This window comes from Eucalyptus grandis, chromosome 9, assembly GCF_016545825.1.
Source record: "Eucalyptus grandis isolate ANBG69807.140 chromosome 9, ASM1654582v1, whole genome shotgun sequence".
In the NCBI taxonomy this organism is placed as follows: Eukaryota; Viridiplantae; Streptophyta; class Magnoliopsida; order Myrtales; family Myrtaceae; genus Eucalyptus; species Eucalyptus grandis.
In genome coordinates this window covers 37,962,245-38,032,220 of record NC_052620.1, presented here as the reverse complement: position 1 = coordinate 38,032,220, position 69,976 = coordinate 37,962,245, and the positions used below count along the sequence as shown (strand labels likewise).

Below are 69,976 nucleotides of genomic sequence, written 5' to 3'. Positions count from 1 at the left end.
GGCTCAACATCAATATTACAATAATCTTTTTCTCACCATATAGGTAGTCAAATAAGTTTAGAGTAAGAAAATTTTAACTGCAATTGGAGAATTCGAAGTCGATTCTCGACAAATAAAAACCATCAACTTGTAACATTTGATCTCACGAACAATATACTGAAATTTGAGCAGATTTCGTCAATGTTTGGCTTTCGAATTGGAGCCACAAAGTTGCAGCTTTCTTCCTTTCTTCTCTTCTTCGTTGCTTCTGCAGTTTTTTTTTCTCTTGTTTTCTCTCTCTTCCTCACTTTTTGGACGCGCACATGCACGACCCCACTTCCACTTCTTTTTGTTCTTTTCTTTTCCTTTTGTTATGTTTTTTAATGCTAGATGGGCCCCACATGAAGGTGGAACCAACCAACAGACGTACACACAGACAATGATACCACATTCACACATACAAAAGGTCACCTGATAATTTTCTCCAAAGCATGGGAACATCAATCACAACAAGTTGGATGAATTAAGATAGGTCCATACTCAGGATGAGTATTTCTATAGTGTGATCCTAGGTCACGGGTATGAGATGCATACTATGATTTGAATTGCATGGACATTGGAACCCGTCAGGACTATGCGATCACGATTCCACTCACCGGATAGAGGCCATCCAAACCCGCCTTTAGCTAGCCCGTAGATTAGGATCCCCGGCAGGCCCGGAGTCTTAGTTTCAGTTCAGGGAATCGTCGTCGGTCTGCCTGGTTTACTTTCTAGAAACCTCAGTCAATGCCGTTTCGGTTGGACTAGGGAGTCTCGGAGAACGAGTCTACACAAGCCCATCCTAAAGTCTCGAACATGTCTCCCGGAAGCAGGAAAGTCTAGGATGCGTTTCCACACGTGTCGAACAGGATGTGGTTTCTCTTGATAGACGTGTTGATAATCCATTAGATGTGTGGACATTTCTCTGTCCTTTTCCCCGCTTTTTTATGTGGGTGGTCAGTTGGAATCTGTTGAATTATTGTTCCTTAGCCACTACTCGAGCAAGCTGGAATTAAATTGGACGACTAAAGGAAGAGCTTGAATCGTTCAAAAAGGGAAGAGCTTGAAGCTTCATTACCCACGAAGAGGAAAATTTAAAAAAGAAAAAATTGGCTACCGACATCAAAAAATTGTAAGACGCGTCCGCGGACATGTGTTACGAGTTTAATGATCTCGTTTATTTTAATAATAGGGGTACGATAAGTGCACATAAACTGGATGCACCAGATAACGCCTCCATCATGCCGAGTAGAGACGTTGGGGCGACCAGGGTTACTCGGAAAGCAGAAACACGAAATGAGATGCTAATTTGCTTCCTCTTTTCCCACCCCCAACCTAAAGTAAATTTGTTTGGCCAATTGGGGTGTCTTGCCAGTAGTTGAGAATCTGATTTTGTCATTATTCTTGTAATTGTTTATGTTATCGCTTTAGTAATTTCCCACGTTTTTCTTTATCCAATAACTCACCCATGACTCGAAATATCACGTTTGTGAATCATGAAAGGCGAGATCTAAGAGTTCTTGGTCAATAGTACTACATCGTTATCTCAAACTAGGACACAATGATCAAGCGGTCTCCTTTTCACTTATTCACAACTTCCACAGTGAAAGTTGCATAATATCGTATAACAGATCACATAATACAATGGAGATTATAATCATACTAAAGTTATTCAAAAATCCCCCGATGTTTTCTAATGGCTAATTACTCTTAATCTCTCGAAAGAATTCACAAATTTTACAATTTCAAAATACTTATATTTTCTTTAGAATGTAATTCACACGCGCGCCAGCCAAAGCTCATATTCTCATTGATGTGCGAAAACCAACACTCACCTCTTATGTATAGTTAAGAAATAATAATGCAAAAAAAAAAAAAAAAGAAAGAGAGAATGTGGAATTTTCTATATATTTTTATATGTATCAATAAAAAATATATGATCCTATTTAAAGTAACAAGATAAATTTAATACCGTATATAATCTAAAAGGTATACAGAAAATAACATAATATCCCTAGCTTGTCTAATAGTTCTATCTTAAATAAAAAAAATCTAGGAAACCTACTCAAAATTTTAAAACATAATTAGATTGAGTTCTCTTAATGGGATCAAACTCGAGTATTATTTTCGTCGGTAAAGCTCCGGCTAAAATAAAACAAAACAATAAAAGTAAACGAAAAGTCAACAACAAAATTCAAATTCGAGGCTCATTCAAAAGCTATTCAAGCTTGATGGCCACGGTTCGACCAAAAAAAAAGGAAAGAAAAAACTTGATGGCCAAGGAAACAAGACTTATATATACATATACATATACATATATATATATATATATATATATATATATGTATATATCCCCTAACAACCACACCCGAACCAGAAAAAGAAAAAGAAAGTTTTTATCCTCCAGATTAAGCCCAAAAGAAAAAGATATTCGATGGAGTCAACTTCATCGTCCGAGTCCAAGATCGCCACGGCCAAGGCGGTGTTCTCGGCCGCCGCATCCGTCACGGCCACGGTGATGCTTGCCCGCTCCATCGCCCAGGATCTGCTCCCCTACGACTTCCAGTACTACATCTCCTCCGCCGTCCACGGCTTCCTCGCCCGCTTCTCCTCCCAGCTCACCCTCGTCATCGAGGAGTACGACGGCCTCGTCAGCAACCAGATCTACGATGCTGCGCAGATCTACCTGTCCGCCAAGATCTCCCCCACCACTCGCCGTCTGCGGGTTGCCAAGCCCGAAGGCGAGGACAACCTCAATGTTTCGATGGAGCCCCACGAGGAGGTTGTAGACATATTCGGCGGTGCCAAGCTCAGGTGGGTCATGTCCTCGAGGAGGGTCGAGACAGGTTTCGGAGGTGGCCGAGGGAGGTGGAGGATGATGGACCCGGTCGCCACGGAGTCCGAGGCCCGCTTCTTCGAGCTCAGCTTCCACAAGAAGCACAAGGACATGGTGATGAGCACGTATCTGCCCCACGTGGTGGAGGAGGCCAAGTGGATGAGGCAGGACAAGAAGACGCTGAAGCTGTTCACGCCGTGCTGGGAGAACATGTATGGCGGCAGCCCCTCCGATGCGTGGACCCCGGTTAACCTCGACCACCCTGCGACGTTCGACACGCTCGCAATGGAGGCGGGGACCAAGGAGTTCATCATGGAGGACTTGATGAGGTTCGTCAAGAGGAGAGAGTTCTACAGGAAAGTAGGCAAGGCGTGGAAGAGGGGGTACTTGCTGTACGGACCGCCGGGGACAGGGAAGTCGAGCTTGATTGCAGCGATGGCGAATTACTTGAAGTTCGACATTTACGACCTTGAGCTGACGGAGCTGACCCGGAACTCGGAGTTGAGGAAGCTACTGGTGGCGACGGCAAACCGGTCAATCCTGGTGGTGGAGGACATCGACTGCACCATTGCGTTCCACGACCGCATGGCTGAGGCTCGGGCGGCAAGCCCCTCATCCGGCGGGGAACCGGAGAACCAGGTTTGTCTCTTCATACTTTGATTATTAGGTTTTTTTTTTTTTCCTTATTATTAGGTGACTATTTAATATACTCGTCCCATGATCTCGAGGCCTCTTACAAGCAGAACTTTGTTTTTTTTATAAATACGTTTTTTTTTTACCAAATTAACTGAAAATAGACTAGAACAGGAAACACAAACATAGAGCCTCACCCACACCGCTCATAATTGTGCCCGTCAACGTTGGTGGCGATGAAGAGAGAGATGCATAGAGAATTTGAGGGTTTTTATTAGTAACTAGGTTTTCAAAGGACATAACTTAGCGTTGTGTCCAGATATTAAAGGGGTAATTAAGTTAAAGGATCCAACTCTCTTTCTTAATATAGTGAATTACAAATCAAATGCAGCAAGGAAATCAGATAGAAAAATGCATGATCAGGCGAAATTAAGGATGTGACATGAAAGGAGAAGAAAATCGACCCCATCACATGGGTTAGAAACTGTCCACTGTAAATTTTCAATGACCCTTTGAAATTTTCAATAGTTTGAACTAATCCGTCAAGACACATTAAATTAGTCATTTTTGGCCAAAATAAACTATAAAGCAGTAGAGTACGTAACACGTGGCCTCTTCCTCTATGGAAGTTTCTTGGAAACTTCATTATTGGCCTTTGGCATGTGCCGTACACGTACTCTTTCTAAACTTCACATGTTAATGATCATTGCCCTCTGGGATGCCCAGGTGACATTATCAGGCTTCCTTAATTTCATCGACGGGCTTTGGTCAAGCTGCGGCGACGAGAGGATTATAATCTTTACCACGAATCATAAAGAAAAGCTTGATCCGGCACTTCTCCGACCGGGTCGTATGGATGTCCATATTCACATGTCTTACTGCACCCCGTCTGGGTTTAGACTCCTGGCTTCAAACTACATCGGCGTCAAGGATGACGTTCTTTTTGGAGAGATCGAGGATTTGATCCGCACAGCTGAAGTCACTCCTGCCGAAGTCGCGGAGCAAATGATGAAGAGCGAGAAGCCCCAAGATGCGTTGAGAGACGTGATTGAGTTCCTCAAGATAAAGATCAAGGAAAATGAGGAGCTCAAAGCCAAGGAGGCTGAGCAAAAATTGTTGGCAGAGAAAGAGGGAAAAGTGGAGGTACAAGAGGTACAAAATACGAATGCGAAGGGAGATGAATAAGCAGATGATGACGAAAATTAATGTCTATTTATTAGCCTTTTTGCACTATAATTATTCTGCAAATATAAATACTGATCATCGAGGAAAAAGCGAAGGGGTTTGTACTATAATTATGTCGAAAGTGGAGGTGCAAGAGGTACAAAATACGAATGAGAAGGGAGATGAATAAGCAGATGGTGACGAAAATTAATGTCTATTTATTAGCCTTTTTGTACTATAATTATCTTGCAAATATAAATACTAATAATCGAGAAAAAAGCAAAGGGGATTTTTTTTCAACACATTTATTTAATGGAAAATCTTTGTATTCACGAACGGCCTCGTTTATTGTTTGATCCGAAAGGCGTACGCTGAGTCTTTCTTGCACCGGTGATGTCTAAAATAAATTTCTTATTTTATACCTACTAGTAATTACTTCTTCTATAAATCCCGCAAGCACCACGCCATGGCCACCACCATCGGGACCTTTCACCAGTACTTTATTTGCAGAGGTTTTGCCGCGCTTCGACATCTTCACTGCATCACATCAACAACCACCGCCGCTGCTGCCGATGGTAGTTCACCATTTTACTGCTGCCAATCTCGATCAAACCATTGCAAATGCGTCTATTCTTATTATATCATGGCTCTCTTAACTTGAATTAATATGTAGTTTTTTACTTATACTATTCATTAAGTGCTATTTAGCTAAAGATGATCACGCGCAATTAAAAATCTTGGAAGTTATCATATGCCCTCTTATAAGCAAATGAATAACTAAAGCAAATGAATAAGTAAAAAGAAAATAGCAGAACAATCTAGATCCAAAATGTGCAAAATTCACAAGGACTTGACCATATATTGGGCCTGGCCCATTCATGTCCAAAACGGGCCGGGCCGGGCCACCCTTTCCCCTTCTCACGTCCTCCGTCTCCTTCTAGACCTGTTATGCTCTATTTCAATCATCTATCTAAAATGTCAAATAGTCATTACTGGCACTAACTTAAATGATTTGCTTTAAAATTACCTTTCGGTTCTTGGCTTAACCAGTGTTGAGTGATTCAGATTTCAGAGAAGACAAAAGGTTAAAAAAAAAAGGCCAGATGGACCCAAACTCAACTAGATCCATTTCTCTAAAAATTTAGCATTTGCGAATGTAATGGTCGCCCTATGATTAACAAAAGATCTTCTTCTTTAGAGGGTTCGATTTTTATTTTTTTATTTATTATGTTGAATTATCCTTGGTTGCCATGTTTCCCTACACAAATTGTAGAGTCAAAAGAAGGTGAACGGTAATTAGAGAGAAAATGAAAAGGAAATTAGAATATGAATCAGATGAGAAAGAGAGAACAAGGTTGGATGGCGGCGGCGGCGACAATGATTGCCAATCCTAATGATGAAGATTGTCATCCCCAGTCGCTCGAGTGTTATTGTTTGGGAGCACCCATGCATGCACGTGAGTAAGTACGTGTTTTTCCTTGACAGATGAAGTTTCGTAAGCCCATGTGGCGTGACCTGAAAAATGACAATTTAGCTAACTAGAGATCTTATGCGAAAAATCAACTCAGATAACTGAAAAAAAGTGTCACAACCCAACATGTAGATGCGCACAAAGAGATAATGATACCACATTACTAAGCACAAAAGGTTACATGATAGATTCTATTGAAAAATCAGGAATATCAATCAAAATAAGTCAAATGAACTAACATAGATTAACATAGATCTGTACACTCCATATTCACGAGAAGTATTTTTGTTGAGTGGCCCCGGGTCACAAGGGCATACTATAATTCAACTTGCATTGACATCAATGGAATCGGGCTGATCCAAAGATTAGAATCCGCCGGTCGGGCCTATGCGATCGGGACAACACGAAAATCCCCGTCAGAAAGTCTTGGTCGATGCTGACTCGGCTGACTTGGGGAGTGTCGGACAAGGAGTCTACAGAAGCTCATCCTAAAGTCTCGCACATGTCCTCGGGAAGCTGGAAAGCCTAGGATGCGTTTCCCCGTGCGTTCGTCGTGTCGACAATTCATTAGATGTTAAACATTTCTTCGTCCTTGTACCCCACTTTTTTATTTGGTTGGTGAGTTGGAATCTGTTGAACTATCAGTGTTTCTTGGCCGCTGCACAGGCAAGCTGGGATTAAAATAAAACGACCGAAGGAAGACCCAGAAGTTTTATTACCGACGGTGCGAAAGTTACATAAAAAAAGAAGAAAAAGAGTTGGTTACATTGAGGATACAACATTAGAAAATTATAAGATGCCATCTGCGGATGTGTGAACCGAGTCCTCATTCGTTTTAATAATGAGGGTGCGACAGGTGCACATAAGCCCGATGCAATGGATAATGCCTCCATTGCACCGACTAGAGACGTTGAGGCGATGAGTGTTACTCGAAAACCAAAAAGATAAAATGAGATTAGTCTTTCCTTTCCTCTCTTGCCACTCTTAACCTAAAGTAAATTACTTTGGTCATTTGAGGTAGCCTGCACTGTGGTTTTTTTCCTTCTTTATAATCAAAAGAAAATTATATTTATTGCTCAAAAGGTCAGATGAGAAGTACATAAATTTCATGGCGAAGCAAATCCAAAGAGAGTAAAGTTCAAAATACTGCAAAATAATGCCAAATCCAAAAAACAAGAAAATTAAATAGAACACTAGTGGGATTAAGCACACACTCCTTTTATAATAATGGATCTGTCAAGTAAAATAATTGATGGTCAATCACTAGATTTCATATCTTTGTCAATGATAAGCACAAGTTGGAAATTCCTTCGTTATCGGTTGGTGATGTGCGCTTAGGTTTGACTTCCTCTACACCATCGTTGTACGAAGATAATCGAAACAAGCTGAACAAACACAAATATATCATTTGAAAGAGCAAATTTTCATGGGTTAGTGAAATGTGCAAATTGCTATTGAAGCTAGAGGCAAAGAACTCGTATACAAATGGAGCCAGAAGGTATCGAATCCTCAAAAGTATAATTATTAAATTCTCAAATCTAGGTTGGAGAGTATAGCTCCCATATTTAGAATTAGATTGGAATAATAGAGATTCCAAATCTAAATCGAGAAAGAAGAAAAAAAAGAATAATAAAAGACAAACAAAATCAATAAGAGAGGGATGGGAGGGTGAACGCTTTAGTAACTTCCCACGTTGCTCTTCGTCCAAGAACTTTCACGTCGCTCTGAAAATTCTCGTTCTTGAATTATAAAGGATGAGGCCCAAGAGTTATTGATCAAATTACCATACTTCATCTCAAACGAGGGCGCAACCGTCCGGCAGTTTACTTTTCACTTATTCACGAGTTCCGTGAAGAAAGGAGCATGGTATTGTATGATGGACCAAAGCATCATATTAGAGATTACAACTATACTTGAATAACTCAAGAGTCCTCATCATTTCTCGGCTACCAATTAGTCTTAATTTCTCAAACGAATTCACGAATTATACAACTTCAAAATACTTGTCTTTTCTCTACGATGTAATTCACGACCACTCCATCATTACAATTAAAAGCTCATAATCTTATTGATCGGTAGAAATCGACACTCACATATTATGTATGATATTTGTATTGAGAAAAGTGTCCAAAAAGTCCTAAATATATTATATGGTAGCCAATTAAGTTATAAACATTTCAATTATATCAATTCAACCTAAACTTTCTATAACTTGTTAATTTAATCATAAACTTTGTATCAATTTACTAATTTAGTCATTTTAGCCAATTTTAGCTTAAAATGGTTAATATAGCAATTTAATCAACACCATCCATCTTACATGGCCTAGCTGGAGTTGATGTTGATAATTTTTACAATTTTTTTCTTTTCTTTCCTTTGCTTTTCTTTTCTTTTCTTTTTTCTTGTTCTCTGGTCATTGCCATGCCTCATCATGGCTAGCAAATGTTGCGGGCCTCAAGTGAGGGCTGCCATTGTCAAATCAAGGGTTGCCCTTGCCAGCCCAAGCATGAGCATTAAAAAAAAAAGATAAGGAAAAATAGAGAGAAAGCAATGGAAAAATAGAAAAAAAAAAAAAAAAGGAAAACAATCATAACATTAAGAATGATTTATAAAAATTATCTAGATTAGTGCTGGCTATACCACTTAAGACAGCTGAAACTGACTAAACTGTTATGTCAACAATTTGCAGGAAGAATTAAATTGATAAACCATTAAAAAAGTTTATGACTAAATTAATATAATTAAAAGATTTATAATTTAATTGTCAAGTTATCAAAATATTTAAAACTAAATTAGCACAATTAAAAGATTTAGAATTGAATTGACCATTTACAATAGATTTAAGATGTTTTGGACAAACAATCTTCTCTACTTGTATCTAAAATAAAAAATCTACTCAAATTAAGATATTACTCAAATGACAAAACATAATTGGTGCTTAACCAAAAAAAAAAAAAAATTATCTTCTATAGTTCAAACTCGAGTTACGTTTCTTCGTGAATTTTTTTAGGTTACTATCTGACTTCGATTTGAGAGGTAACCAGACAGAAGCGACGATGTTTCCTCAATTTCGAGGTTCATTCAAAAGCCATTCAACCTTGATGGCTGGGGAAACAAGACGTGGGTATAAATATATGTACAGCCCTAACACACACATACACAGGAACCAGAAAAAGTAAAAGCAAAATTTGCATCCTCCAGATCCAGCCTAAAAGAAAAGGCCATTCGATGGAGTCAACTTCGTCGTCCGAGTCCAAAATCGCCACGGCCAAGGCAGTGTTCGCGGCCGCCGCATCCTTCACGGCCACGGTGATGCTTGCCCGCTCCATCACCCAGGATCTGCTTCCCGACGACCTCCAGTACTACCTCTCCTCCGCCGTCCGCAGCTTCCTCACCCGCTTCTCCTCCCAGCTCACCCTCGTCATCGAGGAATACGATGGCCTCGTCAGCAACCAAATCTACGACGCAGCGCAGATCTACCTGTCCGCCAAGATCTCCCCCACCACTCGCCGTCTGCGGGTTGCCAAGCCCGCAGGCGAGGACAACCTCAACATTTCAATGGAGCCCTGCGAGGAGGTCGTGGACGTGTTCGGCGGTGCCAAGCTCAAGTGGGTCGTGGCCTCGAGGCCAGTCGAGACGGGTTTCGGAGCCAGCCGAGGGAGGGGGAGGGGGAGGAGGAGGACGATGGACCTGGTCCCCACGGAGTCCGAGGCCCGCTTCTTCATGCTCAGCTTCCACAACAAGCACAAGGACATGGTGTTGAGCACGTACCTGCCTCACGTGGTGGAGGAAGCCAAGGGGAAGAGGCAGGAGAAGAAGACGCTGAAGCTGTTCACGCCGTGCTATGATCGCATGTATCACAGCAGCCTCTCCGATGTGTGGACCCCGATTAACCTCGACCACCCAGCAACGTTCGAGACGCTCGCGATGGAGGCAGCGACCAAGCAGTTCATCATGGATGACTTGAACAGGTTCGTCAAGAGGAGAGAGTATTATAGGAAAGTGGGCAAGGCGTGGAAGAGGGGGTACTTGCTGTACGGTCCGCCGGGAACAGGGAAGTCGAGCCTGATCGCGGCCATGGCGAATTACTTGAAGTTCGACATCTACGACCTCGAGCTGACCGAGGTGACCCAGAACTCAGCATTGAGGAAGCTGCTGGTGGCGACGGCGAACCGGTCGATCCTGGTGGTGGAGGACATCGACTGCACCATCGAGTTCCACGACCGCATGGCTGAGGCCCGGGCGGCGAGCTCCGACTGTAGCGAACCCGAGAACCAGGTCTGTCTCTTCAAACTTTGATTATTCAGGTCTCTTCTTTATTGTTAGGTGACTAAATAAATATACTTGCGTCATGATCTCGAGGTCACTTATAAAATGAAAACTTTATTGCTTATAAAAACACTTTTTTCTTTTTTTTACATAATTAACTGAAAATAGATTAGAACAGGAAGCACAAGCATAGAGCTTCCCTCAGGCCACTCATAGTTTGTACCTGTTAGCGTTGGTGGCGATAGAGAGAGATGCAAAGAGAATTTGGGGGTTTTCATTAGTAACTAGGCTTTCAAAGGACATTAATCCTCTCAAGAATCCATATAATTTACTCTCCTCATATCAATTTCGTCCTTTTTAATTTAACCCAATGTTGTGTCCAGATATAATAAAAGGTAATTAAGTAAATAACAATGCTTAGCTAACCATACCGTTAGCTTGGAAAACCGACGGTCGATCTTCAACCATACATTTTGGATAAGAGAAGGAGATTTGTATCTTGCTTGGCAACTTCCTAGTGCTTGTTTTGAGAAAGGAAATTTTAGTGGACATCTTTTGATTGTCACACCATGAGATGGTGATGCCATCACTCTTAAGTTAAAGGTTTCGAGTCTCTTTCTTAATTTAGTAATCAAAAATTAATAGTAGTGAGAAAATCAGAGAGAAAAATGCATGATTTGGAGAAACTAAGGATGTGAACGCGAAAGGAGATGAAATTTAAACCCGTCGCATGGGTTAGAAACTGTACATCAGACATGTCCTACTTGCTCATGATGATACTCTAGAAAATTTTAATTGGTCGAACCAATCAGTCCAGATATAGTACATTAGTCAACTTAGGTCAAAATAAAATATAAATTATTAGAGTACATGAGACGTGGCTTCTTTTTCCACGAGAGTTTCTTGGAAATTTCATTATTGGCGCGTGCCATTGGATTTTGAATGAACACGTGCATCTATAAGAAGTTTACATTTTAAGATCACACAAATTACAATTCGAAAGTTACAACTTCCGAACAACAAACCTAATACCACTTTTTTACATGGGAATAATGACACAGACAATCTCTAAACTTTAGCCTAATGTACAATTTGGTCCCTAAAGTTTTAATTTGTTCAATGTACTACTTAAACTTTAACATAATGTATAATATAGTCTATGAACTTTTGGTACATGTTCAATAGAAACCCTAAACTGTATGAAAATATTCAATATAGTCATTCTACTAATTCAAGGCCAAAGACTATATTGAATATTTTCATACAATTCAAGAACTATATTGAATATGTACAAAAAATTCAGGAATTATTTTAAATAAATTAAAAGTTCGAGAACTAAATTGCATATTAGGCTAAAATTTGGAAATTATTTGTGTCATTTTTCCTTTTACACATGCAAATCACACACAAATCGAAGTTACGTTAAAATAGGGATAAAAAAAGCAAGACCATAATTACGTCAAAAAGCATGTTTGTAGTCAAAATCAAAATGACTATTACTTTGGGATGTCACAGGTCACCTTATCAGGCTTCCTCAATTTCATCGATGGGCTCTGGTCTAGCTGCGGTGATGAGCGAATCATAATCTTCACCACAAACCATAAAGAAAAGCTTGATCCGGCACTTCTCCGACCAGGTCGTATGGATGTTCATGTCCACATGTCTTATTGCACCCCATGTGGGTTTAAGCTTCTGGCTTCAAATTACCTTGGGGTCAAGGATCATGCGCTCTTTGGAGAGATCGACAATTTGATTTGCACTACCGAAGTCACTCCTGCCGAAGTCGCGGAGCAGATGATAAAGAGTGAGAAGCCCGAAGATGCATTGAAGGATATGATTCAGTTCCTCAAGATGAAGATTAAGGAAAACGAGGAGCTCAAATCCAAGAAGGTGGAGCAAGAATTGTTAGCAGAGAAGGAGGGGGGAAAGGAGGCGCAAGAGGGGTACAAAATATGAACGTGAAGGAAGACAACAAAGCGAATGATGACGAAAATCTTTTAATTGTGATAAAGTGACGGCCCACTCCCTTTTTTTTTTTCTTTTTCTACTTATAATAATTACTATAAATAAGCATTTTATGTGTTTTGTTTCTCAGCTTATTAAAGATAAGTGCATTCGGGGCCTCATTTGGAATGTTTTCTCTTTTTTTCTTTTTTCTTTTTCTTTTTTATCTCAAAAGCTCATTCTTAGTAAACTTTTTATTAATTTCATTAATCTAAATTACATATCAAGACCCTTTATTTGCTATATCAAAGAATTTATCTTTTTTTCCTTATTATACTGGTGAATACTTTTATACATGGTATATAAGATGTTAAAGGATTATATAGAAATAAACTAAATATATATATATATGCATAATGAAGTACCTTAATATTTTTCTACAAAAATTTTATCGGTGATATCAATTTTTGTCAATCCAAAATAACGATATTTCGTTGGTATTTTCAAAAAAAAAAAAAAATCTTGCTTTATGCAATTTTTTTAATTTAATTAAATTTCATCTACTATAACAACTTATCCATAAATATGATCAGCAACATGGAAAAGAAATAGATTTCTTGGAAATTTCTCTTTTCGACAAAACAAATTAGTATGGAAGTAATATCTAACAATAAAAAATAAAAATGGTGCCTTTAATGTACTTGGAAAATTAGCAATAAACAGAAACTAAATATATTAAATTATTTATTATGGTAAGTGGATCTTACAATAAATTTGGGAGCCCCAATTTAAATTACAATTGAATAACATAGGACAATTCTGTCTTCGTGGTAAAAAGTGAGCGAATTTAGTTATATAATGGATAGAAATAGTGCCACCATAAAATTAAACAAAACAACAAAAGTAAAAAAGAAATGTCGTCAACAAAACAAAGTTACGATGTTTCCTCGCTTTCGAGATTCATTCAAAAGCTATTCTTCCTTGATGGCCAAGGAAACAAGATGTGTGTGTATATATATATATGGTATATTCCGTCCATGATTAGGTCGTATAAGCAATCAGTTTTTAGAAAATAATTTTCAAACTACTCATTTTTTATGAGACGAACACATCATTAGTCTATGTCAATTCGGTTGACTTGGGAGTCTCGGTGAAGGAGTCTACACAGGCTCATCCTAAAGTCTCGAACATGTCTCTTTCTTAATTCAGTGAGTGACAAATTAAAAGTAGCAAGAAAACCAGTGAGAAAATGCATGATTTGGAGAAATTAAGGATGTGAACACGAAGGAAATCAAAATCAACCCCGTCGCATGGGTTAGAAACTGTACATTAGATAGGTCCTACTTACTCACAATGACACTTTAAAAAAATTTCGTTGGTTGAACCAATCAGTCAAGATATGTTGGATTAGTCAACTAAGGCCAAAATAAAATATAAATTATTAAAGTACATGACACGTGGCTTCTTTTTCCATGAGAGTTTCTTGGAAATTTCATTATTGGCGTGTGCTTTTGAATTTTGAATGAACACATGCATCTTTACACATTAAAATTTAAAAGTCACAACTTCCAAACAACAAACCTAATAGCACTTTTCACACGGAGATAATGACACAACCAACCCCTAAATTTTAGCCTAATGTATACTTTGGTTCACAAATTTCTAATTTGTTTAATGTGGTTCTTGAATTTTAGCCAAAAGTGCAATGTGGTCCTTGAAATTTTTATTTAATTAATGTAATTCCTAAACTTATGAAACATATTCAATACAATCCATGAACTGCATGAAAATGTTAAATATAATCATTCCATTAATTCAAAACTAGCAGTTACATTGAGCATTTTTATATAATTCAAGAACTGTATTGAACAAATTAAAATTCATGGATCACATTACTCATTGGGCTAAAGTTTAGGAATCACGTTGAACAAATTAAAAGTTTAGAAATAAAATTGTACATTGAGCCAAAGTTTAGGGATGATTTGTATCATTTTCCCTTTCACACATGCAAATCACACACAATTCGAAGTCACACTAAAGCTAGAGACCAAAAAAAAAAAAAAAAAAAAAAAAAGACCATAACTTAATCCAAAAGCACGTTTGTAGTCAAAACCAAGATGATTATTGCTTTGTGATGCTGCATGTCATATAATCAGGTGTATGAACATCCATGTTCACATGTATTACCAAACCTATTGTGAGTTTAGGCTTCTAGCTTCAAACTACCTCGAGATTAAGGATCATATGCTTTTTGGAGAGATTGGCGATTTCTTTTGCACTGCTGAAGTCACTTTGGCCAAGTCGTAGAGCAGATAATGGGCGTGTTTGATTCAACATTCCCAAGGAGCTTTTAGCCTCCAAAGCCTCTTGGGGAAATGCTAGACTGTTTGGCAACAATTTTGAAATAACTTTCAAGTAAAAGTCGGCATTAAGAAGATTGAAAGCCCAATATTAGTAGGGACTAACTTTGAGCTTCAATATTTGACCAAATGTTGAAGCTTAGTTTTTTCTTCCAAAACTATGCTCACTCATTCTTCAAATTTCTAATTTTGCCCTCATTATTATTTTTAAAATGCCAAAATAATGCTAAAAAAGCAAATATATATATATATATTCTAAAAAAAATAAAATATATTCTAGTCTTTTAAAAAAATTATTTATATATTTTATGTTTTTACATTATTGTCAAAATTTATATTTAAAAAGTTGCATACATTATTTTTTTTCAATTTTAAACAAATAAAAATTTAAAAATTCCGACGAAGGGTTTGGTCTTTAAAAAAAAAAAACATTATATGTATGTATGTATGTATGTATGTATGTATGTATGTATGTATGTATTTTTTCTTCTTAGCATTATTTTCAAATTTATATCTAAAAATTCGTATACATTTTTTTTTTTTTTAAATTTTAAAAAGTAAAATTAAAAAATTATATATATTATTTTTTTTAGTATTATTGTCAACTTTTATATTTAAAAAGTTGCATATATTATTTTTTTCAATTTTAAACAAATAAAAATTAATAAATTTCCACGAAGGATTTGGTCTTTTTTTTTTAATCATATATATGTATTTGATTTTTTTTAACATTACTATGAAAATTTATATTTAAAAAGTTGATTTTTTCAATTTTAAGCAAATAAAAATTTAAAAATTCCGATGAAGGGTTTGGTCTTTTTTTAAAAATATATATATGTATTCAATTTTTTTAGTATTATTGTCAAATTTATATTTAAAATGTTGCATACATTATTTTTTTTCAATTTTAAACAAATAAAATTTAAAAAACTAATATTAATCATCGAAAGAGCTTTTCAAATGTATTTTCTATCGAATAGCATTTCTATTTAAGTTGCTTCTTAAAGCATAGTTTACCAAACGGCCTTTGTATTTACCTAAAGTCCTTTAGGCTAAACTGCTTTACATTTTCCTAATGAGTTTTCAAAAAACTAAACCAAATGCACTCGATAAAAAGGGAAATGCCTGAAGATTCGTTGAACGACATGATTGAGTTCCTCAAGATGAAGATCAAGGAAAACGAGGAGCTCAAAGGCAAGAAGGTTGAGCTAGAACTGGTAGAGAAAGAGGGGAAAAAGATGGGGCAGTAGAAACAAAATGTCAACGTGAAGGAAGACAAACAAGCAGATGATGACGAAAATTAAGAATGATTTATTAGACTTTTTGTACTGTAATTATCTTAGAAATTCAAGTACTGATCATTGTTTGGAGGATGTAAAGGGGTTTACCAATAAATTTGCGCATCCCCCATATGGTTTTCTAATTTTTTTAAAAATATTAAAGTTATGAACAAAGTTTATATCCATAATAATAAAACGTTTGCAAGGGACTGTCTATATTGATATAATAGCTATAACTGTACATTTTTACACTTATGGCGTATGCGATAAGAATTCATAATTCATGCCCACTAATAGTTAATGCTTCCATAAATCTTGCATAGATACCACATTATGACCATTGCAATCAGCACCTTTCACCTAACTGTAATTCGCACCATTATTGTCGCTCTTCACCATCATCACGACATCACCTTAACCACCAGCACCACCACTGGCAGTGGTTTCAGCATTAATGATCTCGATCAAACCATTGCAATTGCGGCCCCATCTATGCATATCATGTAATGTCTCTCCCATCATATGCCCCGAAACTAAATTAAAAAGAGAGTAGTAGAACAATCTATTCCAATATGAGCAAATTCACAATGGCGTGAAAGCATCTATTGGGCCTGGCCGAGAACCGTTCATTGGGCCTAGCCCATTTATGTCTTAAAGCCTGCAAAAGCTCCGGTCCAACCCATATCATGACCCATTTTTAGTTAAATGGGTCATATATGGGTCAAGTAAAAGTTAAATATGGATAAGAAATGAGTCAGGTAAAAATTAAATATGGGCCAGAAATGGGTCAAGTAAAATTAAATATAGGTCAAAAATGGATTTAAGAAAATAAAACACAAAAAGAAATGAATCTAAATGGGTTATTAGGAAACCTACTTTAAAGTTTAAACCCATAGCACTTTTTAACTTTATAATTTTTTTATAAAAATTATAATTATAATTATTTTCATATTTCAATTTTTCATTTTCTTTTTTCTTTCATTTTCTTCCTTCCTTAGCCCGGGCTGGCTCGCCGACGACTGTGGCCGCCGTCGGTGACGAGGCTAGGCAAGGCTCGAGCCTCACCAGCTCCGACAAGACTTGAGCCTTGCCCAATGCTAGCGAGCTTGAGCCTCGCCAAAGTTGGCGAGACTCGAGCTCACCAGTGTCGGGTGAGGCCTCAACCTCGCCGGATCGGCGAGATCGAGCCCCACCCGATGTTGGCGAGCTCGATCTCTCCTGTGGCCGATCGCCGGCCGTTGTCGTGGTCGACGGTTGACCGAAGAAAGAAAAATAATAATTATTAAAAATTGAAAATTATATTTTTAAAAATAAAAATAATTAAAAAAATTATTTTTAAAAATTAAAAAAATTATACTTTAAAAAATTAAAATTTTGATTTTTTATAAATTCTTTAAAAATAATTATAAAAAATTTCCATTAAATTTGCATTGCATAAAAATTATGAAAAATTTTGTATTGCATAAAAATGTTTTAACAATACTTTTTTTAATAAAAAAATCATAAAAATGAGCTTTTTAGGTTTAATTAAAAAAATTTCATGTTACAGTTTTTAATTATTCAATGGTATGTTCACTTCAAATAAGAGAAGCATGTGCATAGTCTAATTTTTATAATATTTCAATTTATACATTTTTTAAACTTATTTATTATTTTTAATTTAATTTGAAGTTTTAATCCAATTAGCATATAGTAGAAATGAGTTTTCCTAAAATAATAATAGGTTTTACCAATACAGGTTGGGTTGGGTATGTATCGGGTCGGGTATGAATTACTAGATTTACACTACAAAAATATGGGTCAAAACGGGTTAAATGAATCAAATATGGGTTGACTCATTTTCAACCTGAGCCATACCCGACCCGACCCACTCATTTGCCACCCCTAATTGTGGGTTTAGGCTTCTAGCTTCAAACTACCTTGGGGATAAGGATCATGCGTTTTTTTTGGAGAGATTGATAATTTCATTTGCACTGCTGAAGTCACTTTGACCAAAGTCGAAGAGCAGATGATAAAGAGCGAAATGCCTGAAGATACATTGAAGGACATGATAGAGTTCCTCAAGATGAAGATCAAGGAAAACGAGGAGCTCAAGGGCAAGAAGGTTGAGCTAGAATTGTTAGCAGAGAAAGAGGGGAAAAAGGAGGGGCAGTAGGAACAAAATGTCAACGTGAAGGAAGACGAACAAGCAGATGATGACGAAAATTAAGAATGATTTATTAGACTTTTTTGTACTGTAATTATCTTGGAAATTCAAGTGCTGATCATTGTTTGGAGGATGTAAACCAATAAATTTGCGCATCCCTCGTGTGATTTTCTAATTTTTTTAAACATATTAAATTTATGAACAAAGTTTATATCTATGATAGTAAAAGAAATTTTGCAAGTGACTTTGTCTATACTGATATAATAATTGTAACTATACATTTTTACATTGAATGTCGTATGCTATAACAATTTATAATTCATGCCCACTAATAGTTAATGTTATCATAAATTGTGCATGAATACTACATCATGACCATTGCGATCAGCACCGTTCACCTAACTGTAATTTGCATCACTATTGTCTCTCTTCACCATCATCACAGCATCACCTCAACCACCAGCACCATCATTGGCAGTGGTTTTAACATTACCGATCTCGATCAAACCATTGCGATTGTGATCGCGATCCCATCTATGCATATCATATTATGTCTCTCCCATCATATACCCCGAAACTAAATTAAAAAGAGAGTCGTAGAGCAGTCTAAATTCCAATATGAGCAAATTCACAATGGCGTGAAACCATCTATTGGCCCATTGGGCCTTGGCCGAGAACCGTTCATTGGGCCTGGCCCATTTATGTCTTAAAGCCTGCAAACGCTCCGGTCCGACCCGGCCCGTTTTCCCGTGCCTCGCGTCGACAAGGTTTTCGAAATTCTACAGTTTTTCTTCCGCTCCGCCTTCGATCTCGAAACCTGTCGCAGGAACCAGCCGTCCCGATTCTAGCCCGATCCAGATCGCGCGGGTCAGTAGCGAGCACAACCCACCTCTGCTTTTCGAGGCTTCGTATGATCCTGCTCTCGATCTGTTCTTGCTTTTCTTGAATTTTCTCTTTTCCGGTTCTTCTGATTGGTGTCCCGATCGATTCAGGTTTTTCAGGGAGAGAAAGAGAGACAGGCGAAAATGGACCCTGATGCGGTTAAATCCACCCTCTCCAATTTGGCATTTGGGAATGTAATGGCTGCCGCCGCTCGCGATTATCAAAAGGTGCGTTTTTTAAACTTTTTTAGCATCTGGGTTCGTTTTCTTTTGCTCTTCTGTTCGTGTAATTTTCTGGGTATGTTGAGATTTTCGGTTCTGTGTTTCGAATTTGTGGAAAGCTGGGAAATTTGCAATGACGGTCTCTTGCTGTTGCTGGGATTGCTCCTTTTTGATATAGTGACTGTTGAGATTGGATTTGATAGCAGCAGCTCCTTTTCTGCTTCCTCTTTTTTTTTTTTTTCCCTTCATTCTTACTGTTTTTGTTAAAGGTTTTGAAGGTTTAAGTGTAAGCTTTAGCCTTTTGTACATTCTTGGTGTTGTGCTTGACCATCTACTGAATTTCATAGGAGGTACTGGCCCAGCAGAAAGCTCAAACTTCCACTTCTACCCACCAGGAGGTTGATCTTGATGAGTTGATGGATGTAAGTCTGTATCTTTTGTTATGATCTTTTACATGTAAATTCATAAGCATATGCTTGAACCGTTGTTTCTACTCTGTAGTTCTAATATCGCCTTACGATGACAGGATCCTGAACTGGAAAAATTGCATGCTGATCGGATTGCAGCCCTCAAGGTGAGAAATTTAACTAATCGTGAGTTGTAAATATGAAATTTCGGTGGTTGATTTGTCAGTTTCATTGTCCATTTTTCTTTTCTGCTTGAACAGAAAGAAGCTGAGAAGCGCCAAGCATTGAAGCGGCAGGGACATGGTGAATACAGGGAGATAACCGAGGGTGATTTCTTGGGCGAAGTCACCGGGAGTGAAAAAGTGATCTGTCACTTTTATCACCGAGAGTTTTACCGTTGCAAGTAATGTCATGAGAATATTCTTCCTCACTTGCAAGTTTCTTAGTGTTGGTTTTTGCTTGGTGCTCAATTGTGTATGTGTTTATACTCGGGTAATGCCTTCACAGAATAATGGATAAGCATTTGAAGACACTTGCTTCAAAGCATTTGGATACGAAGTTCACCAAGCTTGATGCAGAGGTTAGACATTCGCCTGTCAGATTGCTTCTTTGAAACTTTGGCGTAAAAGTTATCCCAAAAGCAATGAAACCAAAGTCCTAATATCTGCTGTTGGCTATGATGCAGAATGCGCCCTTTTTTGTGACCAAACTAGGAATCAAAACATTGCCTTGCGTCATACTTTTCAGGTCAGGGCTTAGCTATATATTTCTGCTATGTTTGTATTCAGTTATTCATTAGTGTGTGCTACTTGTTTGCCTCAATTTTGGATATTTACCGTTTCATTAGCCAGGCAGGGTCTGGCTACATCGAAGCTTGAGGTGATCCAGAGTCACTCTGTTCATGTTTACCCTAAAATGAAATGTTAAGCTCGAGATTTTCCTTCATTCTCATTTCAGGAAAGGGATCGCAGAAGATAGACTAGTGGGATTTCAAGATCTTGGAGGGAAAGATGATTTTTCTACAAGGGCACTGGAGGCTCTTCTTATAAAGAAAGGTCTCTCTTTCTCTCTCTCTCTGTCTCTGTCTGTCTCTCTCTCTCTCTCTCTACACGCACACACACAGGAGCGCACAAGCACATGCACAAGTTTGATACTAAATGCTTGTTGACATACAGGCATAGTTAGTGAGAAGAAGGACAATGAAGACAATGAAGATAGCGAATATCTGGAAAATAGGCACAGAAGTGTGAGATCTTCTGTGGATCCAGATTCCGATTCTGACTAAATGGAAAGCAAATGCAAGCTCTTTTCTCCAAGATTTTGTAGCTTTCACCGGCAACATGTTGTATAATTGTTCTCATATTTTTGTTTGCTATCATGTTTTCACCAATCAAATGCAGTTGATATGCATTTCCCGAAAGTCTGATGCTTGATGCTGTATAAGAGAAAACCAGATGCAGCTTTTTCTTGAAATATTGTTGCTTCCATACCACATGTTTGTATGACTATGTCACATTTGTTATGCTTTCGCCATTCAAATGCAATCACCTGCAACTGTTGCTCTAGTTATTGGATCACATACCTTAAGTGCCTGTGACACCTTCAATCGAGAGATTATGAATAGTGAAATGAGACTCGAACAAATTTTGCATCTCTAACTTAGCTGAGCAATGTACTTATATATAACTTGCATCGTTTGGTGTGTGCTTTGCTTGTTTACGTTTCCACCATAATTCTCGATTTGAGAACGAAAGACAGGATTAGCAAGAACGAACTCTTTTTTTTCGAGGAGTCCGAAGAAAGAAACTCTTTGCTCACTTCTTTTAGCACTAGAGAAAACATAATCAAAGGTTGCACTGGGGAATGCAAAGTCATTTTTCCAAAGATCATTGACCCGATGTGTATTCACCGAATGCAAATGGCATTTGGATCATTGACACTGAATCGAGCTTCGATTGGGTCAGCGACGACTGCAAATGTTTCGTTGGCATGGCGGTCGAGTGGCATGGGGTGGATATAGGGAGGCTCATTGGAGGAATGGGCTCGTTGGTATTGGTGGCTAGTTGAGCACGAGGGAGCGAAGGAGTTGATTGAGCTACGTCAAAGAACGGCGACCAGTGGCCATAAAGGCTGCTGCTTCGCGACTTCTCTTCTTCGTCCTCTTCACCGATCGTTGTGGCTGATCTTGTTGCTCCGATTTTTCATAGATGTCATGGCTGAGGCAATCGATTTGACTGGCTCGTTGGTATGGCGACGGTCCAGCGACGGGGTGTGGTTGAGCGGTGGAGGTGGGTGTGGTTAGGGGTGTCGACAGTTCGGTTCGGTTCGGTTTTTCGAAAAAATTGAACTGTTAAGAAAAATTTCCAAACTGAACCGAATGAGATCCGAACCGAACTAAAATTTTGGTTTGGTTCGGTTTTTCGGTTTTTTGTTTTTCAACTTTCAGTTTTCGGTCTTTGCATTTGTTTTTTTTTTTTTTTTTCTGTTGTATATATTTTTCATTTCCAAGAAATAAGCTTTTATTGGTTTGTTGATTTGGTTCTGTTTGGTTAACCGATAAAAACCGAACTGATAACAAAAATTTCGATTTTTAATGAGAACCGAACTGAATGAAAACCGAAAAAAAAAAAATCGAATCTTTTAGTTCGGTTCGGTTTTTGACACCCCTAGGTGTGGTCATAGACTTGCTGAACATGACAGGTGAGCAACAGGGGGTGGACGGGAGAGAGGAAGAGGACAGATTGTGTAACGTAAGGGTAGAACTAGAATTTAGATAATATAATGAAGGCAGTTTAAGAAGAAAAAAAGTCCATTAATCCTTAAACTTGCCTTTCTAAAATACTAAAAGCCGCGAAAATGTTAAAAACCAAAAACAAGTCTCTACCTATCTTATCCCACCTATCCTGACTTTTAGTTTTATCAAGTTTAGCATTTTCCCAACATGATTCCAATAAATAGCGTTTGGAAAAAGAGTTCCAAACACACCCATGAATATAATAAAGAACAATAGATCCTCGTTCAAGAAGAATTGACTTCTTACTAAACTTGGTTCTTTTAATAATGAAATAGCTAGGTAATATGCCTGTCTTTCTCTCATTTTCTATTAGTAGAGTCTCGATCTTTTCATTTAAAATTTCTTCGTTCGTACCGAACCACTAGCAGAATCAAATCCCGTTCAACAAGATCCTATATTAGCTATACATCCGCCTAGCTCAGATGTCACCGCCTGGGGCTTTGAATGGTTCCGAGCATTTTACAACAGAAAGGTTGATGACAAATAGCGATCCGCCAATAAGATATGCTAAAGTAACGAATAACATTTTTTGAGATTATTGTTTGGCCGGCATAAAAGAGGAGGGCAAGGGTTTAATCTTCCTTGGTGAGTTCCACGAAACCAAAGCAATGCTTTTGCAAGAAACAAAGAATTTTCTAGACCATTCAAAACTGAGGGGAGTCAAGGTCACGACTCGAGATAGAGGGAACGAACTTTCCCGGGAAAATTTGGTAGGACGTTGATGGAGTCGTTCGGCTTTCCCATGATGTCATAGATGTGTCAAAGATGTGTCTTGAACGAATTTGCCTTCGAATTCGCATGACGCTCGCGCGAACTCGGAAAGTCTGCATGTTCCTGTCTGTTGAAACGCACGTCATGTCCGAAAACCGCTCCCCTCCACTGGACAATCGTGAGGCTATGCTCTCCCTTCTTCCTCAAAACCCTCTTGCCTCTCCAAGAGCACCAGCCCCTCCAAAAAAAGAGCAAAGAAAGAATCATTACACATTCCCCACCTGCTTCCTGTTCTTACCCTTTTGGATTAGGTGCGCAATCTTCAGCTATGAATTTCATTTGATTCGTATGCTTTCATCTTTGATATCGGATTTGGGTTTTGAATCGCGCGATTTGTATCGGGGTGGCTTCGATTCGAGCTAGGATTCTTGTTGCACATAGGACCGACAATTTGTGATGGCGGCAACGCCTTTGCGAATATCATCCAATGCAATCCCTCAATTTTGTGTTTCGGGTAGTTGTTGAAGTTTTGCAGATTTGTTTTCCCTTCGTAATTTGTTTCTTTGGGACGTATGCAGATAATTTATAAGGCATTCAAGGTCCTGGCATCGGATTTTATTGAGGCGAAATAGAAATGAGCGGTACCATGTCGGGACCACTATCTCCCAAACCAGGTAATGCTTTCCGCTACGATTCGCGACTTTATTTATTTGTGGTCGCATTAATGTATTGGCATTCAAGATTCGAGAGATTAGTATGGCCGGCAATATTCCAACATATATAAGAACTGCTAGCGTATTGATCCATACCTAGAAAGAAAAGACAGTGCTGAAAGCTGATTGAAGTACTGTTGCCGTCGTAACTCGTCACATGAAATCTTGGTGCACTTTTGGGCAAGCTACATCTTGCATATTGCGGGAAATATCCTGACCGTTGTTACGGACTCAGAATGGGATTTCTGATGGTTTTCTGCTCCTATTGTTTTCAATATGCAGCTGATGAGAGACATGATGAGAAGAACAAGATTTCATCTTTCAAGAAGAAAGCTATCAATGCGTCCAACAAGTTCAGGCATTCTTTGACCAAGAAGGGTAGGAGGAGCAGCAAAGTCATGTCTATTGACATCGAGGATGAGCACGATGCTGAGGAGTTGAAAGCTGTCGATGCTTTCCGTCAAGCTCTGATACTGGAGGAACTCCTGCCATCAAAGCATGACGATTACCACATGATGCTCCGGTACCTGATATTCATTTCAGCTTGTGAATGCATGAGTTACTGACTTAGCTATCGTGCGAGGAGCAAAAACATGAGTTTGTTTTAACTAATATTTTGTGTCGTGTCGTGTTGTGTATGCTTGATATATGACAGCATGTATTACATATTTACCTTACTAGGGATGTCTATTATTTTCCACTGTTGCTTATGCCAAAAGTGTCTATGATTGTGCTGACCAGTCACTGCATTCGGTGTGCTAAGATTTCGCTATTCTAATTGTTGGTTACTTGACAGTGGTCCCTGTTAGCAATTAGTACCGAGTCATCAGCAAGCAAACTCTGATAGATTCATGTAGAAAAACTTGAAAGAGCGGAAGTGATTTTCCTATTTTCTAAATCACAGATAGAACACGGCTAAATTTATGGAGAAATGTGCTTTACCTAACAATTTAGACCCTGATACTGTAGGTTCTTGAAGGCCAGGAAGTTTGACATCGAGAAATCGAAGCAAATGTGGGCCAATATGATCCAGTGGAGGGAAGAATTTGGCTCTGACACCATCCTAGAGGTAATTGTCGCAGGAAATGTTGTTGAAACTAAAGAGTCTCTCTATGAGTGATGCCTCGATGTCGACCCACACTCTGTTTTATCACGAGTCTGGTTTCCTGTCATGAGAGTCAGCATATCCTTGAGTTGCACTGTATTTATGCTAATTCCTGTTTGTTTGTAAGGAATTCGAATTCGAAGAGATTAATGAAGTCCTCAAGTATTACCCCCAAGGGCATCATGGGGTAGATAAGGAAGGTCGACCCGTGTATATTGAGAGACTCGGTCAAGTGGATGCCACAAAGCTGATGCAAGTCACAACCATGGAGCGTTATGTGAAATACCATGTTCGGGAGTTTGAGAGGATCTTTGCCGTAAAATTCCCAGCTTGTTCCATAGCAGCAAAGAAGCACATTGATCAAAGCACCACAATCCTGGATGTGCAGGGAGTGGTAAGCCAAAAAGCGATGATAAACAAAGGTTTTCATGTTACTGATATGAAAAGAAAATTAGTTGCTTGTCACAAGTACAAGATGTACAAGAACAAACCAGATTAGGGCCTTCTCTTAGAATTCGTTAAATCCGCAGGGGCTTAAAAACTTCAATAAAGCTGCCAGGGACCTTGTCACTCGCCTTCAGAAGATTGACGGTGACAATTACCCCGAGGTACTACATCACTCTCACCTTATCTCAAGGCAACTAGCTATCGAGCATCAGTTGTTAGTCTTTACTAGCTATCAGTTCTTTAACTTCACTTGATGCGACATGTTTCGTCTCCACTGCAGACCTTGAACCGGATGTTCATCATCAATGCGGGTTCCGGCTTTAGAATGTTGTGGAACACTGTTAAGTCTTTCCTTGATCCAAAGACCACGGCTAAGATTCATGTAAGCGCGTGCAATGTGCATCATATATATTTGAGCTACTAGACTTACATTGAAGACTTGAATTAACAATAGTACGTACTCATGCCAGGTCCTCGGTAACAAGTACCAGAGCAAGTTGCTTGAAATAATTGATGCAAGGTAAGCCTATAATTGTACTTTCTCTTTTTGTTTTGTCACACATTATCCTAATCTTTAGGGTCCTGATCATTTTTTTCTTCGATCATTCGGCAGCGAGTTGCCAGAATTCTTGGGAGGCGCTTGCACTTGTTCTGACCAGGGTGGCTGTATGCTTTCTGACAAAGGCCCATGGAAGGACCAAGAGATAATGAAGGTCCCCCAGAACAACCCACTTTTCGAGTCTTTGCTGTTCATTAGTGTTGGTTTGTTGAATTCTTTAGCTTCAGTCTTCGACTTAATCTCACTTAACCACCTGCTTTGCAGATGGTTCAAAATGGCGATCACATGTGCCGAAAGAAATCAACGCCTGGATTTGATGGGAAGACAACTTCTGAGGATGAGATGGCAAATGTCAAGGTTCGCCTTCTTTCTTAATCTCATTATTTGCTTTGTCTAATCATGTATATGCATTTTCTTTTTTGTGGCATCGTGGGTACCATGGTAACTTCTTTCTAGTTGTCGGGTCATTTTTTGCAGTCTTTACTTCATTTGTTTCCTTGCTGAGATTTGTTGCTAACTTCTACAGGGATGTGATCACCCCAATGCTGATGCTTTGGACGCACGACCTCAACCTCCCCATCTTTCTCCTATTGTTGAAGAAGTACGTACAGCTAGCTTCTTAACCTTCAGACAGAATAGATTAGCGAGTAGAAGGCACACGAGAGTGTTATCATATCTTAGCAACCACTTTCTTGCTTACAGCCGTGTTCTTGTTTCAGTCCATTCATAAAACTAAGAAGCAAAGCAAGAAACTACGATGGCCCGCGTGATGTTTCAAAGTCTTTTTCGACTCTACAAGATTCGTTTGTTTAGACAAAAAGCTTTAAGGAAGCATGCGCTTTTTCTATTTCTATTTTTTTGCTCCCCTAATGCACACAAATTAGATTGGCGAGGCTATCTGTAATCACTTCCTCGCCTCCAAATATTAATTCCATTGGTCTCTTTTAGCCAGAAAATTGTTCATTTTATTCCTTTCATTTTCCATAGTATCCACATTTATCAGATTTTGCTATTTCCTGCGTTCCTAAAGAAGAGTTTTTGCAGGGCTACAATAGCCAAAATTGCAAGAAATCTTTCAGGAGAGAGGATTTTGCACCAGTGGTCGATAAAAACGTCATCATGGCTTGGGAAAAGTTTGCACATGATGATAAATTGGCACTTCCAAAAGGTACATTATGTCTTTTATTTTTCTGCCCGCCTCCTGACATACCATGTTCTTTATTAAGTTAGTTACTTAACTGCCTCTTGATCAAAGATAAGTCTTCAATAGTTACTTAACTGCCTCTTGATCAAAGACGAGTCTTCAATTGTTTGTGCATAGAACCCTCCAATTTCTGTCCTACCGGTTAGGCATAGTATGTTGCGCCAATATATCTCCAAGCTTTCTTAGAAATGAAGTGATCCATGTACTATTCTTTTTATTTGTTCTTGTCCCCCTGATCTGTGTTTTCTTCATGCTGCATCAGGAAATCACTTTGCCATGGCTGATCATCACAAGGCCCCCCAATCTGAAGGCTTTAGCTCTCATCTTTTCTCCGGCCTAATGACAGTGGTCATGGGCGTGGCCACCGTCATTAGAATGACACGCAACATGCCCAAGAAGGTCACTGATGCTACCTTGTACTCTAGCTCAGCATACTATTCCGACAACATGGTTAAGAGCCAGATGCACGAGTTCGCTCCGGCCCCCATCTCTTCTTCTGACTACTTCATGATGCTGAAGCGCATGGCTGAGTTGGAGGAGAAGGTCACTGTCCTGAACATGAAGCCCGCTGCCATGCCAGTGGAGAAGCAGGAATTGTTGGATGCTGCGATAAGCAGGGTCAGCACATTGGAGCAAGAGCTTACGGCAACCAAGAAGGTTAGTACATTTGTCACAGTGGCCAAACGGTCAATGCAGCACCTCATCAGAACAGCTTTAACTTGCACCTCCCATGCACAATGATTGGAGTTTGAACTTGAAAATGAGGTTTCATCTATTTGATGTGTTAACATCCATCCAAATGTATCACTGTCTAAGCATCCTGGCTTTGCCCCTAAGTGAGGGTTCTTCAAAAAAGAGATTTTTCTGAAAAGTTCACGGTCATAATGAGCAGCAAGATTCGAATAGCCATGTAAATTCTTGAAATTAGTTCATTGATTTATATTTATCTAGCTGGATGGGCAATTTCAATTGTAAGCTGTCAAAAAGATAACCACATGTCTTGTTGCTTGTCCAGGCTCTGGATGATACGATTAGCCGACAGCAGGAGCTCCTGGACTACATGGAGAAAAAGAAGAAGAAGAAATCGCTGGTAAGACCGACCGCTTCTTTTTCTCTTCCTCCATTTTTGCATAATTTTAAGTCCCACAGAGTGAAGGTGCTTCACAATCTGAATCCTCTTTGCTTTATTTTTTTCTCTGATGCAGTTTGGCTGGTAAGGGAGAGACACTGAATGCCCACCAAGGGAGATTGCTGGTGATCCCAAAAAGTGGTGGTTGGGTTATGTTCAGAGTTTTCAAGGCCATCCTGAAATTCCCAGTCTTTTTCCTAAAACAGTTTCCTATAAACTCGTTCTACAAACTATTAAACATTGCAAGGGCTTTCACTATCTGGTGTATATATGATGTGGAAGATCTGTTTTGCGCTCGCTTTCCCGGCGACGGACCGCGCCAACTCCGCAGTTATTTTATTGGATACTAAACAATCATCTCCGCCTTCGTCGTGTGAGGGAGAGATTCGAGAGAGCAAGAGTTACGAATTGAACTACTGACTTTATCATTGCCACAATGAGATCATGCATCTTAAAGGCTGTATTTTCGTGGGTATGAGTGAAGTGAGAGAGGAAATAAATAGGCTGCAAATCAGGAGAAATGAAGGGAAACCGTTGCCTCTGAATCCACGGAGTCGACTACCAGTTGAAACTTTCTGTCTAGCCATAATTTCCCTCAATTTGATTTTCAAAGGCGAATAATACGACGAAGGATATGTCGGTACGTCGGCTAATGTCCATAAGTCGAGAAGTTATGGGCACCGTACCTTCTAGTTTCCCATGCCAATGATTTGGAAAACTTATATTCTCCTATGGTACTTGTCAACATCTCCCAATAATTTCACTAATTAAGCCCCGATCTCACCAAAAAAAGCTTTGACATAAAAGGACATTATTGAAAATGAATTAACGGTACGTTTTGTCTAACTTGAAACATCATCTCGTGTAAGAACATGATTGAAAAAGTCTCTCGCTTTCGGCTAGAAAAAATTAAGGAAGCGTTTAGTTCAAATCAGCTTTCCAAGATATTTGGCAAGTTTTCTCAGGTAGTTTTAGGTCAACAACATTTGCGTTTCCTCAAGCCTCATTTGCAAAGCCAAACCAAATTCATCCTAAGCCGCATTTGTTACTAGAAAATTCGAAGTGAAACGTATCATTTTGTATAAATTGGAATTTATTGAACACACAGTGGCTGTAGTTTAGTGGTTAGAATTCCACGTTGTGGCCGTGGAGACCTGGGCTCGAATCCCAGCAGCCACATTTCCGATCTTTTTTTGCCGTTCTGTCACATCCACTTTTGCTTCAATTTGCACATGCATCGGCTGCTTTCTTAGAAGTATATGCATGTGAAATCGTCGAATGTAGTTGCAACTCTATGATAATTAACTACATGATAATGAAGTTTATTTCATTTTCCATTTTCATTTTTTTTTATGTTAGATTGATCATCTCTTATGTACTAGTCATGAAAGAGAGAGAATGTTACGAGTTCGCATCAATTAAAAATGGGTTTCCAGTTTGCTGACTTTGGATTAAATCCTATTCTCTAAAGATAGTGAGTGACGGATTACTAATGATATTACTTTTCGGCGACATCCCACTATCCGAAAGAGGGCAACACTATCCGAAAAGGGCGATTGAGCAAACTTGATCATATTTTTCACAACAAGAGGATCGCCACCATCAAATATGTCATTTGCATTGCACGGATGGTTTTGTCCTCTAGACAATATCCGACAAGATCATGCAAGTGGTGAGCCTTTTTTTGCTTTCATTTCGCGAGTGATGAAGGGTGGAAAGTGGCAAGAGCATTCCGGAATTGCCCTTTAAAGTGAGGAGCCAATCTTAGTAGGGGCATGAAGATAAAATATCCAAATGGATACGGATGGCGACACGAGTGAAATGGCTGCGTCAAAGCATTTGCCAACGTGCGTATAAACATGTGGGTGGGAGCATGTCGAAAAGTCAAGGAAGGTGGGTTGCTAATTTGCTTTCGGATTTCATCCGAAGTTGAAAATAAAACTTTCGAGCCCTCCCTCATCCGAATCTCCAGTATCTTTCCATATTGCAAATGTAATAACATGTCATGAAATAGTAACGTACGGTCTCTTTCGACGCTTAGGAGGAAAGGATAAGCGGTATGACGACCGCATGAACAAGTTATCGCCAAGTCGAACCATGTAAACTCGGGATTGCTCGACAGCTAGCCACACGAAAAGGGTTCGGAACAAAACCGAGTACATCGGATTTCGCAGACCCACTTTGAATTAATTGCGTGTCTCATTAGCTTTCTTCCTATTAATAAATCCGCTAAGCTGGCCCTCTTGTGTATATGATCAGCATCATTTCTTTTCTTCCATCTTTTCCTCTGAGAGAGAGAGAGAGAGAGAGAGAGAGAGAGAGAGAGAGAAATTTGTCTTTTCTTAGGATATAGAAGATAATTAGAAGGAAGGAAGAAAGAGGGTCTTCTCTTAGGGGCGGTTGGCAATTTCCGCATTCTTCTGTGGAGAACAATCAGTGGGCTTCAATCATCATCCTAGAGCCGACATCTTGTAGACAAGAGATGGTGTCTCTTATTAACTTATTAAAAGATGCAATCTTTGTATGCAGCCTTACCCCAAAAAAATTATAATGATAGGATATGATTCTTCTCTTACTTTTGTGGGCAGCCTTTTAGAAAAATTATTTTCTATATGGGCTTTGTGCTTACTAATTCATTTTATGTCCTAAAATTAGCCTTTTCTAGTGATATATATATATATATATATATATATATATATATATATATAATTACCTGTTTAGCCTTTACAATTATCTTGACATGAGATTATTGTTATTTGCGTGATTAATAATAGTAAATGAACTGCAAAATGTCCCATTTCTGGACCAATGATGATCGCTTGTCGAAACCCATATAAGATCCATCATTATTGACAATAGAGATTGCGTCGGTTTATCAAGATTTGAACAGAAATTGTACAAAAAAAGGAGGGTTGGGGACTTCACAGAAGCTTCCCTAAAGCTATTCATGTTCAACTTCACCAAAAAGGAAAAAAGGAAGGCAATTCAATGTATGCATATATTAGATAACTAGAGCAGCAGCCAAGTATTAGATAGCTGATAAATGTGGGAGCATAGGAAAGCACTAATTATAAGCACATGCTCATATCATTCACCCACCACTTAGCTATTACTTTAGTTTTCATTGCCCGTGGCATTTGTGGCCGTGGTTGTTGAATGAACCGTTTTATGTTCATTGGGGGATGTATTCAAGAACTTTGACCCTCTTTGTCTATCTATCTATAATATATATACATATATATTATTTGATTGAATGAAACTTGCCAAAACTTCAACTCTTTGGCCAATAAAAGGGGGGCGAAAGGAAAATTAAAAAGCTTAAATTTTAAATTGAGCACGTGCTAGTGATTTCACTTTCTATCCTTTAAATTTGCACCTTTAGGCAAAGAAGGGTCCATGTGACGGAACAAGACTGTAAAGTTGAAACAATGATTCAATTCAATTCAACCCCAGTGGGCTGCTTTTCTATCGCTTTTGCAATGAATATTCAATGTGATGAGATAGGATTCAACCCAAAGTCTTTTTCTTTACAATGTTTGCAACCGAGCTAAGGCACCGTGAGAAAGTGCCCTAGGCACCATGATCTTGACATCACATGTCACGTTGAGGGTCGACATATTCCCCCATGCCTGTCCAAGGGCCATCATTGAATATGTTGTCTTGCCTACTCGATCACATACTGCTATCAACATAACCGATTATCAATAATTGTGATGGTTGCTCCCCCCCTTCCCTCTTGTGATAAACTAATGCTAGGCATGCGATGTTTTTCTTTAAAGGTGGCAAAATGGGTCTTAGACTCATTTAAATTATAAATAAGCCATATATGGGTCACTTATTTTTTGAAGAAATTAGTTATATGAGTTTAACAATTAAAGACTTAAGATAAATGAGTCTTAAGTGGGTCTTAAATGAATTGGATTTAGAACCCATTTTCAACCAAAATCTCACAATATCTCTCTTTCCTCTTTAACTTTACAAAAATATTATTTTATAAAAATCAAAATTATAATTATTTTTATTTTATTTTATTTTATTTTATTTTTCTTTCCTTATTTTTCTTTCTTCTTCCTCCTTCCGATGGCCGGCACAACGATGGTCGATGACCATCCAGTGAGCCTAGAGCTTGTTGGATCTAACGAGACTTGAACTCACCAACATTGGGCGAGGCTTGAGCCTTGCCGATCCGGTGAGCCTCGAGCTCGCAGGCATTGGCCGTCGAGCAAGCTTGAGCTTACCGGATCTTGCAAGGCGGAGGCCTCGCCAACGTCCGATGAGGCTTGAACTCATCGACGTCAAGCGAGGCTTGGGCCTCGCCGAGATCCAGCCGGGGCGAGCTCGAGCCTCGCCGAGCCTCGAGTACACCGGCGTTGGGCGAGCTTGAGACTTGCCAGTAGCCGGTTGCCGGCTGTCGTCGTGGCCAACGACCGGTGGCTGGCCAACGGAGAAGAAGAAGAACAAAAAGAAAAAGAAAATTAAAAATTATATACTTAAATAATAAAAATAAAAATAATTAAAATTCGATTTTTTAAAATAATTATTTTAAAAATTATAAAAATTGTCCATTAAATTTGTGTTGTATAAAAATATTTTAGCAATACCATTTTTAAAATATATATATGCTTTCTTAGGTTTAGTTAAATGGGTCAGGTATAGGTAAAAAAATTTACATTGCAATAAATGGATCGATTTGAGTTAGACCAATTATGACTCCAACCCGACCCACATGTTTAATAGATCTATTTCTCCAGATTTTCTATTATAAAAAGAGCGAGTGAGGTAGTAAAAGGTGGTCACGCCTAAGTATCTAAATGTATTAAGGTCGTTATCCAATGCTATTCTTACTTAATAATCAAGCTACCGCTTCATACATAGATAGAGCTACGGCACATTCTCATTCTTGCCTCATTCGTCCATATGTGACTGAACACTGAGTAACGATAAATCAGGAGAGTTTCATCCGATGTATCTACGATGCCCTTGTCCTTAATACGTCTCTTGTCAGATTGGACACAGGAAAAATCATAATTTGGATTTGCTTACATAAAGAAAAGATAACGAGAAAAGGGAGGGAGAGCACGAAACCGTGCACTGATTCCCTTCCTTATCATTTGTTTTGTGAAGTAAGCAAGTGGTTTTCTTGATGGACTTTCCATCATCCACTTGCAATTGCGAACCCAATTGGGTTCGAAGGAGTTTACATCTCTGACCCTGGTGGTAAAACCCTCAACAAAGGTCGCTTTTTAGGAGTCGTGCTGGACTTCGCGTTCCCTTACGTGCTTTCTTCTTCTACCTGATTTTGACTTAATTATATACAAAAAAAAAAAATAGGTCGAATAATCTTGTGAACCAAGTCGCTATTAAGATCACTCAACCATGAGGTCAGCGTACCTGGTTGGAGTCATTGAAAGATTTCCAACTCATGGATTGGAGTCATCTAATCAAACCTCATAAACTATGAGCAAATATGTATGAATTTGGCCTCCTTTATAAACCAAAGATCTTGATTTAACCCATTCATGTGGCTTGGAGGGTATTCCATGAATTTTCTGATAGCTGAGTCTCGACAGTCATGTTTCAATTATCATAATAGAAATACATTATAGTGGGAATGCTCTATCATACGTAGACAACCTAACCATAAAAAACACTCAAAGTCAATACTTATAGTGCCCTACGTAAGCCACAAAAACAAAAAGGGTTATGGAGTTTTAGAATATGCTTGTCAATGTAAATCGTTTGGCTTTCTAAATCGTGCATTGGTGGGAGGTGATTTTTCTTTTCAAGCTTTTGATATTTGCATCATTATTCATATTTCCATCAATAATTACATCATAATTGGTGTGAGATGTATTTACTTAAGTGGCATATTTTACTTTATTTGTCATGGAGTGTTCACAAGGAAAGTTTTATTTTCTTTGCATCAAAATATTAATTTAATGAAAGTAAAAATCTATTAGAGAGACATCTATATGGGATCCTACATCCTAGTCACTTTCAATTGATAAAAAAAAATGGCCAGAAAAAGAAAGAAAGAAAGATGATTTCACTGGTATAACAACCCACCTTCTTAGAAAGATAAAAGAAAACGAGAAGGGTGCACCTAAGTTGTGACACCATCATGTGGAAAGATAACCAAAGGCTAATATTTTAACAAAGTACATCGAAATGCTTGGGCACTATAGCACTCAGCACGTCCTTTTCCTGACGTTAGGACTCTAGGAAGTGGTAGAATTCATGATCTGCAACTTGTGTCGATAGCAATGCGTACGCAAGAGTTCCAATAAAGCGTTGAAATACTCCACATTAATTGTTCACGGAGTTTCAACGGGCCTCATATTCATTTAGCACATCTTCATTCACCACTAAAAAATTTCGGATTTGGTTTTCTAATATCAAAATTGTTATCGAGCACTATCTAACGAATGTAAAGATCTTTCTTGCCCAGCAACTATGGCACTGATCTTCACTGTGATAGCTCAAGGTCACTATCACTCGAAGGGTTGGCACACAAAGCAATCGGTTCATTAATTTATATGAAATTTTGAGACGAGTGGACCAAGATCAATATTGAGTTCATGTCCTCCTTTCGTTATTTTAAGGCAGAAACCCAAATTGTTGGAGTGCGTATAAAGCAAATTATATGAACTAGAATGAAGCATGATAAAAGGGACAAATTGTACAAATGACTCATAAACTCTATCTTAATATGCAATGCAGTCCTTGAACTTTTAATTTGTTCATTACGGTCCTTGATAATCTACAATCTTCATAAATTTTTAATTTGTTTAATATGATCTCTAAAATTTTAATAAATGTTCAATCTAATTCCTATGTTATATGAAAATATTCATTGTCATCCTTTAATTAATTCAAATTTAGGGACAATAATGAACATTTTCATATAGTCTAGTATCAAAGTTCAGGGATCATATCAAACAAAATAAAAGTTCAAGCGTGATATTACACATTGAATTAAAGTTTAGAAACATCACTGAATAAGTTAAAAGTTCAGGGATTACATTACACATTAGGCTAAAATTTATAGACCATATGTATCAATTTCCCCATAATAAAGTGTAACCCTGATATTCTTCATCATGATAGAAGGTTGCAAAGATGATTGAAAAATGTCTTGAAAGTGCAAACTTAATGTAGGGCAAAAGAATGATTGAGATCTAAGATGTATGTTAAAAGAAATTACGAATTACATTAATCACCGTTTATCGACTCTACTAATATATATACAACCATACCAAGATTATTAATTTTATTTTTCATTTCAAGAGGCTTGATTTATTCAATAAAATTATGTAACTTCACATTTGAGATGCAAACATGATCATTTCCCAAATGAATGCACGCACCATTAGTTAATCCTTGCCATTGGATTTGATGAATTATAAGCCTACATATGTAACAACTTATATAGTCATGTGACACGTGCACCCACTTCACACAAAATTATATTGTCCACATTCCACACGCCAATAAATTTTTGTTTTTTGTAGAAGTTCGAGATTGATGGGACTACACATTATAGTCATCAAATTATATGCAAACAACCATACGGCACGCATGATTATGACCAACCATGATTCATGAGATGTCCAACATAATCATGTTTTAAAGAAGTAATTACCCTCATATGAGTAACTATCTCGTGGAAAACAACAATAGAAAAAAGCAAAGATCATTGAAATAAAAAATAAAATAAAAAATCAACCGGATCCACGTCCCTAATTGGAAATTCACATTATGAACGGCTCAGATCGGATCCAGATTCGAATCCGGACAACATTTCCTGGCCCCGGCCAGTGCGGTGGGTCGCGGCGCACTGACCGGGCCCCACCTGCTCGCGAGACCCGACGCCCCGCACGTGCCGTCGTACGGCGAACGCTTTTACCGCGGATTTTCCAGACGGTACGGTTTTCCTTCATCGCGAGTTACCAAAGCATTCCAACGACTCTCATTGGTCCTCGCTCCCACATAGGCCAACCGGCTCCCGCCACGTGGAACCTCAACTTCTTTATTTCCACTTTTGCCCCCGGTAAAAGCGCGCGGTTAACTGCCGAACGGTAACTCCACTCGCGCACGTCTGGCGGTTAAAAAATGTGCACACGGAGTTTCTCATCGCGCCGCGTGCACCGGCACGCAAAACTGTACTGCGGAAATCAAGATTCTCATTGGTCTACACTTCTTTTAAATAAAAATTACTTTGTCAACACTTTCTATTTTTCATCCAGAAAGGTTGAAAAAAGGGAAAAGTATTTTGAATTTCTCAAAACTACGAAGCAGTTAAATATAACTTTACGCTTCAATAAATTACACATTTTAAAAATTTTAAAGCTGTTCTCATAGTCTCTAACCAGTAACCAATAATCAAGTGAATCACGTGATTTCTCAAAATGATAAAGAAAAAAAAAAAAAGATTCCCTAGTTGGCTTAAATTTGTACTTAAAACACATCCTACCATGTTCACTGACTTTATTCCTTAAACAACATTTTTTTCCTGATATATTACTTTTGTATAGATGAAAGGTACAATTATCCGACGTAAATACATGGGTAATAAAATTATTTTTCCTAAATGTGTTTATTTTATAAAAAAAAGTGAATGATTTGAAAAATATTTTTTTTTTAAAATGATCGTTTAAATCATTCGCAAAAATGAATAAACGAAAAATATTTTTATCGCCCAAGAAATTATTTAAACATAAGTTATTATCGATAATAAAAATATTATTTATTTACTAATTATTTCAAATAATATAAGTGATCATTTTCTGAAAATTTCAAATTTAACAAAGGAAGCCTAATTACGAAAATAGCCTCGTCACAACACCAATTTAATGGTGAAAAAATTTGGATGCTTTTTCTTGCGTTTCATCATCGTGGCTTTGAAGTTTATTAATTAAAATGTTTTATAATGGCGAAAATAAAACAAAAATGAAAACAATTTCCTCAGAAAAAAGAAAAGAAAAAGGCACCCTCTCTGTCTCAGCTCAATGATATATGGCGCCCAACTTCTTCCTCAGCCCTCCATTAAACAATTATTTCCCTCTTTCTCTAAAAATAAAATAAAAAAGATTCCTCCAGAGCTTTTCAGCTTTTTCCATTTGTTTATCATTCCTGAATTCAGCAGCCACCAAAGTTTCTCCGTCATTTTTCCACCATCTCCCCTTATAAATTCCACGCTCCATTCCTTCAGAAAACCTCTTCTCCTTCTCCTTCTACCTTCTACCTTCTTTCCCTCTGGTTTTGCCTTCTCCTCCTTCCTTCCTTCTTCTCCTTCCTCTGCTCCTTCCCGTTGCTCTGTCCCCGCGCTTCTCGCCCTTTTCCTCTCCTCCCTTCCCTCGCCCCTCGCAGAACCCGAGACCTCCCGGTCCCCTCCGCCCCGTTTTCATGTTTTCCCACGAGACGCCGCGGCTCTTGATGCTGCGAGACTCATGACGTCTCCCGTTCTCAGCGAGATCCTGCTTCTGCATTTTATGGTCAACTCCGCCCTCCGCCGCAGGACACACCTCGTTCAATCCTTCTCCGTCGTCTTCCTCTACTGGTTCTACGTTTTCTCATGAACGCCCTCCTCCGCTCCTCTTCCTAATCCTAGCGTCCCGTAGAACTCCCCCTTGTAGTCTTTCCTGCGTGCTTTTTCCTAGGTTCTGGGCTGTAGCTTTGTTGTTTCTTTTCGTTTTCTGGTCGCCGGTGTTGTGCTATTTGTACCGTGGTCATGGCTTCTTCCAGTACGGGAGCATCTTCGGGTTCGTCCTCCTTGGCACTCCAGAACTCGGCCTCCGGCTCCGAGGGGTGTGCGCAGGAGCAGAACCAGATCATGGACCAGCGGAAGCGGAAGCGGATGATCTCGAACCGCGAGTCCGCCCGCCGCTCGCGGATGAGGAAGCAGAAGCACCTGGGCGACCTGATGGCCCAGGTGGAGCAGCTCAGGGGCCAGAACGCCCAGATCGCGCACGGCCTCAACGTGACGACCGAGCTCTACCTGAACATCGAAGCCGAAAACTCCATCCTCAGCGCCCAGGCGGCGGAGCTGAGCAACAGATTGCAGTCGCTCAACGAGATCATCAGTTATATGAGTTCCGCGAGCCTGCTCTTCGAGAGCGACGAGCAAGTGCCGGTGCTCGGCGGGGACGATGGATTCATGAACTCGTGGAACGCCTCGGCGGCGTGGATGAACCCGCCCGCCATGGCTCCGGCCGATATCTTGATGTACTGATGGAAAATGGGCGTGGTTGACCGAAGATCAAGAGATATTTTAGCTGCTGGATGGCTCCTTTTCTTTGACGTTTTTCCCTCTTTTTCTCTTCTGATGTTCAAAACAAATTTGGCTCCTGGGAATTTTTTAGGCCTGTAAGATGGACGGTCATTAAGTTAATCATGTGTCATTAGATCATGTGTCGTCAGATGCAAGTGGGTCCCCGCTGTAATTCCCTGTTGATTAAATGAAAATTTGTTTTATTATTCTAACAAGGTGTTGCTCTCAGCCTCTTGCCGATAAAATAATCCTCGTTGCGAAAAATAGACCATATGTCAAACCATCAGCGAGTTTATTCCCTTTGGCTCTACTCTTATTCATAAGATCCTATATTCAAAACTGAAGAATACCGTCCTATTCAAGCATTACGTGCGTCGTTGTACTCTTCTTGATGGACTAAACTCATAATATAAAAAAAGTCATGTAGGTAGGGGTGAACTGAGTCAAGCAACTCGCGGGTCACTCAAGCTTCGGATCAATGATTACTCGGATATCAACTTGTTTGAATTCTACTGGAAGCTCGAGCTACCCTGACGTTTGGTTTGGTCGGGTTTCTACTCATTGAATCTTAGTTCGGTCGCTCACGAGCATATCCTCAACCTCCGCCGCTCGTCGATGCCATAGATTCTCCTATGCTCATGTCAGCTAGTCCACAAGCCCCTAACCCGAATCCCTCTCTTGATCTCCTTTCTCCTCTCCATCCAACCCCGCACGGTTCCGGTTAGGGCTCACAACGCCCTATCCTACGTTGCTGAGCCTAACCCTGTCCTCACTAAGCTCGGGCGACACGATATTTGGCATAGCTCAGCCATAGGCAACCGACCCTCCTCCTGTGACATCGATGTAGAGGATGCAATGTTAAAGTCGGAGTAGCTTGGCAAGCAAAGCGATAACAATAGGGAGGCACGGCGGCGAAGGGACAGCATTCAATTAAGTTGCAACGGGGACGGAGGGCAAGGGACGACATTCAATTAAGTTGCAATGGCGATGCAAGCAGGCAGCAGCTCGATGGTGCCGACTACAACTAGCAAAGCTCCACTAAGAGAGGAGGGAGGCGAAAGTTTGCTTGGGATGTGTGGTTTGTTGTGTAAGTACCATATTTTGGCAGCAAGGTAACTTTATCAGGTAAATTCGCCTTTTCTAATCAAAGGGAATCCTAAATCCTAATCAAAATAGAGACAACATCGATATCATGCGCGCGTAGCACCATGTTTCATTTAATAGTCATGGGTAGTGTTGACATCCGATTCAACAAAACCCAAAACAATTTCACAGTTTTAATAATGCCTTTGTGGAAAACCCTTTTAGAGAAGGGAAAAAAAAAAGAGGAAAAAAAAGAAAAGAAAGGGACATACGAGATCACTAACCATGTTCTCTAACTTTTTCTTAAGCTTTAATTGCATGATGTTAGATCGAGATTAGATGTGAACCGAGCATGACTAAAGCATGTGGCCAGCCATCAACACCAAGGCTAAGCAATATAATAAAATCGACGCGGAGGTGGTCTAAATTTCAAGGGAATGCATTGGTCTATAGTGGAATCCTGCGGCTTTTGTCCTTCATGTGGGCATAGAACAAAGCTGTGCCGATGATGTCATCGAAGTGAAAATGTATTAGGTATCATGCAATACCCACTTTGACAATTTTTAAGTAACCTATCTAAAGGATATTTAATTATTTAATTAGCTTTGTTAGGCGATTTGGACCCCATTGATTGCGTCATCTGAAAACCCATTATTAAGTGAGCATTATTCGACGTGCCGATTGTGTGGAGGGGAAGGAGAGCTGATCGCCGCAGAAACATTATACTTCAATTCCCGTGCCAAACCTTTATATTCTTCTTCGTGAAAATTTTAAAAATACATTTGGGCTATTTTTTTCCTAATTTATCACCTAATAGATCCAGAAAAATCATGGACGGTAGCATAGTCAAAATTGGATAAAAAGTCCGAACCCGACGCAATCAGTAGCGATCCCAAGCTAGAAATTTATACATCGATCATGACTAAACAAATTAGTTGATTAGATAAGGTTAATGGGTAAGACAATCGGCGGCATTCTTTACTTGAATTCAATAATCGTGCTTAATCGTGGCCGTATGGGATTCTACGACTGATCTCAAGCTGGCCTACTTTAACTTTCTTTTCCCCCTGTTTTATACTCCCCCCTATTATTATTGAACGAAGAAAAGATTGAGGATAGAAGGCATGTTCGTCGGTCAAAAAAAATTTCTTTTATAATTTATGATTTTTAAATAAAAAGACGCAACTGTGCCTTCGAATCAAAGAAATGCCGTGATTGGTTTGATATGTGTGTCGTGCAACTTTTTTTTAACTCCTTTTTTTCCTTTTCCTTTAGGGAAAAATAGTAGCTTTATTATTATTATTATTATTTTTTATCTTTTTGCTCTACCGTATTTAATAATATATAAAGCTTAGGATACAAGGAAAATGGTGTGGCAAGGCACTCATAATTATTATTTTTTGAGGTTAGGGTTTTTGGATGCTTTTTGCCTTCTCTTTGATTTCATTAGGAGAACACCAATGGAAGCACGAAACGTTGGACTATTACATATGCAATAGTGGTGATTGCATCACATGAATTATGAATAAATGTGAGATTTTCTTACAAAGGATAATTTTAATTAAATGCCCAAGTTTCATCCTGTCCCTCTCGATGTGGCCATCAAAATTCACACACTAATTGACGATTCTATGCTACAATAAAGTGATTCTAATGACACGAAATTCGGGGTTAAATTCCTCTTAGGTAATTACACATTGGTAGTGAGAGAGACCACCTAATGATATCGAAATTTTCCCCGGGTCCTGAAGATACCACCCAAGCATCTGGCGTGAGGTTTGGCAGTACGAGGCTGCATTTTAATTAATATTGTACACATATTAATACTGCAAAACACAGATGAAAAAGTTACTCGTCAGTATTTTTTTGTCAAAATCCCAAACACCATTGTCGTTTAGAGTAACAATATTAAACAAGCATAGATCTAACACTTAAGAGATTGCCTTTACTTGACAAGAATGAAATGAGTTCTATTTATAACTAACCTCCTGAATATTGCACGAGTCCGGAATTCGATATTGAGGGCACCTACGGTGCTCGGTGGGACGTTTTGGGAGTTCGATCGTACTCCCGATGGGCACGTCCAGACAAGGACAAAGTCTCTGGGCCTTCGAATGAGGCCGGACTTTTCGGATGGGCTTGGGCCCTAATTGGTTTGGAAGATGGATTTTCGTCTTTATCTAGTTGGTCTCATCCGTGTGCGATTGTTGTATTGCACCGTGCATAACCCAAGGCCCGGTCCACATCACGACGGTAATCAGGGATCAATCCGGGTACTTTACGGGATGTAAGCCCCTCGTCATAATTAATAATAAAAAAGTGGATTGTCGGTCAGCTAATGACTAGATGAAGATGTTGATTTTGGACAAACTGCATGGTGGGGTTTTTTCCCCCAAGACATCACTGAAGTACCCTCGCCTTACCCAGTACAATGAGAATCTCTTTTCATTTGATTTACTCTTTATGTATAGAATAATTACGCTATCGTTCAAGAAGAGTTACAACTTGCACTGAGCTGATACGTTGTAAGTAGATGTGCTCAAAGAGCTTGCGATAGATTCTTTAAATTGAGAGAATCCACTTCTAAGGAGCGATTTGAGCTTCCTTGAAGAAAGGATGAAGAGAGTCTTAGTCTAAGATTCTAACAAGGAGTGTTAAATAAAGCCAACCCCTTTCTTTGCCAGAATAGAACAATTATATGGAGAAAAGCAACTAGCGTGGATCATCCAACCAGACCGATCTGAAATCGATACGGTAGTCGCTAGACTTACCACAATCAGTTTACAAAATTGGTTTATAGAGCGATGTGTCGGGCTTGTTATTGATTCCGGAATAACTAGTGGACCAAATTTGCCAATCCATTCTTAGTAGGTCTAGCGATGCTCAATCGATAGGGAAACGAAAGCAAAGTTTTCTTAGGTTTTACTTAAATCAGGTGGCAGCATTGAGCCAATTTTTTTTTGTGCCCACTGCCCGTAGTTTTCATACAGCCTAGCCCAAGCATAGCTCGGTACCGATCAGGTTTGATTCTCGAGTTGGATCATTTTAGCGGCTATATCAACCTCTCGGACTGGCTCGGTTAGCACCCGGGTTCCGATTCAAAGTTTGGAAGCAAGGAACTTAAAAACTTATCGAGAGTCGGATGCTCATAGTGTGCTTGAATTCTTCAAAAGAAGGGAGAAAGAAGCGGATCCTGATCTCCAGGGAATACGAACGATTGGTTCGCTCGTTGAATGAATCGACGTGACTTCCAACAGCACCACGCGTCTCATCCCGGACTCCCCGCCCCCGCGCTCGCTGTTTACTCGCCCGACCAAGATCAAGATCGTTGCGAACCTAGTCAGATGGATAAAAATCTTATCCTCTTCCTCGGACATCCATCCACGTAGCTTGCCCGTTCGTTTTTGTCTGTTTCCCGGCAATTTTTTCGGTTTGTGGAGCCGTGTCTCATTCATTCGCCTTTAGGATATTATGGAATCTGCCCGATATACGTGAATTTCACGGGAGTCTTATATCATCTAAAGATGTTCGAATAAATTGTGATCATCCCGCGAAATGAAACTGATCCGATATTGATATTATCCGGTACGTGAATGAGAAAGCTGTATTAATCTAGAAAAGAAATCGTCTCAACATTTAGTGCATCAGTTCCAATATGCCGACAAGACTTTTCATACACAGATAAGAAAAAAGCAATCGACAAGGCATTAATATCATTGATTGTGCAAGTTGACAACGTACGTAGGGAACCTATCGACGTACGACGTGTGTAATAACATGTGGAGCAGTTTCTGTGATTCACGAACGAGTCCTCTCCATTGCCGACATGAACTCCAACAGCTCCCGTAACGCGGTGAAGTGCCTCCGTGACCGTTAAAGCTCTTACGGTGGAGCTTAGCGACAACCCCGCCGACCCTCATCCACACGCAGCCGACACTACCGGACACCTCTCCCCTCCCACAACCGGACACGTGTCCTCATCCGAAGGAAGTGGGCGTGGCATGCACGTGTCGCGTGGCCGAGCCACGCACTTGGAGGCTCGCACGGTCTCCCGCTGCCTTGCGGGGCTCCCTATAAAGACCCCTCGGAGTCGGATAGATCGATCATCAATCTCCAAACAGAAAGAGACATTCAGTGCGAAAGAGCGTGATTTCTTGGTCCTTAGTTATTTGCACGGTCACTTTGCGTAGAGACGTTTGAGAGAGGAAATGGCAGGATACGGCGGGCAGTATGGTGACTCTGACAGGCGTCGCTCTGGCGACGAGTTCGGCAACACGATCCGCCCGACGGACGGGTTCGGAGACCAGGTCCAGCAGACTGGATATGGAACTGGCGGTTACGGTGCTGGAACTGGTGGTCATGGCGCTGGAACTGGTGGTTACGGTGCCGGAACTGGTGGTCATGGCGCTGGAACTGGTGGTTACGGTGCCGGAACTGGTGGTTATGGCGCTGGAACTGACAGCTACGGCTCCGGAACCGGCGGTGTAGCTGGAGCGACTGGTGGCCTCGGTTATGGCGGAGACCAGCAGCAGCAGATGAGAGGCGAACGTCGTGGAGGTGGTGGCGGTGGCGGAATGCTCCAGCGATCCGGAAGCTCCGGTTCTAGCTCCGTCAGTCTCTAACCCTACTTCATTTTTAATTTCCTTCCTTTCCCTTTTGTAATCTGAACTTTCAGCGACATTTAATTTCACGAATGCACGTAAATTACTCGTCAGTTGTCCACAAATTCTGTCAAAGCTTTGAGAATGTCACGGCACATGCTTCAATTCATAGGAAAGCCATGCAAGTGAATCTCAACTGTTCTTTAAAAAACAATTCTTCTGTTATGGGTGCAGTCGGAGGATGATGGCCAAGGCGGGAGGAGGAAGAAGGGGATCAAGGACAAGATAAAGGAGAAGATTCCAGGGATGGGCGGGGACGATGAGCAGCAGCAGCAGCAGCAGGGGGTCGTACCCATATTCCACCGCCGGGAGCGGAGGAGGCTATGGGGCGGAGATGGGGCAGCAGCAGGAGAAGAAGGGGATGATGGACAAGATCATGGATAAGCTGCCCGGACATCATTAGATACAATTATTGCATAAGTCCCTCGATAAGTACTAGATATCTAAGCGGGGGTACGTATTTGTCGTTCTGTCTCTCTGTATATGAGAGGGACTTCGAGTTTTGAGTCTTCCAAATAAGTGCAAGAAGGCCGCTACTTGTCTACTTCCCCTTCCCTGGGAAGCTTGCACCTGAAAGTTGCTGTTTTGTGTTTGTGTACTGAGATCCTTTGCAGTTTTAAATATATATATGTTGAAAGTTTTTGTATTCACAAGTTAAAAGTGATGTGTTTTGGATATTGCGATTGACCATTTAAATACGCGGGTCTCTGTATAATTGATTTCGCAAACCGGTTCTTACGATGAATGCAGAGCTGCCTAGCGGCGGCAAACCGGCCGGGCTTCTAGGGACCATTGCTCCTGATGGCCTTGCCTTGCATCCTACAATTCGTGCAAACGAGGTTTGCTCCACGTTGCACAACCTGAGAGCTGAGGACAGCGACAGGAGCTGCGTAAATATCTGCAAGGAGAGAGAGACAGGAGAGACAGGATATTCTTCCGTTCCAATATTTCTATTTATATTTTTTCATGAGTGTGCTTTTGAAAGGGTTTAACTCGAGTCTCTTCCACAGCCATACGATTTAACTTGAAGACAAGTGACTAACCCATTGGAAAACATCTTTATGGATACATTTTTCCGGGCCCGATTCTCTTAAGAAGCACTCATTTTAACTAGATCTTTTTCCCTATAAAAAGCACTTAATAAAGGTCTCAGTTTTAATTAAAAAAATTATCTCATAAAAGGCACTAAATTTTAGTTAACACCCAAATCTGACCCCTTCAAGTTTCTGTCCAATCAACAAGTAAACGTGGAATAACGTGTTGCATCTTCAACGTCGAAACTTGATAGGGCCAATTTTTGGTACCGACTGAAAATTGGTGCATCTTTTTTAAGACAATGAAATATTTAGATTAAAATGGGATGCAACCTAGAATTTGCGCTTTTTATGATGAATAAATAATTTGGGCTTGATATTGAGATCTAACCTAAAATTTGCACTTTGGGGGGTTTAGGCCTATTTTAAAATAGGCATTTGGAATCTCAACACTAAATTCTTGAGTGTGTTGTCAACATGGGATAGTTTCACAAATGATTCTCGAACTTTGGTTTAATGTGCAATTCTACGAATGATTCTTGAACTTTGGCTCAATATGTTATATCTTTCCTAAACTTTAAAATTTTTATAATGTGATCTCTGAATTTTTATATATGTGCAATGTTGCTCATGAACTTTTAATATGTTCAACGAGATTCATAGGCTTTTGATACATATTTAATCTATTTCTTGAACTATATAACAATATTTAATGTTATCTCTAAACTTGAATTAGTTGAATGACAATATTGAATATTTTTATATAATTCAGAGACTAGATTGAACATGTATAAAAAGTTTAGATATCACATAAAAAATAATTAAAAGCTTATAGACGATATTGCGTATTGGACTAAAGTTTGGAGACTAAATGAACAAATTAAAAGTTCAAGGATGACATTGCACCATAAGGAAAAATTCAAGGATTATTTATGTCACTTTCCCAATTAATAATATAAGTTTTTTTCAACAGAGAGGACAAGTGTTGTATTGCTTGCTATAAAGTGTACATGGGGTACCTGAAAAATTGCTAGAATTGCCATCTCAAGAATTGCTAGAAAAGTGTATATGGGGAATTTATGTTGCGCGCAGGGCTCAAGTCAAATGGGGACTTTTGGCTTTCTTTCTTTCTTTTTTTTTTTTTTTTTTGAACAGGAGACTTTTGGCTTTCTTTTACCAGTCAAAAGATAACGGGATCACTAGGTGATCTCTGATTTGCATAGATAGCTGTAATTACCAATTCCAAAAGGTCCGAGGATTGTTTCATGCTCCTTTTCTTTTATATTGACAACATAGGTCGGAATGACAAGGATAGTTTGGTGCTCCCATCTTTATACATTGACGGCTTAGACCAAAAATGACAAGAATTATTCCACTAATCAATAATTGTTCCCCAACTTTGAGATGAAGGTGATAGAGTTATACGTTTAATAGAGGAAAATAATGTTTGAGAGTATAAATAATTTATTTTGGGTAGACACTTCCCAGTAGATCACCCATTCCGTCATGTTAAAGCAAACAATATCGCTTTTATTGCTGCTAATGGCATATATGTAATTTCCATCATAATTATGAATGCCCTAAACTCCTGCTATATATAGGGCCAATATCTTTTATAGTTTTAATACTAAAACTTGTAACCCTAGAGCTTATAACATTGATATCGATAGTGAAGAGATTGCACTATAGTTTTTCTCTCCCTGATTTTGGGAAGAGTTTTTCACGTAAAAATTTTCGCTCATTTGTATCTCTATTTTTCTCTTCATATATTCACGTTCTTAACAACTAATATCAAAGCTTGGTTTTGGCGAAATAGTGGGAGCGAATATGGACAAAGGGAAGGTCAAGATTAATTGGTTCGATAGCAAGGACTTTAGTTTATGGAAGATGCAGATCAAGGATATGTTGTAATAGAAGAATTGCATCAACCTTTGTCTAGAGAGAAACTAGATTCTATGAAGCAAGGAGTGGGAATTGTTAGATCAGCAAGCTCTACGTTTGATTTGTCTTACATTGGCGTGGAACATTGCTTTCAACATTACCAATGAGGCGACAACGGTGGATTTGATGGCGGCATTGTCTAAGATGTACAAGAAGCCTTTTACATCAAATAAGGAATATTTGATGTGTCGTCTTTTCAATTTGAAGATGAACGAGGGTGCTTGTGTCAGATCACATCAACGAATTCAACATGATCACGACTTAGTTAAGTTTGGTGGATATCAAATTCGATGGCAAGGTAAAGGCTTTAATTTTATTATCTTCTCTACTTAAAAGTTGGAGTACAACTGTGATTGCAGTGAGTAGTTTTTCTCGTAAAAAAAAGTTGAAACTTCAAACTATCCGAGATTTGATTCTTAGTAAGGATATTCACAGAAGAAAATCGGGTGAATTTTCAAGTGCTACCTTAGATATTGAAGGCAAAGGAGGAGTAATCAACGAGTGTGAACCCAATACCGTGGTAGATCAAAGTCCAAAGAGAGAAGTAAATCAAGACCTCATGGAGAAATAATTTGTTGGAATTGTGAAAAGAAAGGCAATATGAAATGAAATTATAGAGCCACAAAAAAGAAAATTCAATATCAAGATCGAAATCAAGAGGAAGAAAAATCTGCCAATATAACTCTTGAAGCATGATACCGATGCTTTAATTTTGAGTATTGACAGTCCAATTGAGTCTTGGATACTTGACTTAGGTTTGTCGTTTCACTCTATTTTGTATAAAGAATTAGTACACAACTTTGTTGCTAGAAACTTTGGAAAGGTTTATCTTGCTGATGATTAACCTTTGGATATTATGGAAAGGGGTGATGTTTACATTTAATCCGCTAGTAGATATCAATGGAAGTTGCATGATGTTAGATACATTCTAGCACTTAAGAGAAATCTAATCTCTATAAATAAATTATATGGCACAAGATATAGAACTATTTTTGGGGATAGCTCTTGGAAAATAGTTAAAAGTGCTCTAGATGTGTACATGATATAACCATATGGTTTCTAGTTCTTGGAAAAGAAAATTATGTTTGCAAACTACAGAAAAGTTTGTATGTCTTGAAATAGACTCCAAGACAATGATACAAGAAATTTGACACTTTTATTTTTATTAAGGAGTTTAGTAGAAGTGAAATGGATCACTATTTTTACTTCAAGAAATTTGATGACTACCATATTTTTTTGTTGTTGTATGTGAATGATATGCTCATTGGAAGATCTAGCATAAGGGAGATCAACATATTGAAGCAGCAATTGTCAAAAGAGTTTAAGATGAAGGACTTGGGTGTAGCGAATTAGATTCTTGGGATGAGGATCACATAGGATAGATCCAAAGGAATTCTAAAATTATCTCAAGAAAAGTACATTGAAAAGATGCTAGACAAATTCAGAGTTCAAAATGCAAAGCCCAAAAGTACCCCTTCAAGAAATCACTTCAAGCTTTCAAAGAAGTAGTTACTTCAAGTCAAGGTGCCTTATGCATAAGCTATTGGCAATTTAATGTACCTTATGGTATATGCTTGACTAGACATAGCTTACACAGTAAGAGTTATGAGCAGATACATGGCAAATCCAGTAATAAAGTATTAGAAAGCTGTAAAGTGGTTATTAAGATACCCGAGAACACTAGGTATGTCATTATGTTTTATGAAAAAACGATGTAACTTTAAAAGGCTTTCTTGATGCAAATCTTGATGGTGGCTTGGATAATATGAAGAGCACCTCAGGTTATGTTTTTACCTTAGGTAGGATTGCAATAGTTGGATATCTAGACTTCAGATGTGTATATTTCTTTCAACCACTGAGGCAGAGTACGTTGCTATATCTAAAGCTGGTAAGGAAATGATTTAGCTGAAATTTTTTTTTGAAAGAAATAGGTAATGGGCAGGATAATAGTGTTTTTTTTTTTTTTTTTTTTTTTTTTTTTGTGACAATTAGAGTGCTATTTATTTTACAAAGAATCCTATATTTCATTCAAGGACAACATACATTGAGTTAAAGTATCATCAAATTTGTTAGTTGATAGATGATGGGACTTTGTCATTAAAGAAGATTCTCAGTGCAGAAGGTCTAGCAGATATGTTAATAAAAGTTGTCACTTGTTTAGAAACTAAGGTTGTGCGTTACCTCAATTGGCTTCTAGGGTAAGTGATGAGGGGGGCCGCTGCACTTGGACAATTTAGGCTACAAAGATAAAGACTATGAAAGATTATTGTTATTTTTTTGAAGATCAACCTCCAAGTAAGAGATTAATGGACTATAGGAAAATAATGTTCAAGTGCAGAAACCATTTATTTTGGATAGGCACTTCTAGTAAGTTACCCATCCTATCATGTTAAAGCTCCTTTTGGGTAGGCACTTCCCAGTAGATCACCCATCCTATCATGTTAAAGCAGACAATAGGGCTTTTATTATTATTAATGGCATACATGTAATTTTCATCATAATTATGTATGCCTTAGATTCTTGCTATACTTTTATAGTTCTAATGCTGAAGCTTGTAACATTGATACTCATAGTGGAGAGATTGCCTAGTGTAGCGCCACCGTTTTCGCATCTTGATTTTGAGAAGGGATTTCACATAAAAATTCTTGTTCATTTTTTTTTTTATTTTTCTCTTTATATATTCACATTCCTAATATAAGGATGTGGTTGAAGTTAGCTATGTGCAGTGTGCCAAGATCGCCGGACATAAATTTAATGAATTTCTTAGTTTATCTCAAGAAATTTATGTCAAGAAGTTGCTTGAACGATACTTCCAAATGCACAATTGTAAACCGAAAAGAATGTAGGACTAGAACCACTGTGATTCGCCCTAGTGGCCACCCTTCCAATATGGAAGGGGAATGTGAGGGGTTCAAATCCCCACCTTCTTTATGGAGGGATGGGGTGGGGACGCGTAAGTTTCAAGAGTGGGTTTCGACTCCCACGCCCGCAATGAGTGTACTCCGACAAAAAAAAAATGTAGGACTAGGCCAATCAAGGATATGACTTTCCAAATGTCTCAGTTATTACTCCATCCGTTTTGGAATCCTTCACCACTTCCCTAGTTTATTTCGCGCGCAAATCAAGAAGAGAAGAAATTATTGCGGGATTTATAGACCAAACAGATCAAAATCATCTAAATCATTAATCACGTGAGTCCATAGTAGACGCCGCACGATTGGATAAATGTTAATCCTTCATCGTAAGTCTATAACTATCATTTGATTTGCCAATTAAATTATGGTACAAAACTTGATTTGGCTGGGGTTGACTCGGAACAGACTATAAAAAAGAGAATAGTTTTCCAATTCAAAATGTGAGAAAACTTAAAACATTTCGTAAGCTTTATGTATAAATGGACGCTCATAATGTATTTGAATTCGTCAAAAGAAAAGAGAAAGAAGTGGATCGTGATTTCCCCGAAATACGAGCGATTGGTTCGCTTGATACTTTCCTTCCCGTGATCAACGAATGAATCGAGATTGTTACGAACCAGGTCAGATGAATCTTATCCTCTTCCTTGGACATCCGTCCACGCAGCTCAACCCTTCCTTTTAGTCTATTTCCAAACGACATGTCTTCATAACACTGCATAGAACTTTTTCCTTTTTTTCTTTTTCCTGTCAGTGAAGGCGGGTCTCATCTCGATTTGGATCATTTGAATCTCGCATAAGTCCTACATCGTCCAAAAATGCTGACTGGGATCATCTCAATTGTTTTTTTTTTTCATCCCTAGAAAGAAGCTGAGCTAAATCCAACGAGATCGATTAGCCAAATTAGCATATTAACTTATCTGTTATTTGCACAAGCTTTTATGTGAATGAGTGAGATGTATTAATCAAAAATAGGGAATCATGTCACTACTCAGTACATCACTTTTAACGGGAAAATTACTAAAACAATCCACAACCAATTGTAACTTTTTCAATTCAGTTTTAATTTTTTTTTTATCAAATCAGTCCTAAACTTTTTGCAATCATGTCAATATAGTTTATCTAGCCATTTTTTTATAAGCCAGCACTGAAGTGGACACTAGCTAGCCGACCAATACCAACATAGACAATTGTTTAATAACATTTTATTTTTCAAAATTTTTATTAATTTTTTTCTTTTTTTTTTTTCACTTCCTTCTCCTTCCTCCGGTTGATTGCCACCGGCGACCGCCGAGGCGGCAAGGCCAATGAAGGACCTCACTAGCCTCGAGGAAGCCTAGCCGTGGTTGCGTGACCTTGCCCAAGCTGCCAGCTACGCTGGCAAGGCTCACCCTCATCAAATCTAACAAGGGTCAAGCCTCGAAGCCATGGGCGAGGCCCAACCTTGTCGAAGGCCACAAGGTCGGAGGCCACGACCTTGTGCAGCCTCTAGTGAGGGTTGCTAATCGATGGGTGAGGCTAGCACTCACTAGATTTGATGAGTCGAGTCTCACTAATCATGGACAAAGCTTGGCCTCGCCAAAGGCCACGACCTCGCATAGCCTCTGGCAATTGCTGCGGTGGCTAGGCGAGGCTCGCCCTCACTAGCCATGGTGATGCCCGACCTCGCAAGATTTGGTGAGGCTTAACCTCACTTAGCCATGGCAAGCCGTAACTTGCCGATGGCCGACAAGGCTAACATTGTCAATGCTCACCTCTAGCCAGGTGGCTAGAGGAAGGAGGGAGGAGGAATGACATACCACGAAGACCACTCATGGGCCATTCAGAACAAAGGATGCTCCTTGAAGGTTAACGGAATTCCGTATCCTGTCAGCATTAGGTGGTGGTAGGATTGTTGGCTTTTTTGGAAGGGCAGGATCGCATCTTAATTCTATTGGAGCGCGTTTGGAATCATTTTTGATTTAACACCATCCTATCCCTTAAGCTTTTCTCTTCTTTTTTTTAATTCTTTTTTTAATGTCTTTGGCTTGTGATTGTAAGAATCTTCTTCTTTTGTTTCCTCTTTTATGTTAGAATAAATAAACATTAAGTCACGTCTTGATTTAAAAATTTAAATTTTTTAAATAATTAACAATAATTCCACAAAATTTTACATTGTATTAAAACAGTAGGTCCCGAGTTCAAATTTTTTCACACCCCTATTTGAATCACTTTTTTGAGAGTGAGAGGTGTGCCACTTTGACAAGATCACTCGGTCCCCTTTTCCCCCTTTCAAATCCCTCCCTTGTCTCTTCCAAGAGTGCATGAAGTACCCTTGAAATTCTTTTAGACTAGGCATTTGGGTCAAAGAAGTACTGGGATTAGTGAGCGTATTAATGGACAGCGAGAAAACCCATATTGGCCGGCCTTAATGGGCTAAAGTGGTCCCAAATGGCTGGCGTTGATGGGCTTACGTGGGCCGGTTAATGACCGGCCCAAGCTCTCCTCAGTCGAAATTTTGGTCGTTGGACCCGAGGCTTCGAAATTATGATGTCCTTAGTTTGAAAATGCAGAAGAAACCTAGTAATGCGGGGTTTATATGAAATCATTGTTTATATCAAGGGTTGAATTTCATTATTATTGGCGAATTCGATCTCTCAGATTTTTTTGAAAATGTAGATATATGATTGATCCATCGGCAAAATTTGAATGTTGGTAGGTATTCAGTAGTCTTTTGTATTTATATCAACTTCCACGCTCAGAGTAACCTATGCTAAGATTTGCGCCAAAAGTTGAGTGTAAATATAAATGCTGTAGTTGTTTTTCTCCTTACAAAGCTGTAGGTTTTTATTGTGGAACTCCTCGTGAGTTAGACCCGGCAATTTGACCTCACATGGGCCCTAAATATAAGGTTCACATGAACATCACGAGATGGGCTAAGTCCGTGGATGCAAATTTAGACGAGTTTTTCGATGCCTCGAGACAGGGGGAGGAGTAGGTGACTTGTTTGCGTTAAATAAAGAGAAAAAAAAAAATCACGAGATGGGCCAAGTCCGTGGATGCAAATCTAGACGAGTTTTTCAATGCCTCGAGACAGGGGCAGGAGTAGGTGACTTGTTTTTTTTTTTGGTAAAGGAAGTAGGTGACTTGTTTGCGTTAAATAAAGAGAAAAAAATGTACGGTGGCCGATGACCGTGTCGCCTTCTGCTCACGAATTCAAACGAAAAGGATATAACAAAAATGGTTAATATCCTGAAAATCATAAACTAGTATACTTGTAATAAATTTATCCTAAACTATTTTTTTACCACCAAAAACTCCAAATTGATATATTTTTTACAAATTTACCCCAAACCGGTACATTTGTGATAAATTTACCCTCTATTAGTTTTTGTTAAATTTTATTCTCAAATTATTAAGTTAAATGACACGTGACAATTGACTCCAGATACCAATTTAGGATTTTACGCTCTGTTTGTCACATTTTACAATTCTTGTGATTTTTTTGTGGCATTAATCTAATTTAGCATATAGTATATTTGTCACAAATTTATCATTTTGGGGTTTTTTGTAGTGAATAAATTAGTTTGAGGTAAATTTATGTCTACCGGTTTATGGTTTTTTATAATTAGTCGGAGTAAATTTATCACAAATATACCAGTTTTGGGTTTTTCATGATAAAAAATAGTTTGGGGTAAATTTGTCACAAGTGTATCAATTTGGAGTTTTTAAGGTATTAATCCTAACAAAAAAAAAAAAAAAGAAGAACTAGAAAGAAATATTAGAAGGCGTTGAATTGTCCACCAAAGGATGGCGCGCTCCTGAAAGTCAACTGTCAACTGTCGACATCTTTTCGCAAGCACTGGTTTCAGTTCGGTGAATTTTCGTGCAAATATTCTATATTCGATTCTGCATACATAGGTTGTAGTACTACTACTAGTAGGTGAGAAAGAGAGGGAGGGAGAGAGACTGCTTCTGCCATTCAATATTATTTTCTTTCAGAGATGTCAAATACATCCAAGTTGCAGACTCCAGATTCATGAACCTGTCCCGGGTTAAGTGAGCTGCCTTTTTCCGCCATCGAAACGCCTCCCACCAATATTGAACGACAAGGAGACGCGCACGTTCAAGTTGAATTTAATTATCTTCAGAAAAGAGAGAGACATAATTTCCTCGAAGTCGGCGTGAAGAAGTCTCCGCTAAATGTCTTTTGAACATAGATACAAATAGCCTCTTGATCAAAGCTTCTACACCACATATCAACAAGACAGGATCCATGCCTTCTCATCAATGGCAGTACGACGTCTTCGTGAGTTTCAGAGGCAAGGACGTTAGGAAGAACTTCATATCACACCTCTTCCCCAAGCTGACCGAAGCGGGGATTAACTACTACAGTGACGAAGACAGAGAGGACGCTGGGGAGGAGATCAAGGACAAGCTCTTCAGAGCGATCGGGCATGCGAGGTTCGCCCTCGTCGTGTTCTCTCCGAGCTATGCTGACTCCAAGTGGTGCCTGAATGAACTGGTAGAGATCCTCGAGTGCAGAAGGCAGCTCAAGAACCAGGGCCACGTGGTTGTTCCCATTTTTCATGGCGTGGCCGCGGCTGATGTTTCGAATTTGACGAGCGGAACCAAGTTCTCGCAAGGTTTCGAGAGGTTGTGTATGATCCAGAAAGATGTTAAGCAGATGAACACATGGAAAAATGCTCTAATAGAGGCTAAGAAAATTTTCGGCTTGGATTTGCAGAACGACGCCAATGGGTAAGTACCTGTGATTCTTACTCCATGTCGAAACTTAGTATCGCCTTCTGTGAATTTTCCTTTTTTGATTGCCATTTTTTGGGTTTGTCTGCTTTGTAGATGGAAATTGTGTATAATCGACGAAATTGGTTTTCTTAAGGGAATGGAATAAGTAGAAGTGTTGTTCCACTTTCCTGAAAATTCTTATTGCCATCTTTTGAAGGATTACGACTGAACCCTCATTGCATCTCTCTTTCTCACAATGCTCTCGGCATCTCCCTCTTCTCGGGCATGGTCGGTGTCAAACTCGACTCAGATCTGTCGAGTTCGAGTTGGATCTGTCCCGGGTGTATGGTGACAGCGTGGCGGTTGTCGAGGGGAGGGCCTGAGCATTGGGTGGGCGGATGGGTTAGGGTTTTGGGCAAGTGAGTTTTCATTGTTGGTGAATTTGAAATGGTGGGAGGGACAAAATTGAAACGGAAATGACAAATTCGTAAATAGGATTAGATGTAAATATAATTGGAATGCTAATTATAGAGTTGCATAACTCAAGGTACAAATTGAGCCTAGTCAATCACCCTTCTCTGCCGTAGGAATTTTCGTTACACATGCCAATGTCTCTGTTGATTCGGTCAAGCTCGATTTCTTCTCTTCACAAACCGTAGAAATTTGAGTATAATGTTCATCGTATTTTGTCTCTTGGGGTATATGTGTGTGTCTATTTTCTCATACATATTGCTCATATAAATTTGGTACCAACATTTAACGTCAGCAATGAGGCGAAGCTCATAGAACACATTGTCAAGTACCTTGCCGAGAAGATACGTCCAACACGGCCTCTCTACCCGACGAAAAAAGCAATTGGAGTAGCTCATTTAGCAGAAGATGTGATTGCCTTGCTAGGAAATGGTGGAGAGGAAGATGTGCGCATGATAGGCATATGTGGTACGGAAGGAATAGGGAAGACAACAGTGGCTGCGGTTGCTTGTGATAAGATTCTTGCTGAATTCGAGTGTTTTGTCTTTCTCGAAAATATTGGAGAAGTGAATCGAGACCTTCTCGGCCTGCAGAAGAAGTTACTCCAAAATCTCATGAAGGTAAAAGGATTGAAGTTGTATGATGACATTCACACCAACATCAATGAGATAAAAAGTAACATATGTCGTAAAAAGATACTTCTTCTCCTTGATGGTGTTACTGGGAAAAAACAAATGGACTATTTCGGCGCTGGAGAGCGAAAATCGTTTCACCCGGGGAGTAGAATCTTGATCACAGCAAGAGATCCAAATTTGCTGAAAGTTCTCAAGGTCGATGACAAGTACATTGTCAAAGGATTGAGTCCAGACAAAGCACTTCAACTCTTCTGTCATCATGCCTTCGATAGAGAAGAACCTAAACAAGGTTATGAAGAGCTGTCTGAAAGTCTAATTCATTATGCAGGGGGTCATCCATTGACCCTTAAAAGATTAGGTTCCTACCTTAGTGATGTGTCTAAAGATCATTGGCATAAACTATTGGACAAGTTGGGGAGAAGCCCTTATCTTGATTGCATCGATGGAGTTTGTAGTTCACCCACCCTCCCATTGCAATCCGTTGGGCCGTATGGAGGTCAAGGTGGTGGTGCTTATGATGATGGAACATACACAGGCATAAGGCAAATCAGTGTCCTCATTATGTCGGTTATTGATTCCATCACCATCGATTATGATCAAGAGGGCTGTTTGGTACGTTCTTTCAAGCACGGCAGACATCCTGATGGTAACATTTTTACGGTCAGTATATTGTTACTCTTAAAAGTTTCATTGAACAATAAATATTTAGCATTTGAATTACCATGATCAAGAGATGGGTAGAAGTAATCATGTGCTTAAATAATACACATTATTAGCAATGAAGCAATGACCCGTGATATGATTAATAATAAACCTTCAAATAGTTTTGTTGAAAAGAAGTCCACCTAGATTAAAGAACAGATCAAAGGGACGGAAAAAAAGTAAGAAAGTTAGGTTGCATGGGTGTGTATATAGGAGAACAGTGACACTTGAACAAATTCTTGCACTTGTTACAGGTCAAATTAGATTATCCAAATGAATACCTGACTTCGATCTCAGGCCATATAAGAGACTACCAAATTCCTATTGTTATTCAATCTCTCAAATTCCATACCAACAGAAAGACATACGGACCATTTGGCTTTGAAAGAGGGCAATTTTTTCATTTTCCAAAAGTTGATGGCGGAAGAATTATTGGGTTTCATGGAAAATGTGGCAGTCATCTTGATTCAATTGGAGCCCACTTTGGGCCAATTTCTCATGCATATCCTTTTGAAGCTTTTGGACCATTTGGGGTGATAAAGGTGAGGACATTTGGGATGATGGGAGATATACAGATGTGAGAGAAATCGTTGTAGGATTCGATTCAACAATCAATTTTATCTCTGTTCTATACGACAAGTATGGATGTCCAGTTGGTCCCTTCACGCATGGCGCAAAAAGAGGAAGCAAAACATACAGGGTAAGTCATTCTCTCTCTCTCTCTCTCTCTCTCTCTCCCCCCCCTCCTCCAACCCCCTCTTTCTCTCGGGATTGTATAGCTGAGTTGAGTTCCGCTCATTTAAGCTATTGGAAAATAGATAGGGCCGAAAAGAGTTAAAAGAAAAATCAGAAGAATTGAGATGTCATAAAACCAAGAAGTGAACATAACAATTTTCCTTCATTCTCGTCTCTTGAATCTGTTTCTTGCTTTCGTCACTTCTTCTCAAATTTTGATTTTTTTCCCCTCAGATTAAGCTTGACCATCCAAGTGAGTACTTGGCTTCCATCTCAGGCTACATTGGAGAAGTTTCTAAAAACACTATTCTTCAATCATTAACAATCGAGACTAATCTGAAGTGTTATATGCCATTTGGAACCGCAAAAGGAAGGTATTTTTCATTTCCATACAGCGGCGGCAAAATTATTGGGTTTCATGGGAGGTGTGATGGCCCTCGTCTCGAGTCCATTGGAGCTTATTATGAACCGATTCCTCATACGTATCCCATTAAGGTCTTTGGGCCTTTTGGAGGTGCAGGTGGAGATTCCTGGGATGATGGACAATATGTCCATATAAGCAGAATCGCCGTTCGGTATGGAACGGTCATTGATTCTATCGCTTTTGATTACATCGACACCAACGGCTCCAAACGGTCGATTAGGCATGGTGGAAATAGCGGGGAGAATATTTGCGAGGTTGTTTCTAAGACTCTTTCTTTTTCTCTTTCTCCTTTCCTACTTGAATGTAATAACGTAACCTTCCTAGTTTATAGATCAGAATCATATTTCAAAAAGATCTACAAATTATTTTGTTCATGGAATGATGCAACATATAGTCACTCATGTCAAATATGTGTTTTTGTGGCCTGTTTGCAGGTTAAATTGGCATACCCGGATGAGTACATAACTTCTTTTTCTGGATATATCAATTCAAACAATAGTCACGGTCTAATCAACTCGCTCACATTTCGAACCAACAAAAGAATATGGGGACCGATTGGAAAAGAGGAAGGGAAGTATTTTTCCTTGCCATCAGAAGCTGGGAAACTTGTTGGATTTTTTGGTAGAAGTGGTACTTTACTTGATTCTATAGGAGCACACATTGAGCTCTTCTCGAACAAGCTGTATCCCTTCAAATCAGTGGGGTTATTTGGGGGTTCAGGTGGTTCATCTTGGGATGACGGCAACCACCATGCTAACGTGAGAAAAATCATAATTGTATTCGAACCAAGTAGAGAACCGATTATCGAGTCAATCACATTTCAATATGAAGAGGAGGATGGAGATCTAAGGTTATGTGAAAGACATGGTGGCACAGATCAAGGCGAGATCCATGTGGTAAGTCCCCGTATATATTCCTCATAGAAATTTTGCATGTGTTTCTGATCATGAGTTTGATATAGTCGCACCCCACTAATCTATGCAGATTGATCTGTATGATTCGGATGAGTATCTAACTTCGATATCAGGGTACATAAGAAGTTCTAGTTCTTGTCCCACTGTCATTCGCTCGCTCACCTTTCAAAGTAACAAACGGACAATTGGACCAGTTGGTGATGAAAAGGGAGTCTACTTCTCGTCGCCTACAACGGGTGGCAAAATAATCGGATTTTATGGAAGAAGCGGTGACCATCTTGATGCGATCGGAGTATATTTTGAGCCAATTTCTCATCTTTACCCGATCAAATCAATTGGACCATTTGGAGGCCTAGGTGGGAATGCTTGGGATGATGGTAAGTTCAGCGGTGTGAGGGAGATTGAGATCATGCACGATGATATGATCCATTACATTTTCTTTTGTTATGACAAGAATGGTGAACCGGTTTGCTCCTATAGACGGGGTGCTGGCACCAGAAATGGTAAGGCCAAAGTCACCAAGGTTAGTTTTTTCCACTTCACTTTTCTCGCTAAGTACACTGTCAGTTGTTTGTTCATATGTTTGACTGATTGGTGACGATCTAGACTGTTTCGAGTTCCTCGAGAGTACCTTAGTTACTGGTCCCGCATATGGGTTAGCGCAAGTCCCTTGTGAAATCGTGTAGTTTTATATAAAGGTTCTGTATCTTCACTGTTTTCACTGCCCCGTTAAATATATCACTTCGGTTCTGCCGAGCCAAACTTTATGAGAGAGAAATTGCGTGCAGGTTCGATTGGATTATCCACGAGAGTACTTGACATCAATCTCTGGCTACAAGCGAGAGACTGACAAACCCATCGTTGACTCGCTCACATTTTATAGCAATAAAGGAAGATATGGTCCCTTTGGCAAAGAAATAGGAAGGTACTTCGGGTATCCATCGACCGGAAGCAAAATCATCGGCTTTTATGGAAGATCCGGTTCAAATCTCGATTCTATTGGAGTATATGCAGAACCAATATCACACTTGTACCCTTTCAAGTCCCTCGGACCGTTCGGAGGTGAAGGTGGAGATCCTTGGGATGATGGAGTACATACCGATGTGAGAGGATTTGATATTGTGGTTGGATCTGTGATTGATTCCATCAGAGTTGAATATGATTATAATGGTTCCTCGGTTCAATGCTCTAAACACGGTGGAGATAGTGGAGACAGGCATGAGGTGAGTTCCTGGATTCACATTTAAAGGTGTTAGAAATTCACATAATTGGAGGAGTTTTGGGTATTTATCTTTAAAAGAAAAAGTCAAATCTCAAATCTAATATACATATATAATAATAGTGGGTAATGCTCGCATGAGGTTGAACCACGCGGCACACTCAAATATGAACTTTCCCAGCAGTTTAATTTTCCTCGTCACTTTGGCAAATTCCTCTCCCCAATAAATCTCTAAATCTAGATTGCTAATTCTTATGCATATTTTGGTAATAATTATATGTCTATATATGGATTTCGTTTGGAGATACATGTATATTATATGTTCAAAAAAAAAATTATAAAGAGGCTTAGAAAGAGTTTAACAATTTAGGGATATCTATCTCATATTAACTCATATTTTAAAAAATAAGATCAATCTGATATAGGGCCAATATTTGATGAATAAATACTATTTAAATTATATTTGAGAAATAATAAAAAATTTAAATGAATCTCATAATCAACTCATATTTGAAAAATATATTATATTAAAAGAATAATGAAAAAATCCATCATTGCAAAAAATTATGTGATAAAAAGTATCAAATGAATGTAATGAAATGATCCTTCAGAAGGTAAATATATATAATAGTATGCCAACATGTATTATAAGTGATGATTGTTACAATTGAAAAGTTGTATGATGAATTTAGAGGATTTGTGTTGCAGAGAGTGCAATAAGTACATAAAGGAGATGTTTGGAGGAGAAAAAAAAATAGGAGAACAATTAGAGAATTATAAGTTTAGGCTGACATGTGGACAAATTTGGTCCCCGCAACTATATCTAAATACATGTCACTCATTCAACGATAAATGTGTAAACAGTTGTTTAATTAGCACTGAACATAATAAAAGCTCCGAAAGAGGTGTTATAGGATTAGGAGAGAAATACTAAGGTTGGCAGAAGATTTTGTTGTCTGGGCTAATATTCCAGCGACAAGTAGAAGCAGAAAAGTAAAAGCCAGCTAAAAGAGGAAAAGGTATGACCCCACCCAACGCACTACCTGAGATAGTTAACGAATCGTCACATATTTCATTAGTGCTGTTGGCAAGTGAAAATTGAAAGGACCTTGAATTGGCTAATTATGCAGGTCAAGCTAGACTATCCCAAGGAGCGTTTGATTTCCATATCAGGTTACATAAGAGAAAGCGGAGGCTCTCCACCCACCGTTATCCAATCTCTGAAAATACATACCACTAGAGGCATCTATGGACCGTTTGGCAAGGCAAAGGGCAAGAAATTTTGTATTCCATCAGATGCTATTGGTGGCAGGATCATCGGGTTTTATGGACGGTCTGGATCACATCTTGACTCAATTGGAGCACGTTTGGAACCATATAGTTAGGTATTAGTGATTATCGTTTCAATGGCATTTCTGTGAAATAATCACAAGCAGTTGCGTTGCATTGCAATGGTTCATTCAGTTTAACGTTGTGAAACCATGTCTCACATAAAGCCAAAGAAATTTGATCCCCGGTTTCTTTTTATCTGCTTGCTTTATGCATCTTAAATCATGTTTCATAATAACTTTAGAAAACTATACCTTATGATGCAAGAAAAGCATAAATGACGAGTATATATACTTGGCGTCTCATTTTAATGTCTTCTCTTCCTTTTGTGAAGAAAAGATGAAAATTTCACTTTTTCTTTTCCTTCATTTTCAGAATCATCTCTCATTTTGTGGATTTGGATTCTTAAAATTTTGGTTCTTTTCTTACAGAATAGAACACTCTTGTTTAAAGTGTTTTTTCTTGGCCAATAAAACTTGAGATGCCCTTCAACCTGGGCCATGTCTTCTGCGACAATCCTGTTTTTTCACTTTAAGATGAGACTCAGCGTGTTTCAATTTGGAAAGAGAATTTTCAAAGAAAACCTGTTATCTTCTTAGCGTTCAGTGCCAACCTATGTAGCACGGATGCGGCGACACGGACACGCGATACGACACGACACGCGACACGTCATTTCTAAAAAAAAGTAGAGAATTTCGACATGTTCCGACACGTTAAATATTAAATAAATATTTTTATTTTTAATTAATTTGATTCAAATTCACAAATAAATAAATAAATAAAGAGTTTATAATGAATTTATACTAATAATATTAATAAATCTTACACTTTTTTTTTATTTCATTATCCCAAATTTACATTTATTTTTCGAAATCCCCCTCTCCCTAAATTTACTTTTATTTTTTAATCTCATTTATTTATTTTTCTAATTAAAAAAATTCCCATTAGAGTCCACCCAACTCTCTTCTTTTCCTTATCCATTTCCCCCATCCCCAAATTTATTTTCCTTTCCCTCCCCAATCCCCACCATCGTCCAATCCCCCACCCAAATTTATTTTTTTTCTTTTCCTCCCACAATCGTCCATTTCCCCCATCTGTCCGTCACTTTCCCTCCCCCAAAATAGGTACCCATAGACCCCAACTTTTTAATTACTTTTGAGTTTCTCATAAACCCTAGCTCCTTTACTCCTCCTCCTCGCCGCTCGCGACCCTTCCCCTTCTCCTCCTCCCTCCTTGCCGCCGCACGACCTCCTTCCTCGCCGGCCGCCGCTCCGCCGCCGCTGCTCCTCGCTGCACGCACAACCCCTTCCTTGCCGCTCGCCGCACGACTGCCTTCCTCTCATCTTCCTCTCACCTTTGGTCCTTTCTCCCTCGCAGCTGCAGCCTTGTCGGATCCGTCGCAGCATCACAGGGTCGGCCCTCACCTCAGTCTATGCTCGGCCGTCTCTCACCATCGCTCGCGGTCTACTCCCTCCCGGACACGCGTGTCAAAACGTGTCGAGCAAGGTTGACCACGTGTCGGAAAACCCGACACACGTTGACACAGCGTGTCCGACCGTGTCCGAGCGTGTCGATGTGTCCGACACACTCCGACACGTGTCGGACACGACACGGAAGCACAGACAACGTGCTTCATAGGTGCCAACATATATATGCATTTCTTGTGGTGTATTGTTTCAACTGAAAAATATATGTAATGGCATTTTTTCTTATTTCCATTTTTATTTCAATGAAGAGAAAGTTGAATTATGGCAGTAAAACAACCACTTGCGAGTACAAGCATTTTTGTCACGGGCCATTATATTTACAACAACTATATGTTCTATGCTCAAAAAGTCGAAGTAAACCTTAACTCCTCTAGCAAGACTTCAACTCCTTCAGTGAGGCTTCAACTCCTCCATACCTACAATTCTTAAATAAATAAATAAATAAAACTGGGGTGAGTCATAGACTCAGTAAGTAAAACCCATAATTCTCTATTAGGATGACATCTCATCATCAAAATCCTACAGAGACAACACTCGCAATACAATGTCAATAACAAATCAATAACAAAGTTAATATTATCTTCGACTCTATGCAGATGTCCATCACAACATGCTTCAATGCATACTTACATTTAACTTATCAAAAAAACATATTGACCTATCATACTTATGCATAACTAACACTCATGCAAATTTATTTACCATCGTCTTGGCTCGACCGAGACTTCCAACCTCTTGCTAGTTTTCATAACTCAACTAAAGCATCCCGACTCAACCAATGCATCCTGGCGCTAGCTCTACAAGGTATCCTGGCTCAACCCAGGCATCCTAGCTCAACCAAAGCATCCTAGAGTTAGCTTACCCAACGCCTCCAAGCTCAAACTCAAGCATCCTAGCTAAATTAGGGCATCTCGTTCAATGAACGAGGCATCGCCGCCAACGCTATGTGGTGACTAGCGGTTTTTCCTCTTTAAGTGCATCATAAAAGTGCATCACACAAGCTAGTTCTTACTTTTCTTCTTAATCCACTCATACATAGCCCGAAGGCATGCTCATTCAAGTGAGTGTGCCATGGTTCTTAATATCATACTATTACGATATGTTGGGCATGATTCTTGATTCATGGCTTGAGCTACACACCTAGGTTGATATCTGCACAAAGCAAGACTTGGAACCGGCATGGTTCAATGCCAATCTAAGGCCTCACGACTTAGGCCATCACAACTTGACATCAATTCCAAGCTAAGCGAACCTCAACCTCGTCCTAGGATGTGAACACATTCAAGCATGTAAACATGAGCAAACCATACAAAATGACATTACAACATACACATGGCTTACACGGGTGAGCACACCACTAAATTCAACAACGTAAGCTATTGCCTTAGCCAAGAGTTAGAGACTTCACTTACTTTTGATAAATCTCGATAAACTATAGGTGGTTTTTCCAAGAGATGGTCATCTTGTGAAGCGGTGGGCAAGCAAGACTTAGAGAGGGAAAGGGGGCGATGGTGAGAATGAGTGAAAGAAGAAGAGAGAATAAATGAGGGAGAAGAGATGGGGTGGTGTGTGCGCATGGTATGGAATTGGGGGGAGAATGCCTTTATTTATAGGCAAACCACTCATAATTTCTCTTCCAAGTCGACCAATCACATTTTTTTAGATGGACGACCTAAGATGAAGAGATGGCGAGCTAAAGAAATGGGTAACAAGTCTAGGTCCTAGAGGATGAGACTTAATTCTTCTCTTATTGAGCCATTTGGGGTTGAGTCATCTTTGTAATGATGAATATTAATCATGACTAAACCACCAGCCATGGTAGCTCCGCTGGGTAGGCTCCAATGAACCTTTGCGAGGAAGGTGCGGAGTTCGAAACCCCTAATGGGGGCTCTGGGGGAGTTGCTTGGCGACTTAAGTGTGTTGCCGGGGGTGGTGGGTCCTCCCGCTTACGTAGCACCTGAGGGTTTACGCTTCGGCTATCGGCTAAGGCGATTCCTCCAGCACAAAAAAAAAAAGAAAAAACAAACAAAGAAACAAAAAAACAAAAATATTAATCATGACTATATTAATTAGGGGACACCTGAGTCTTATGACTCAACCTAGTATTAATGCACTAAGGTCCAAAAGCATTTAATACATTCTTATTCCAATCTAAGAAGACTCTAGATGGACTTACTTGTCAAGTTGGGCATGGAACCGCTTCCTCTCCAGGTTTGGGGCATGTGACTCTCCATTCCTAGGCGAAACAGTTTTGAGCAACTTTTGAAATAAATATCATTACCCTATCAAATGGGCTCGAAAAATTATGAAATTTTAATATGTTGTAGAGAAGATAAATAATATATTTTTTTAAGGAAACCAAGTCCAATTCTTTTTGTGAAAAAGTAGAAAATCACTGAACACAACCCAACAATCTGCTCGTTGAACAAATCCAATGACCACAAAGAAAGACCCATTTCGAAATCCAAATCTTTACAAAAATCTTTAAAAATTTTATATGTTATAGACATGAATATCCTTTAAAAATTTCTTGAATGAAATATGTCCAAGTTCGAAATGGAAAATTTTATAAAAATTTGAGAAAGCAAACTTGTCACTGTTTTGGCTACATTGGGCATGTTCCAAACGGCAAATGATTGGGCCTTTTCTTGACCATTTCATCTTACAAAAATATGAGATTTAAGTATGTTATAGGTCAAAAAATTTGAACAACTTTTATGAAGGAAATTTCTCCAAATTTGAACCTCAAAGAGTTCTATAAAATTGAAAATAGGAAAGTCCAACAGTTTCCAAAAACTGGGAAGTCAAAATCTATGAAACTCAAGGTGGCAAGTCTACAGAGGAGAGGTGGCACCCCTAATGCTCTTCCAAGACCATCCTTCATTAATTCTTCTAGGCCAATGATTCACCAAACATTTAAGGTTAGGAAGAACTTGTCTTCCAAGTCTCAAAGTAGTGGAATCATAGCCTAAGTTCTTTAGGGACACGTGGACATGTGACTCACCTCATTCATTAATGGCCTATCATGATGACTATACACCTAAGTTTATGAGTCATCTTCTTTCACTAGTGGCTTGTCTTGATGACTATAACACCTAAACTTATGAGTCATCCCTTTCATTAATGGCTTGTCATTAATTACTAGCTTCCAAAAGTAATAACTACACCCATGAGAAAATATCTAAGTCGGATGGCCGTCTCATTGGGCAATCGAGTCTAACTGCAATCAACTACCTTATTTGGCACGAGGTTCATGCCTAAGCCATGATCAACAAAACCGGACGCAGCTAGGCTCAACAAGTGAGACAAAGTTTGGACTTCTCCTTTACCGTGTAAAAGGCTCATGATTGGGTCCAAAGGCCAGGCCTTGGGCCAGTTGGACAGTCCTCTACTTGGTCCGTTGGCCAATCGTCTGGCCGGCATTGTGGCTAGTCCTTGGTCTATAACTGACCCTCGGATCGATTCATGGCTTATTCCCACCATCGGCATACCAATCCTTAGCCTACTAGTCGGGACTAAAATAAGAATCGAAATAAAAGATGTTACAACTGTAAGAAAGGTTTTACCACTCAAGAAGATAACAGGATCCAAACAAATAGGTTGCTTAGTATTTCAATCAGAATGTGATCTTTGATTTGCATAGATAGTTGTGTTACCAATTCCACAGGGTCCAAAGGTTTGTTTCATGCTCCTTTTCTTTTGTATTGACAACATAGGTTGGAATGACAGGGATAGTTTCGTGTTATTTTCTTTATAACTTCATAGTGTATGCCGAAAATGACAAGAATTATTCCACTAATCAATAATTGTTCCCCAACTTTGAGATGAAGGACATGGTTGAAGTTAGCGATGTGCTGGCTGTCAAGATCATTGGAGATAAATTTAACGAGTTTTAGTTTATCTCAAGAAATTTACATCAAGAAGTTGCATTAATGATACCAAATGCACAATCATTAACCTATTGAGACTTCTGGAAATAAATGTCGGATTAAGTCAATATGAAGATGTAACTTTCCAAATTTCTCGATATTTACCCATTAGTTTTGGAATCCTTCACCGCTTCCATAGCATATTTTCGCGCACAAATCAAGAATAGTAAATTATTAGAGAGTTGATAGACCAAATAGATCGAAATCATATAAATCACTAATCACGTGGGTCCAATGTAGACGCCGCACAATCGGATAAATGTTAATCCCACATCATAAGTCTCTTTGTACATTGAACCTTAAAGAAATATATAACTTTTATTTGATTACATAATTAATATACAATATGTTAAACTAAGGTGCAAAACTTGATTTGTCTAACGTTGATTCGGAACAAACTGTGAAAGACACTATAGTTTTTCAATCCAAAATGTGAGAAAACTCAAAAACATTTCATAAGCTTTATGTGTACATCCTATTTTAGACGCTTGTAATGTATTAGAATTTGTCAAAAGAAAAGAGAAATAAGTGGATCGTGATTTTCACAAAATAGAGCAATTGGTTCGCTTGATATTTTCCTTCGCGTGATCAATGAATGAATCAAGATTGCTATGAACCAGGTCAGATGAATCTTATCCTCTTCCTCCGACGTCCGCCCACATGGCTCAGCCCTTCCTTTTTGTCTATTTCCCGACAGCCATGTCTTGATAACATTGCGTATAACTTTTTTTTTTCTTTTCTTTTTCTTTTCTTGTCAACAGAGCCAGGTGTCATCTCGATTTGTTCACCTCCTTAGACGATGTTATGAAAACAAACGATGTTAAGGAGACACCGTGACATGAATGACCAGCTGACTGCTTCACTTACGATGGAAGAGGTTCCGCAAGCAACTTTTTAGATGGGAACTACCAAAGCCCCTAGCCCTGATGGATTGAACGGTTTATTTTATCATAAACACTGGGAAGTTGTTAAAGACGACTTATTCCTTCTAGTACAGAATTTCCTGATGTCAGGGGTAATGCCTATGAGTCTAAGTCAGACTACTATAACGTTGATTCCCAAGACAACTCAACCTCAGAAGCTCGAGCAATATCGCCCCATCAGTCTATGCAATTTTGCATACAAAATTATCTCAAAGGTACTTGCTAACCGACTCAAACCTTGGTTGAATATTCTGATTTCTAATGAACAATCAGCTTTTGTGAAGGGAAGACAGATTCAGGATAATATTCTCATTGTTCAAGAAGTTCTTCATCACTTTAGATCGAGAAAGAGGACTTGTAGATTTAATGCAATACTAAAAACAGACATGACGAAGGCGTACGATAAAGTTGAATGGGATTTCCTCAATGATTACCTCCTTAAACTAGGATTCCATCCGAGATGGGTTAGCTGGATTATGCAGTGTATCACCACAGTAGCATTCAGCGTGAAGTTTAATGGGGAGCACTTGCCTTATTTCTACCCATCTCGTGGCCTACGCCATGGTGACCCCTTATCGCCATATATTTTTATCCTGCTGGTTAATGTTTTATCGACTCTTATTACACAAGCTGTCAGAATAGGACACATTAGAGGTATCCGATTAAACAGATGGTGTCCTAACATTTCCCATCTTTTTTTTACTGATGATGCGATCTTTTTCCTAACTAGTAGTATTCAAGAGAGCTAGAATCTAGCAAACATTTTAAACCTGTATTGTTCGACTACTGGACAACTTGTTAATCGCAACAAATCAAGCATGATTTTTAGCAAAACTTGCCCTCTAACTCTTCAGCAGAATATGTCTCGGGAACTTAGGACTCCTATCTTGCAATGCTATGGTAAATACTTAGGCATACCATCCGACTAGGGCTGCTCTAAGAAGGAGATGTTTTCGTGGATACTTGCAAGAGTCAACACCAAATTGGAGGAATGGAAAGAGAAATTTATTTCTAAGGGGGTAAGGAGATTCTCATATCTGTTATTGAGGCTATTCCACATTATGCCATGTCTATCTTTAAGTTGCCTCTTTCTATTTACAAAACTATTGAAACAAGAATTGCTCGCTTTTGGTGGAGAAATAATCAGAATAGAGTAGGAATCCACTGGAAAAAATGGGAGATTCTGAAAGATAGAAAAGATGACGGAGGAAAGGAATTCTGTGACCTTATTGCATTTAATAGAGCGATGCTTGGAAAACAAGCTTGGCATTTGTTACAGCAACCCCATTCTTTATGGAGTAAGTTACTTAAAGGTTTATATTTTCACTCGACGGATTTCCTGTCTGCTGTTAGGGGAACTCGACCGTCCTGGGGATGGTAGAGCATGCTTATGGGCAGAGATGCTATTCTACCTCATATTCGATGGTCAGTGGGTAATAGTAACAACATCAGAATCCGAGGAGATTGATCGTTACCAATGGGTATTATCCATGGACCTAACTCTAGAGAAGAACCTATTATGGTGGCAGATCTTATTGATCCCATCCACCACAACTGGAACCAATCTCTGATCTAACGGTTCTTCGGAGATCAAATTACTACCGAAATTCTCACTATCCCGGTAAGACCTCTTTATTCGGATGACAAAATCATTTGGTCAGCCACAACAAATGGAAAACATACTGTACGAAGTAACTATCACGTTGTCATGCAGTTGGTAAATGATCATAATAGTAACAGAGCATCGACATCTAACCATATCTCCATGGTATTATGGAAAAGTATCTAGGCCAGAAGACAAAACCGAAACTAAAGACTTTCCTATGGTCCGCCTGCCACAATGCCCTAGCATCTAGAGTGAATCTATTCCAGCGTTATATCATCACAAATCCTCTGCAATCTAAGTCAACAGCAAGTTCTTGAAACCCTAGAACATATCTTTTTACAATGTACATAGACTCGTGCTATTTGGTCTGACCCCCAAATCAATATACCGATTTCGACGCTCACAAGAAATCGCTTCGATTCTTGGCTTACAAAAAGGGTGGACTTACCTCGGCACTTACCTAGACTAGCACTTGTTGCTAACACTCTTTGGCAGATCTGTGGATGCGGAATAACTCCATCTTTCGCAATCAGCTTCGGATCCCTCCCTTGCAGTACAAACTGCTATGGCTCAAATGAAATCACACCAAATCTACTCTCCCGCGTCTCAACTAAGATCTGCTCTTTAGTCTATTGATCCGAAACATCTCTAGCGTCCTCCTGACATGGGTACCCTCAAATGTA

The 69,976-nt window shown here is 39.2% G+C and overlaps 7 protein-coding genes and 1 non-coding gene across 10 annotated transcripts; all 8 read left to right on the top strand.

Annotated features, from left to right (window-relative positions):
* Positions 1 to 2,377: 2,377 nt before the first annotated feature.
* On the top strand, positions 2,378 to 4,951 carry LOC104419707 (AAA-ATPase At3g50940). The gene is made up of 2 exons (XM_010031450.3): positions 2,378 to 3,493; positions 4,214 to 4,951. Exons 1-2 carry the CDS (start codon positions 2,453 to 2,455, stop codon positions 4,670 to 4,672), a joined length of 1,500 nt encoding a protein of 499 aa, XP_010029752.1. The 5' UTR covers positions 2,378 to 2,452; the 3' UTR covers positions 4,673 to 4,951.
* Positions 4,952 to 9,270: 4,319 nt separating this feature from the next.
* Positions 9,271 to 12,517, top strand: LOC104419706 (AAA-ATPase At3g50940). Its single transcript, XM_010031449.3, has 2 exons — positions 9,271 to 10,400; positions 11,907 to 12,517. Exons 1-2 carry the CDS (start codon positions 9,351 to 9,353, stop codon positions 12,345 to 12,347), a joined length of 1,491 nt encoding a protein of 496 aa, XP_010029751.2. The 5' UTR covers positions 9,271 to 9,350; the 3' UTR covers positions 12,348 to 12,517.
* A 6,343-nt stretch (positions 12,518 to 18,860) lies between these two features.
* LOC104419704 (thioredoxin domain-containing protein PLP3B) lies at positions 18,861 to 21,196 on the top strand. Of its 2 annotated transcripts, none has more exons than XM_010031448.3 (9): positions 18,861 to 18,988; positions 19,114 to 19,230; positions 19,572 to 19,646; positions 19,751 to 19,798; positions 19,892 to 20,034; positions 20,139 to 20,211; positions 20,317 to 20,378; positions 20,589 to 20,686; positions 20,807 to 21,196. In XM_010031448.3, the coding sequence occupies exons 2-9, from the start codon at positions 19,147 to 19,149 to the stop codon at positions 20,914 to 20,916; spliced, it is 693 nt and encodes a 230-aa protein (XP_010029750.2). In that variant the 5' UTR covers positions 18,861 to 18,988; positions 19,114 to 19,146; the 3' UTR covers positions 20,917 to 21,196. The 2 variants fall into 2 exon arrangements, with proteins under 2 accessions (XP_010029750.2, XP_010029749.2); XM_010031447.3 differs by having other exon boundaries at positions 18,868 to 19,029.
* A 2,092-nt stretch (positions 21,197 to 23,288) lies between these two features.
* Positions 23,289 to 28,634, top strand: LOC104419703 (phosphatidylinositol/phosphatidylcholine transfer protein SFH12). The gene is made up of 15 exons (XM_010031446.3): positions 23,289 to 23,447; positions 23,715 to 23,810; positions 24,132 to 24,372; positions 24,819 to 24,918; positions 25,082 to 25,348; positions 25,485 to 25,562; positions 25,682 to 25,783; positions 25,872 to 25,921; positions 26,015 to 26,114; positions 26,225 to 26,317; positions 26,487 to 26,561; positions 27,005 to 27,128; positions 27,427 to 27,821; positions 28,180 to 28,254; positions 28,370 to 28,634. Exons 2-15 carry the CDS (start codon positions 23,771 to 23,773, stop codon positions 28,379 to 28,381), a joined length of 1,752 nt encoding a protein of 583 aa, XP_010029748.1. The 5' UTR covers positions 23,289 to 23,447; positions 23,715 to 23,770; the 3' UTR covers positions 28,382 to 28,634.
* Positions 28,635 to 29,400: 766 nt separating this feature from the next.
* TRNAH-GUG lies at positions 29,401 to 29,472 on the top strand. Its single transcript has one exon. It is a non-coding gene; the product is annotated as a tRNA-His (tRNA).
* Positions 29,473 to 37,500: 8,028 nt separating this feature from the next.
* On the top strand, positions 37,501 to 38,775 carry LOC104419702 (bZIP transcription factor 11). The gene has a single exon (XM_010031445.3). The coding sequence runs from the start codon at positions 38,024 to 38,026 to the stop codon at positions 38,522 to 38,524; it is 501 nt and encodes a 166-aa protein (XP_010029747.1). The 5' UTR covers positions 37,501 to 38,023; the 3' UTR covers positions 38,525 to 38,775.
* A 4,961-nt stretch (positions 38,776 to 43,736) lies between these two features.
* On the top strand, positions 43,737 to 44,982 carry LOC104419701 (dehydrin Rab18). Its single transcript, XM_010031443.3, is given in 3 exon segments — positions 43,737 to 44,256; positions 44,482 to 44,598; positions 44,600 to 44,982. Coding segments are annotated over 3 exon segments (630 nt in total). The 5' UTR covers positions 43,737 to 43,854; the 3' UTR covers positions 44,711 to 44,982.
* A 9,185-nt stretch (positions 44,983 to 54,167) lies between these two features.
* Positions 54,168 to 61,546, top strand: LOC104419700 (mannose/glucose-specific lectin). 2 transcript variants are annotated; one of them, XM_039301386.1, is made up of 6 exons: positions 57,295 to 57,427; positions 57,697 to 58,140; positions 58,321 to 58,782; positions 58,871 to 59,323; positions 59,589 to 60,023; positions 61,150 to 61,546. In XM_039301386.1, the coding sequence occupies exons 2-6, from the start codon at positions 57,811 to 57,813 to the stop codon at positions 61,402 to 61,404; spliced, it is 1,935 nt and encodes a 644-aa protein (XP_039157320.1). In that variant the 5' UTR covers positions 57,295 to 57,427; positions 57,697 to 57,810; the 3' UTR covers positions 61,405 to 61,546. The 2 variants fall into 2 exon arrangements, 1 of the variants encoding a protein (XP_039157320.1); XR_005546325.1 differs by lacking the exons at positions 58,321 to 58,782; positions 58,871 to 59,323; positions 59,589 to 60,023; positions 61,150 to 61,546 and adding exons at positions 54,168 to 54,934; positions 55,686 to 56,685 and having other exon boundaries at positions 56,982 to 57,427; positions 57,697 to 57,836; positions 57,958 to 58,046.
* Positions 61,547 to 69,976: the final 8,430 nt, after the last annotated feature.

What these genes read in the sequence shown, in the direction of transcription:
- LOC104419707 (XM_010031450.3), top strand. Translation starts at nt 2,453, where the DNA reads ATGGAGTCAACTTCATCGTCCGAGTCCAAGATCGCCACGGCCAAGGCG. An exon ending in GCGGGGAACCGGAGAACCAG is followed by an intron (nt 3,494 to 4,213) that starts GTTTGTCTCTTC and finishes TGGGATGCCCAG; the next exon opens with GTGACATTATCAGGCTTCCT.
- LOC104419706 (XM_010031449.3), top strand. Translation starts at nt 9,351, where the DNA reads ATGGAGTCAACTTCGTCGTCCGAGTCCAAAATCGCCACGGCCAAGGCA. An exon ending in GTAGCGAACCCGAGAACCAG is followed by an intron (nt 10,401 to 11,906) that starts GTCTGTCTCTTC and finishes GGGATGTCACAG; the next exon opens with GTCACCTTATCAGGCTTCCT.
- LOC104419704 (XM_010031448.3), top strand. Translation starts at nt 19,147, where the DNA reads ATGGACCCTGATGCGGTTAAATCCACCCTCTCCAATTTGGCATTTGGG. An exon ending in ATCGGATTGCAGCCCTCAAG is followed by an intron (nt 19,799 to 19,891) that starts GTGAGAAATTTA and finishes CTGCTTGAACAG; the next exon opens with AAAGAAGCTGAGAAGCGCCA. An exon ending in TCACCAAGCTTGATGCAGAG is followed by an intron (nt 20,212 to 20,316) that starts GTTAGACATTCG and finishes GCTATGATGCAG; the next exon opens with AATGCGCCCTTTTTTGTGAC.
- LOC104419703 (XM_010031446.3), top strand. Translation starts at nt 23,771, where the DNA reads ATGAGCGGTACCATGTCGGGACCACTATCTCCCAAACCAG. An exon ending in TCCTGGATGTGCAGGGAGTG is followed by an intron (nt 25,349 to 25,484) that starts GTAAGCCAAAAA and finishes TTAAATCCGCAG; the next exon opens with GGGCTTAAAAACTTCAATAA. An exon ending in CTTGAAATAATTGATGCAAG is followed by an intron (nt 25,922 to 26,014) that starts GTAAGCCTATAA and finishes ATCATTCGGCAG; the next exon opens with CGAGTTGCCAGAATTCTTGG.
- LOC104419702 (XM_010031445.3), top strand. Translation starts at nt 38,024, where the DNA reads ATGGCTTCTTCCAGTACGGGAGCATCTTCGGGTTCGTCCTCCTTGGCA.
- LOC104419700 (XM_039301386.1), top strand. Translation starts at nt 57,811, where the DNA reads ATGCCATTTGGAACCGCAAAAGGAAGGTATTTTTCATTTCCATACAGC. An exon ending in GTAAGGCCAAAGTCACCAAG is followed by an intron (nt 59,324 to 59,588) that starts GTTAGTTTTTTC and finishes AATTGCGTGCAG; the next exon opens with GTTCGATTGGATTATCCACG. An exon ending in ATAGTGGAGACAGGCATGAG is followed by an intron (nt 60,024 to 61,149) that starts GTGAGTTCCTGG and finishes CTAATTATGCAG; the next exon opens with GTCAAGCTAGACTATCCCAA.